General features: G+C 42.1%; 1 protein-coding gene and 1 pseudogene across 1 annotated transcript; one reads left to right on the top strand and one right to left on the bottom strand.

Annotated features, from left to right (window-relative positions):
* Positions 1-9,554: 9,554 nt before the first annotated feature.
* TM4SF4 (transmembrane 4 L six family member 4) lies at positions 9,555-37,867 on the bottom strand. The gene is made up of 5 exons (XM_011958937.1): positions 36,789-37,867; positions 35,922-36,011; positions 24,126-24,262; positions 14,009-14,198; positions 9,555-10,269 (listed from the first exon to the last, which is right to left on the bottom strand). Exons 1-5 carry the CDS (start codon positions 36,960-36,962, stop codon positions 10,252-10,254), a joined length of 609 nt encoding a protein of 202 aa, XP_011814327.1. The 5' UTR covers positions 36,963-37,867; the 3' UTR covers positions 9,555-10,251.
* Positions 37,868-45,996: 8,129 nt separating this feature from the next.
* LOC105523995 lies at positions 45,997-49,211 on the top strand (annotated as a pseudogene).
* The last annotated feature ends 4,673 nt before the right edge of the window (positions 49,212-53,884 follow it).

Genomic DNA, 53,884 nt, shown 5'->3' with positions numbered 1-53,884 from the left:
CCATGTTGGTCAGGCTGGTCTCGAACTCCTGACCTCAGGTGATCTGCCTGCCTCGGCCTCCCAAAGTGTTGGGATTATAGGCGTGAGCCACCGCGCCCGGCGGGAGCTTCAGTTTCTTTACACGTAAAATTGGCATAATAAAAAAAGAGGGGTACAGTGAGAGAGTGCTGAAGATGAAGAGATTTATGTGAAAACCAGTTGTTCACAGGTGGTCAATAAATATTCATTCCCTTCTTTGAGCTTTTCCCTCTCTTGGCCCAGGCCATGTCTTTCTCTGCAGCATTTACCACCATCTAACAGTGAGAGACAACTTACTTTTCCATTGTCCCCATTAACTTGTCAGCTGCATGAGAGCAAGGATTTTGTTCGTTTTTTACCTAGCACCTTGAGCCATGCCTAACACAGAAACTTTTCCTTTGGGCAGTGCCATCTTGGACTTGTTTGCTGTCACTTCCATGACTTGCATTTATAAGGTTTTTGGAAAATGTTCCTTGATGAGAAAATATTCGAGAAAAATTGGATTATTTAGGAAGATGGGCAAACCTGCTCACAGAGAAATTATCTGCTTAGTGACCTGTTATCTGCTGCCCTCTAATGGCCGAGCCGAGTCGCCATTAGCAGGCGGCAGGTGGCTTTGTCACGATGTAGTGAGTGACCAGTGCCTGGCTCAGGGGGTGCAGCCAACCAGGGCTGGGAATAGAATGGGGCATTGCTGAAGGGGGAAAGAGAAAGACATGCAGAATACAGACATGTTTGTTTCCTTCTTTGCACTGACCTGTGTGTCCTTTGGTGAGGAGCTCTATGGCTTTTGAGTCAGAATAAAGTTATTAAGTACAAAGAGAAAAAAAAAAAAAACAACTAAAGTCATTTTCAGAGCAGGGTTCACAGTAGAGTCAACGGCTCACCTGCCTTAGAATTTCCCAAGTAGTTGGTGTAACCGTGAATTTCTCAGACCTCCTGAACCTGAAAGAGACTGAGGTCTGAGACTCTGCATTTGTTCGGTGAGCTTCCAGGCGATTCTGGTGCAGTCAAGTTTGACACCTAGGAGTAATCGCCAAACTTTTTTCTTCATCATGGAGCCCCAATGTATGTATGTTTGCTTGTTTATTTTTAAATGTTATAAATTAAATACAAAATGACTGTTCTAGTGTATTGTGTACATTATCAAACATTCAAAAAATGGAAATTTTTAAAGAATAAAAAAATACACTAAAGTTTACATATGAACTTCACATGCTACATTTTGGATGAGTATAATTTATGCTGATTAAATGTTATGTAACCGATCCTTAGGGTGATTGTGATGGCACAACATTCATTTTCCCAAGTTTGTGGCCCCAACATCAATACGCATTACAAGGCAGCAGGATTATCTGCAGAGGTTTTATTTCTGCTTCAACAGCATCATGGGGAATTCTCTTTCTTCCCCTCTCCCTGTTTTTCTACCTTTTCACTATATTCACATTTGATGCTGGGAAAAGTTGTCATGTTTACTCTCTTAACCAAGCTGATGTTCCTAGTATTGCAACTTCTGGGTAGGAAAGTGAGTGTGGACTGGTAAGTGTGTTGGCATCGTACAGCCTGCAATGCCCAGGTGCTTAAACAAACACACATATACACCCTTGGGACTACTCCAAGACTGAACCTGTTGCAAAATCATCTGTTGTGAAATCCTGCCTAGAAAGAGCTTTCAATGCATGATTAGACTCCAATCTGGCTCTTAATTTTTCTGGGGTCATGGATCTTTAAGAATGTGATGAAATCTTCAGGCTCTCCAAGGCTGGGAAAAAATAATTCACGTGACCATAGGTACCACTTAAGAGAGTGTAAACACTTCTGTAGTTCTCAAAGTGTGGACTCTGGGCTGGCAGAATTAGCATCATTAAGGAACTTAATAGAAATGCCCAGCAGGGCATGCTGGCATATGTCTGTAATCCTGGCATTTAGGAGGCCAATGCAGGAGGATAGCTTGAGGCCAGGATAGGAGACCAGCCTGGGCAACACAGCAAGACCCCATCTCTACAAAAAGAAAGAGGCTGGGCATGCTGGCTCACACCTGTAATCCCAGCACTTTGGGAGGCTGAGGCGGGTGGATCACCTGAGGTCAGGAGTTCAAGACCAGCCTGGCTAACATGGTGAAACCCTGTTTCTACTAAAAATACAAAAAATTAGCCGGGCATGGTGGTGTGGGTCTGTAATCCCAGCTACTCGGGAGGCTGAGGCAGGAGAATCACTTGAACTCGAGAGGCGGAGTTTGCAGTGAACCGAGATAGCACCACTGCATCCCAGCTTGGGCAACAAAAGAGAAACTCTGTCAAAAAAGAAAGGAAAGGATAAGAAAGGAAAGGAAAGGAAGAAGGAAGGAAGGAAGGAAGGAAGGAAGGAAAGAAGGAAGGAAGGGAGGGAGGGAGGGAGGGAGGGAAAGAAAGTGAGAGAAAGAGAGAGAAAGAAAAAGAGAAAGAAAGAAAAGAAAAGAAAATAAGCAATGCTCGACCCCCAAGCCTACTGAATCATTAACTTTGGGGTGGGAGCTAACACTCTGTATTTAGCAAGCCTTCCAGGACTCAAGTTTAAGAACACTCCAGAGCAGTTCTCCAACCTGCTTCCTTATTATAATCACCTGGTGAGTTAAAAATAAAAAGGACTGATGTCTGATGCCTGGCCTCCAAACTCCATTAAGTTAATATACCTGAAAGTGGGGCTTGAACTGGACACTGGGATTTTTTTAAAGCTCCACAAAGGAGCTAAGCTCTGTAGACCCAAGTTTTACTAATCCAGGCTACTTCTCCTCCTCCTCCTCCTCCTCTTCCTCCTCCTCTTCCTCCTTCTTCTTCTTCTTCTTTTTCTTCTTCTTTTACTTCTTTCTGAGACAGGATCTTGTTCCGTTGCTCAGGCTGTACTACAGTGGTGCAGTCATAGCTCACTGCAGCCTCAAACTCCTGAGCTCAAGTGATCCTCCTGTCTTAGCCTCCCAAAGTGCTCAGATTACAGGCATGAGCCACTGCGCCTGGCCCCAGGCTACTTATGACAACTCCAAAACCAAAGCATGATAGATTGCACTAAAGAGGAACTTAGCAACAGCCTGACTCAATTGCTCTTACTTACTGAGAAGGAAACTGAGGCCCAAAGAGATGGGGAGACTTTCCAAGGTTACACCATTGCTGAGTATCACAGTTAGCACCCAGTTCTCCTTCTCTCCCTGCTCCAGGAAAGGCCACACAGGGAAATATTGAAATCAAAGCGCTACGGAAGAAGCCTGGAAAGTTGAGATAGGCAAGTTTAAAAGTAGCATGGGAGGTTTAGCTGCTGATCATTGACATCAGCCTCCAGGGGATTTTCCCCTTTGGCCCCATCTCACCAGCACTTGCTGCTCCTTTTCATCCCGCTCGGTTCATTGAGCTTCTCCTTGCCTGACCAGTGGAGTGCAGGAGAGCTGTAGTTCTGTAATTGGACGTCTTTGTGTTGACACTTAGGGAGACAGGCAGGACAGCCAGGTGGTGGGGAGCTTGGGCTTGACGTCCAGGTGTCCTGGGTTTAATGCCTGCTCTGCCACTGACTAGCTCAGTGCAGTTGGCTTGTTGCACAACCTCTTCAAGCCTCAGTTTCCTCAGCTTTCAAATAAGGTGATGATAGCACAGCTATCCCTGAAGGACGTGAAAGGACGGTGTTTGTACCAGAGGGAGAGCTCTGGGAGGGGAGGTAGGCAAAGAAGAAGGGACAGGATCGGCCCGTCACAGAGCAGAGATCATAGGGAGTTGCCTTTTCTTTTAACTCTAAGGATTATAGAAACCTGCCTCTGCGTTCGGGCCTCTTCCACACAGATGAGGTAAACCACAAAATAGAATGATTTGGGAAATAAAGAGCACAGGAGTGAGCACAGGCTGCTGTGTACAGTTCCCTTCATGAGAGGTACTTTGAGTAATCGCATAAAAATCCTGATATTTATTATATTTTAGTTGATCGTTTTCCCTAATTCAGGTGAAATGAACAGCAAAAATTATGCCAGTAAAAAAAGTAACACTTTGGCCGGGTGCGGTGGCTCACTTCTGTAATCCCAACACCTCGGGAGGCCGAAGCAGGAGGATCACTTGAGGCCAGGCGTTAGAGACCAGCCTGGCCAACATGGTGAAAACCTCGTCTCCACTAAAAATACAAAAATTAGCTGGGCGTGGTGGTGGGCACCTGTAATCCCAGTCACTCAGAAGGCCGAGGCAGGACAATCACGTGAACCCAGGAAGTGGAGGTTGCAGTGAGCTGAGATCATGCCACTGCACTCCAGCCTGGGCTACAGAACGAGACTCTGTCTCAAAAACAAAACAGTCAAAACAAAAAAAATCCAACAAACAACAACAAAAAACACTTTTTATTATTTTCAGTTCTATGTAGGAACCCAAGCATTCCTTCCTAGGTGATTTTAGAATTGGTGAGAAATCTAGCTCAGTGGCTGAGGGAGTGGACTCACCCTCAGATAGTCGGACCATTTATTTGGCTTTGGAGCCTGGATTTCCTATTTGCTATTTTTGGGGCCCTGGGAAAGTTATTTATTTTTTCTAAGCCTCACTTTACTCTTATGCAAAATGGGGCTTATCATTGTTTCTATATCATAGGCTTGTGTCAAATAAAAACAAACATGGACTTAGATAAGAAGAAATGCTACTCAAAAGGACTATTGCAATAGGGAAAGCTCTCCAATCTCAGGAATTTGCAAATGTCTCAGAGACAAACAGGAAAAGCTTTTCTTTTATTGGGAGAGGTAGGCAGAGCTTAGCAGAAATGGGAAGTTGGACAAGCAAGGGGGTAGAGACTGACAGGAACAGTTCTCTAGCTAAACTGATAAGGGGGGTTTTCGTGCCAGCTCAGGCTTTGGGGCAAGCAGAGCTGAGGCCTGACTAAAATGTGGTCACGACAAAGCAGAGGGTAAGAAATGGGCAGCTGTGAACACGTGGTCAACCTCTTGGTCAATCACATCACTTACCAAGGTCTGGGGTTATTTTTATTATGAATGGCCTGATTCCAAAATGCTTGAGCAGCCCTTTCATTTTCCCTTGAGCAGAATAACTCTGTCACACCATCATAACAATGACAACATCCCACTGAGTGAGCATCTACCATGTGCCAGGCCCAGCGCTTGAAAGAGATGCAAACGCTGATGAGATAGTCTCTGAGTTCTCAGTCCAGGGGGAAGAACGAGTTGGGCGACCTAACGTGACACAGGCACTGAGACATGGACAGCGTGTCATGGGAGAATGAGGCAGGTTTTCCATAGTGTAGAGGTTGAGAAACCCTGACCTAGACTAAGAAACCACACACATACACAGACAAGAAAACTAAAAAGTCACTCTCTTCTCTACATCGGGTATAGCCATTTGGTAATGTGCCAGGCTAAACAGAACTACATTTCCCCAAATTCCCTTTCCTGTGTTTCTTGTTAGGGTGCGCCGCAGGAGGGATTCTTGAGAGCTTTGGAGGCAGAAGAGAAGGAGTATCTGCTTTTTAGCGCACAGGCATGGTTGCTATCCGCTGCCTCCCCTCACTAACACAGGACTGCTGGGCCTGCAACCGTTCATCTTCCTCAGGATTCTCCTTCAGTGCCTGGGTCGCCTGGGCCGGGTAGTGTGTCTTTAGCTCCATGACAAAGGGCTCCAGCTTCTGCAGGACACCCATACCGTCAGAAGCAACAAGAATGAACAAGGTTCCAGTCCACCCTCATGGCTGCAGTTCATGCTTGCGGGTTACAGCTTGTTCTTCTCTCTCAGGCTTTACATCCAAGTCTGACTGCCTTGTTGATTGCCTGCTCTGTGGACTTCAAGATCCAGCACCAGACACGAAGACGGCTCTCTTACAGAGACTGTTTAACTAGTTCCAACAATTACGTAAGGTCAAATCCCTGCAGCAAATGTGTGTGTGTGTGTGTGTGTGTGTATACATAGACATTGCTCTCTGATTGAACCCTGAGTGATATATTGGGTTAAAGTCAAGGTCACACTATTAATGTTTCTAACACAGGACAAAGTAATTTTGTAGAAAGGTGGATATAGAAAGAGGGCCTATGTCAGTGGCCCTCCCCCATTAATTGTTCTAAACTCTGGACGCATTCTTTTCTTCTTTTCTTTCTTTTTTTCCCTAAATCTTCTTTGGATGCTTAGATTGGGAATAAATTATGGTATGTCCTAGAATTTTCTTTCCTGCATTTCAAGAGTTGAGTGCCAAGACAGTTATTCCATGTCATGGTGACGAAATTGGAATGCACTGCATGTGTTTTGATTTCTTTTTTATGAGATCAAACCAGAATCTTCAGCCATATCCTGCTGCCTCCTGGTTCTCTGTAGATGGAAGAATCATGTTTGTTTTGGAACGCTCTATTTGACCCTTTGTTTTTTTACCCCATCTGGAGATCCTCTAGAGCCTCTGTGTCTTCCTTAATCTGCTCAGAGCAGAGCTGTCCTCAGTTCCTGGGCAGACACTACCGGGTTTGAACAGTGAGAGGAGAAGCTGGATGTCACTCACACTAACTTTGTTTAGCACCTTGTTATAATGGCTTTTTGCCGACAACTGTACATGTGGCTGGTGTGTTTGAGTGTGATCCACAAATCTGTTTCATTCCTTTTTTCCTGTCATCACTAATAGCTCAGGTCCATGAGCATATTATGTGTGTGTAGCTGGGTGGTATTTTGAGATAATAATTTAGGTTTTGTCTTGCTAGTATTTCTCTTTTTCCTTTCCTCTATTCAAGTGGATTGTTGGCGCTGTGCTCATCAACCCAGTAGAATGCTAAGGCAGGGTGGAAAATCCCAAGAATGACCCAAGGTAAAGCCTGGTGCAATGGCATTTAGAGCTAGAAAGCAAATGTGGTCATAGAAAATATAATTTTAATTTTTATACTCATGGATCTGTGTACCGAGATCACTCCAGCCTCATGTTTAATTTTCACATAGACATCCACTTTCCTACTTGTTTTGTCAATTCTTTTTAAAAATTATTGTTATTATTATTTGTTTGAGATGGAGTCTCACTCTGTCACCCAGGCTGGAGTGCAGTGGCATGATCTTAGGTCACTGCAAACTCCGCCTTCCAGGTTCAAGTGATTCTCCTGTCTCAGCCTTCCGAGGAGCTGGGATTATAGGCACCCACCGCCACACCTGGCTAATTTTTGCATTTTTAGTAGAGACGGGATTTCACCATGTTGGCCAGGCTGGTGTCAAACTCCTGACCTCAAGTGATCTGCCCCCTCCCAAAATGTTGGGATTACAGGCGTGAGCCACTGTGCCCAGCCTTAAATTATTTTTTATATGTTTTTTTTTTTTTTTAGCTTGTCACTCAGGCTGGAGTGCAGTGGCATGATCATGGCCTCCACCTGCCAGACTCAATGAATCCTCCTGCCTCAGCCTCCAAGTAGTTGGGACTAGAGTCATGTGTCACCATGCTTGGCTAATTTTTCTATTTTTTGTAAAGACAGGGTCTTACTATGTTGCCTAGGCTGGTCTTGAACTCTGGGCTCAAGTGATCCTCCTGCTTTGGTCTCCCAAAGTGCTGGGATTACAGGTGTGAGCCACTGCACCTAGCCTTGTCTATTCATTGTTGAAATCTTCAGTTTATTTCAGGGCAAAGGACACTACTTCACTTAGAGTGCAGGAGAAAGAAAATTAAGGGCTCTGGCACCTCCATTCACACAACAAATCTATGAATTACCGAATATGTGCTAGGTTAGGTACTCCTTAGTACCTAGACTTGAATCAGATTATTTTCTTGGTTCAAGTAACTTGTAGTCCAAAGCATAGAAAAATAAAGAAATGTACTCCATTAAGCAAAATGAAGTTGGCAACTCCCATAACAGAAGTTTCTGGACAGTCTGAAGACCAACCTTGAGGTGTGTGTGTGCATACAGAGGTCTCTAAGGGAGAGGCGCACTCATCTTTACCCTTTGTTTCCTGTCTCTTCCTTTTAAGTTCTCTTATCCATAGTAAGCAATTTCCTCTAATTTTATGGTAACTGGTTTTGAAAAATGGCCTTTTGTGAAAACTCGTCAAAGGTTATTTCAGTTCTTCATCTATAAAATAATGAGAGCAGATTTCATGATGATTACAATTGCTTTTTATCTAAAATAATGAATCCTTGCAAACCCCTGGATAAAGAATTGATGCCTCTTAGCCACATTCAAATTCCCTCATCAAAGAACTCAGGCAAGTGAATCAGTCCTAATAGCCCAACATCTCTGAACTTCAGAACATCATTACCCTGGAACATCATTACCTGGGTCACCGTTTAGTATTTAGCATGTACTACCTTGTATTCCTCTGTGATATGTGAGCTCCTGGTAGGCAGTAATGGGGTCTGACTCGGTCTTCATCCTTGTGCCTGCAGGTGGTGTTCTAACGCAATGGCTGCTCAAAGTGGCTGGTTTTCGACATCACTTGGTGAGCTTTAAAAAATGAAATGACTGGCAGGGCATGGTGGCTCATGCCTGTAATCCCAGTAGTTTGGGAAGCCGAGGCGGGCGGACCACCCGACATCCGGAGTTCGAGACCACTCTGCCCAATGTGGTGAAACCCTGTCTCTACTAAAATACAAAAATTAGCCAGGCGTGGTGGTGGGTGCCCATAATCCCAGCTACTCGGGAGGCTGAGGCACGAGAATCGCTTGAGCCTGGGAGGCAGAGGTCGCAGTGAGCTGAGATGGCTGTGCCACTGCACTCCAGCCTGAGTGACAGACAGTGAGACTCCATCTCAAACAAACAAACAAACAAACAAAAACAAATAGACTGACAAAGAAACAGACTTCCACATCTCATGCCTAGATTTGTAGATGCAGTGGGTCTAGGCTGCAGCTCAGAAATCTGTAATTTTAGAACATTCCCTAGGTAATTTTGATGATCAGCCATGTTTGAAAACAAATGGTCTAAACTGAATCAAAATCCTGTGTGTGTGTGTGTGTGTGTAGTTCCTGCAATGAGATCGTCAATGTCTATCTGCCTTTCTTGCTTCTGCCTATTGAGATTCAGGTGCCTGACACAATCCCTGATCTTACAGAATTCTCATTGTAGTGAGTCAAAACTATAGTGTTTAACTCTGTGTTTTCAGTGCCTAGCCCCTCAGGGGCCAGCATACCGTAGGTGACCATTAATTACTTTATTGATGGCTTTGACAAACCCAGTTTTCAGTGTGCCTGACCTACATGGTGCAGCCTATTAGCTTGGCAGGGGCAGGAGGGAGACTTTCTGGCTTGGACTTCCCTGAGGCCCTTCTTATTGCACACGGTCATGTTGGCAGCCCTACAGGCCCTTGCTTCACCCTTGGTGACTTCAAAATTTCCTGTATGATGGACTGTCTTTCAAGTGTCCTTTTACAGACGGGGAAACTGAGACTTTGAAAATAACTGTCCCGGGACCCCTAAGCTGGTTTGTGGTGGAGTTGGGGTTTGAACACAAATCAACAGAATGGATCTGATGCCCTATTAGTGCCTGACTCATAAAACCAGTTAGTCTTAATATGACACATAGAATAATAACACTTATTACCTTAGCCCTGGGCAACAGGCTGACAAAATGATTACTCAAATCAATTTTTTAAAACTTGTTTTTGTTTGATCAAAGGAAACATTTGTAGAAAAGATGAGTTGTTATTCATTCACCCTTTTGCCCCTCCCTCCTAAAACACACGCAATCTTTGTTACATTACCTCTGAATTCAGGTTTTAATTTAACATACTTAAGAGAACCCTAGCCAAGATGACAGCCTCAAAAGATCAGTCACAAGCAACTCAAGCAAGTCAGCAAAAAAAGACGACAAATAACCAATACTTATGATACATCAATCATTCTTTTTTCCTTATACATCTTAAACATTGGTCTTAGTTTCCCATTTTAAATGTGCTTTCCTCCTTTATGTAAAACGTCCAAAGATATAAATATCTTTATATACAAATAAGTAGTATGGCAGTACATGTGACTTTATACATTTTACATTTGTAATAAAAAGAATCATGAAAAGTTTGCTTTGAACCTGTTGGCAAATTCTAAAAAGAAACTAATTTGAAAGATTTATAAATCAAATTTGTTAAGTGGCCAAACTAATTTTTATTTGAAAATAACAAAATTCTGACTCGAGCAAAGCTGGTTGGAAAGAAGGAATAACTGTCTTCTCTAAGCTTTCTCAGCTAGGAAGCAGATAGGAATTAACAATCCCGAGAAGAGAAGTTTTATGAAAAGAAATCGTAGTCCTCATGCTGTAGAGTTTGAGCAGCTTATCTCAGAGGTTTAAACGGGTCCATCTCCCTAGAAGGTAGAAAAGGTGAATTAGCTATGATGTCCTGATTTAGGTAAATTATTGCTTTCCCCCTCCTTCTTCCCATCCCCATCACCTGCCTTCCTCCTGGCTCCTATTGGTTGCCTATTGAATTCCTACACTTTTTTATCTTTGTTTCAGAGCTTTAATCTGTCACCTACCTGTGTTGAGGTTATAGGAATGGAAGCTTCATTTTGTTTTGCATCACGTATTTATTTATTTAGTCCTCAAGGAAATTACATTTTATTTATTTATTTATTTTTGTTTTATTTTGTTTTTAATTTTTTAAAATTTCAGTAGCTTTTGGGGTACAAGTGGTTGTTGGTTCTGTGGATGATGAATTAGGTACTGATGAATTCTGAAATTGCAGTGCACCCATCACGTGAGGAGAATACATTGTATACAATATGCATCATTTATTTTAAAAAATAATTTGGTAAGAGGTGCTGAGAGACCAAGTGCTACATGGAAAGCCACCACTAACAAGTAGGAGAGCTGGGATTTGAACCAGGGAGGCAGAACCCAGAGACTGTGTTAAAGGAAATTCGAAGCTATGCTACCTCACTGACTTTCATAAGGTTAGTAAATAACATTCAGTGCCATTTACTGAGCCTTCTAAGGATTCAAATGAATTCATGCTTGTCACCCTGTACTAGGCACTCCATTGACAACTGTAGGAGTAGGTATTAATAGCCACGTTTTACAGACAAGGAGCAGTTGAGGGCTACTGACTGGGCCAAGACCACACAGCTGACATTCAAACCAGGCCTCATAGCATGTATTTTAAGGCACATTCACAACTACCACTTCATTTAAGGACTGTGCCAGGCTCAGGAAGCTCTCAGTAAATACTTTCTGCCTGAATGGATAGATGTTGATCTCATCCTCTTTCCATAAATTAGGCAAGAGGCAGTTGGAATAACTGAGACTATGAGAAGTTAGTGAGCTTGCTGGAGTTGCTCAGCTAGTAAGCTGTGGAACTAGGCTGAGAGCCCAAGTCTTTCCGCAGTGTCCTGCTGGGGCAGGAATGCTGACCAGTCCCATGAGAGGCTAGCTGCCCACAAGAAAGGAATCTTCAGCAGACTGACTTGAAAACTGCAGCTCTTGTGCACTGAAATATTGAGTAGTGAAATTTTGTGATGTCCAAAAATTACTTTCCAAGAGTCCAGAAAGAGAGAGGGTGAGGAAATGTTAACAATTTTGTGAGCATGGGTGACAGTATATATGTGTTCATTGCACCATTCCTTCAACTTTATGTAGATCTGAAGTTTTCAAAATAAAAAGTTGGAGGAGGAGTGGGGAGAGAGACAGAGAGGAGAGATGAAGGGAGGGAGGAAGAAAGGAAGGAAAAAAATAGGCAATTCTGGTGGTGTACATTCACTTTCTGTGTCTCTGGTGCCCATGCACTGACAACCATGGAGTCCATCTACTGTCTTTCAACTATGGAGTGACTCAGCCATTAAGATCTCCAAAATATGGTGCCCAGATAAATAAAACTCACTAAAAGGAACCAACGTACTGACACCTATGAATGTGTTTTTAAATTGAGAGATAATTCTCAGGTTTAGCAAAGTATTATCAACAGTTCAAAGAGTAATCATATTTTCTTTCTTTTCTTTTCTTTTTTTTTTTTTTTTTCAAAAAAGGTCTTGTTCTGTTATCCAGGGTGTAGGCAGTGGCAAGATCTCAGCTCATGCAGCCTCAGCATTGTGGGCTCAGCTGATGCTCCCAGCTCAGCCACCTGAGTAGCTGGGACTATGGGTGCAAACCACCACATCTGGTTAATTTTTTGTATTTTTAGTAGAGATGAGGTTTTGCCATGTTGCCGTGGTCAAGACCAGTTCAAGGCTGGTCTTGAACTCCTGGGCTCAAGTGATCCTCTTGCCTTGGCCTCCCAAAGTGCTGGGATTACAGGCATGAGCCACCCTGTCCAGCCAAAGTAATCATATTTTCAATAAATCTTGCAAAGAAAATTTACCACGCAGTTAAAATATGTAGAAACTGAAATTTCAGTATATAATTTAGCAAAAATTCATGAACTTTGGATGAATTACAAGATTTAAATGCTCAATATTCTCAGTCGCTATCATAAAAATAATTGTGGTGGATTGCTAGTTGGTTGTTTCTTTTCCTCTCTAGTATGTTTAAAGACCCAAACATTTAAATACAATACAATAGAACTGAAAATTTGTAGAATAAAAATGAAATACACAGTGAAATTTACTTGTAATACATGCATTTTACTGCTGATTTGGGGGACTTATTTATATTTTTCATTTTTAAAAAGTAATATATAATTATTAAATTTTTTTAATACTGTAGGATAGATTAAAGGAAAAAAGTTAGTCTTCCTACCTAGAAATAACAATTATTTAACTTTTGGTTGGATTTCCTTTAGTTTTTTTTTTTTTTCTATTCACAGAATTTTGTTTTCTCCTACTTATATAATTGTATATTATGTACAATTTTTGTATCCTGCTAATAACAGTATCTCATAGGGATTTTCAATATTACTGCAGTTTTGGGGGGAACATTCTTTTAAGATAGGGAGAATAAAATAATAAAAAGAGATACTGTGACAGGATATATAAGAAATTAGGTAACCTTACCTAGGCGAGGAGACTGGAGGGAACTGGGTGGATAGAAGACAAAGGCCGGAGGGAGACTTTCCAACTGAATAGCTTTATATGTTTCTCCGTGTGTGTATACATGCACATATTTAGTTTTTGAGTTATATACATGTAATGCTTATTTAAAATAAATTTATTTATTCATTTATTTATTGAGACAGGGTCTCGATCTGTCGCACAGACTGGAGTGCAGTGCTGCGATCTCGGCTCACTGCAACCTCTGCCTCCCAGGTTCAAGTGATTCTCGTGCCTCAGCCTCCTGAGTAGCTGGGGCTACAGGCATGTGCCACTATGCCTGGCCTTCTTATTTAAATTTTAAATAAAATAATTTGAGTCATTTAAAGTTTTACCATAACATTACGTTACGTGAATAGACCTTTATTTACATATATTTGCATAATCCCCCAATTAGGGAACTCTCAAGTTTTATTTTATTTTTTTCTTCATACATCAATCTGTGCTTTTAATAACTTTATGTAAGTGTGTGAATAATTGCCTAATTTGATTTGGGTATTAGTTGAAATAATCAGACTGTGTTACTGTCTGCAAGTCTGTTTTTATTTTTAGTATTTTGTTGTTGGTATTTTACAATGTTATTTAGAGACTAAAGCCTGAGTGATTTCCCTTTTATCTTCCCATATAAGAACCACCTCTTTTTCTGTATCAGAAATCATATCAAATCTAGGTTTTGCACTGGTATGTTCTGTTCATCTGAGGAAGTGAGAACATGCCAGCCCAGACCATGATGTACTATTGCTGACATTGTACCCGTATGACAAATACTCACTTCAGGTGGATCTTCATATAAACATCATTGTAAATGTTTATATATAGACAGAGTCCTTTGTCTCCAGAACTATGGTCAACTGGATGTGAGGCTGAAAGTTATGGCCAACTTCAGCCTGGGTGTCTTAATGTGCTCTGGGTTCCAGTAATGCAATGTGTCTGTCTCCATGAGCTGACAGACTGGGCTGACTGGACTTCCCAACCTGGGCTGGTTTTCTGCAGGTGGCCACATTTACCCCCTCATTCCCTCAGTGCTGGTGGCTTGACCTGGCCTTCCTCGTGCTGAGAAGAAACAGCAAAAGCCTTAACTTACCCCACAGCAGCCACAACACTGGCAGTCACCACAGAGGGTCCCCAGGAGGCCATTGACCACCTGGATGGCGCAGAGAACCATCTGGATTCCTCCTACGACCAGCAGGATGGAGAAGAGGGTCAGATTCCAGGGAACCACCTTGAGAGGCTCTTGGCACTTACTCCACAAGGCTTCATCATTGAGATAATCCCTGTTGGTGATATGGGGGACAAAGGAAACATTTGTAAAAAGTGTGCAATTGCCTCGACTAGAAAGTTACCATAACGATGTTTCTTACGCGCTACTTTCCATCCAAAACTAGCTTCAGGAGAAAATACTCTGTACTAACAATTTAAATACCACAAAACTTACAGTTTTTATTGAGTACACCCTGTGTGTCAGATCCTGTTCTAATCACTTCACATATATTCACTCATTTATTCCCCATAGAAACCTCTGGTTCTCTTTTTTGGTTTCACAAATAAGGAAGCAGAGGCATAGAGAGGCTAAGTTACTTTCTCCCAGGTCACACAACTGGCAGAACAATTTTCGTTAGCTGTCCAAAAAGACGGGCAAATTCACCATGTATGATGGCAACAGGAAAATGGAGACATTCCAGTGGTAGAATTTCACAAATGTTCACAGCTTTATCCTAGCTATCGTTGTTAGAGAGACCGTTTTGACTTTTGACAGATGACTTGTCGAGTGTAGTGGCCATCTGAAGTCATGTAAAGTACAAATGTGTCATATAGCTAAAGGGAAGAGCCTGATTTCAAGTCCTAATCTTAACTAAATTGTGAATTTGACTCACTATATTTTTGTTAACATGTAGGAATCTCTCATACACAAAGATGTAATTAGTTTTCTTCAAAAGGAACAAATATCTGTTGCCTTAATACATATTTTACATAAAATGTGAATTAGGAGAAACTGCAATATATTTATATTTTATTATATAGAGAAAGAGTTTATTGTAATATAAAGGGCATTGTGGTCGGGTGCAGTGACTCACACCTGTAATCCCAGCACTTTGGGAGGCCAAGGTGGGCAGATCACCTGAAGTCAGGAGTTCGAGGCCAGCCTGGCCAACATGGCAAAGCCCTGTCTCTACTAAAAATACAAAAAATAGCTGTGCGTTGTGGTGGGCACCTGTAATCCCAGCTACTTAGGAGACTGAGGCTGGAGAATTGTTTGAACCCGGGAGGTGGAGGTTGCAGTGAGCCGAGATCATGCCATTGCACTCCAGCCTGGGCAACAAGAACGAAACTCCATCTCAAAAAATAAAAGTAAAGGGCATTGTGCCTTGAAGGATAAATGTGAAGTATATTATTTTGAGGCAAAAATGAGTAAAGTGGGTAAAATGTTGTGGATTATTATGACTCTTCACATTCTTAGAGGTTCAAATTGGTCTCTTTGTTTCCTCCATCCTTTCAGAGCCTTAATGAAAAACTCTTTATCTATCTACTGAATTAATGTTGATGTTATTGTTTTTAGATCTTTATAACATTCATGGAAAAGGAAGGAATGAACATTTTGCTCTTGATTTCAAAATAAAACATTGTTTATAGCATTGATTAATCTTTCCATAAGAGTACAGGTACTAGTAACTTGCTAGCTATGTGCCTTGTGTACTTACCTGTAAAATGGGAGTTACATTATCATATCATAGGGTTATTGTTAGGACTATGTGAGTTAGTATGAGTAAAGTGCTTGGATCAGTGCTTAGCATATAGTAAGTGCTCAGTAAATGCTAGTATTGTCATTATTTTACTTAATCTAAGCAGTCTAGTCTACTGGAAAGAGCTGGTATTTTGGATTCAGATGAACCGGGCAGTCCCGTTAATAGCTATGTATTCCTCATGCAAGTTACTCACCTCCTTTAGCATCAGTTTCTTTCTTTTTCTCTTAAAAAAAAAAAAATAGACATGGAGGTTTCACTGTACTGCCCAGGCTGGTCTCAAACTCCTGAGGTCAGCCCTCCCACCTTGGTCTCCCAGAGTGTGGTGATTACAGGTGTGAGTCACCATCCCAGCTAGTGTCAGTTTGTGTGTGTGTGTGTGTGTGTTTAAATCTATATAACGGACTAAGAACCACATCACAATTGTGAGAATTCACTGAGATGATACACCTTCTGCATAGTTGTGTGAGATTGTCCTTTTTGTGTGAGATTGCCACATTAACGACGGCAGCATCACCAGATTTCAAGAATTTAGGGCCTGCTTCTTACCAGAATGGTGATCAATCTTTTCCTTCAGCTCAGCAAACTTGGAAGCAATGTGACCTGTGTGACAAGCAGCAGAAGGGCGTAGCTAGCACTGATTTGGCCTGGGTGGTGCTTCATTTTAGCAGTGAAGCCAGCTGCTCCCATTGGTGGGTCATTTTTCTGTTACCAGCAATGTTGCCACTACAAAAATATTTGACAGATGCGTTCTTAACACTGAAAACCCCATTTTCCCCAGGAAGAGCTTGCAACATGGTGCATTTTAACAGACCTTAGTTGTAACATTGACTGGAGCAAAGGTGACCACCATGCTGGGTTTGAGAACACCAGTTTCCACTTAGCACATAGGTACCAATATCACCAACTCTGTAGACATATGGAGGGGCAAGATGCAAGGGCTTGTCAGTTGTATGAGTTGGTGGTAGGACACAGTCCGGACCTTCAAGCAGCATGTTCCACTGGCATTGCCATCTTCATGGGTGACTTTACATCCCTTGAACCAAGGCATGTTACTACTTGGCTCTAGCATATTGTCACCATTCCAACTGGAAATTGATACAGATGCTGCTGTGCTGGGGTTGTAACCAATTTTCTTAATGAAAGAGCTAACTTTCTTAATGATTTTCTCGTGTCTCTTCTGACTGTAGAGTGGCTCGGTGGAATCCATTTTGTTAACATCAACAATTGGTTGTTTCATCCCCAGCGTGTAAGCAAGAAGGGCATGTTCATGGGTCTGCCCATAGAGATATCAGCTTCAGATTCACCAACACCAGCAGCAACAATCAGGATAGCACAGTCAGCCTGAGATGTGCCTGTAATCATGTTTCTGATAAAGTCTCTGTCCTGAGCATCAATGACTCATGCAGTATTTGCTGGTCTCAAACTTTCACAGGGTGATGTGTCACACTCACACTCATCTTACCATTTATTCAAGACCCAAGCATACCTGAAGGAGCTCTTTCCCTTCTTAGCATCAAATTCATCGATGGTTCTTTGGTAGATTATACCACATTTGTTGATCAGTTGGCAAGTAGCAGTGGACTTACCTGAATCTACGTGTCCAATAGCGACAATATTGATATAAGTCTTTTTCCTTCCCATTTTGGCTTTGATTTAGGGGTGGTTTTCATAACACCTGTGTTCTGGTGGCAAACCCATTGTGAAAATGCCTTTTTTCTTTTTTCAACATGAAACACCCGTCTTTCTGTTCTGCATTTTTCCATTTAGTCCTTTCTATCTTTACAATTTTAAAACTTGGTAATTATAAAAGGTTATAAAGATACAATATTTTCCAGGCACACTTTATGAAGAAAAGATCCTGAGGTGAAAGAACTGGCAATCCTGAGTCCCGGGCCTCTTTGGAGAGCCTGTACAGCAGTGGGATGACAGCACCTCCTGGTGGTGGGATTTGTGAAACGTTTATGGGGGAAAGCAGAAGCAAGGATTGAATTTGGGTGGCTGGAGAAATCATGAGTCCTTCTCCTGCTGCAGCCTCACCCCTCACAAAACACCACATAGCCACACTCAGGCCCTTCTTCTCTCCCCTCAAACTCTCTGGTTCTGGTGGTCTTTGAGACTCTGGCAAAAAAGGCTGTGTTCACGTTCAGTTTGATCATTGTGTCCAACTCCCCAAACCCAGGGAGAGAGGGGTCCTGAGTTTTTCATGGACCTGGCAGTGAAGCAAGGAGGGCAGAAGCAGTTTAGATGCACTTAACGATGTTTTAAAGCATCCAGTTATTATGCAGGTGTTTCCACTGGAGCTATAGTAATACCATCAACATGGGAGCAGAAAGCCACAAATTTCACAGAACTCTCTTCTCAGCTGAGGACAGGAACCAGGGGGCCCGAATATGCATGCTTTGCTGGCCTGCTCTGTCTGATGAGTTCAGATGCCACCTCCTCTGGAAGAAGCTCCACGATGCTTCTGCCCTCAGCCTGGGTTTGGTTTCCTTCTGTGCTCCCCAGCGCTCTGTGTTTCATCCCTGTTGTACAGAGCCCCTGGACCCCGCGCTGCCACCAACTGTCCATTTGTTTGTCTTCTCTTCAGGACTATAAGCTCCCAAGGGCAAAGACCATGTGCCACTGTCTCTGTCCCCAGTTCCAGCACAGGGAGTGCTTCATAGATAGCAGCAGGTCTCATTTCCTGGGTCCTCTGTGCCAGGCTCTGGGCTAGCTGCTTTCCATCATCTTTCCTAATGTTCCAAGGAGATGCTACTTTACTTGAACAGTACTTGGCATAAGTACTTGGCATAGTACTTCAGTAAACAATCACTGAATGAATGAACATATACCCATTTTACAGATTAAGAAGTGAGGCTAATAAATGGAAGTGCCTGGGTTTGATCTTAGGTCTGTCTGACTCCAAAGCCATTGCTCTTACCCATTACACAAATGCCCTTTGTTGGAGCAGTTATGTCCTTAGCATATTTGAAATGATTTATTTATGACATTTGATTTATACATCTATAATAGTATGTGAATCAAGGGTTACTTATATCACAATAAAGAGTTTTTTTGAGCCTTATCTATGTCTGGTTGAAAGGATTGAAATTAAGTCAAATAAATCATTATAAAAGCATAACAATTTTAAAGTTTTAATGCATGAAAATAAATTCCACTACAATAATACTTTATATTCATAAAAATGAATAATAAGGCTGAATCAAGGAAGTATGTGGTAGGAACTGTGCTGAGTGCTTTATGTACCTCGTGTTATTTACTCTCAACTGAACCTGTGACGTGCATGTTGCTGTTACTCACATTCATTTCACAGATGAAGCCTGAGAGATAAATGGTATATGGCAGAGGTGTGGCTAGACCCTAAGTCAGCCAAGGGCAAAACTGGCTCCTAACATTTGTGAACTGTTTCTGGTTCATTAAAGCTAAGATTACATGGTGCAAATCCAGTATCATCCTATTAAGGTGGCTTTCAGCTCTTGGGAATATGTTCAAAAGCAGCTTGTGATATTCTTTGCTAATAAGTAATTTCTGAAGTGCAAATGCAGATGGTCTTAGCTGAATGTCAAGGCAGAACATTTAACTGTGTTCAGTTCAGTGTCGTGGTGTCTGAACCACAGATGTGAGGGTGCTCTCCTTGCCCTTGACTCTTTCTAAGGAGGTGGAGAGTTGCAGCCTGGCCCAGTAGTGCCATGCGTGGACTCCTGGCTCTTCCTCTATTTCCCCTCCTATGGCTGTCCCCACACCCTGTGCAGGCTGCTTTCATTTCAGCAGCTCAGGGTCAAGGGAGGGATGGCCAATTGTCTCAGGGAGGAAGACCTTGGATGGGAGGAGGCTCTAACTCAAAGGAAGCCAAGAGGGTGTATTTCAAAATGCCCAGGTTTCTTTTTCCTTCTAGGGTGTTTCTTTAATATGGTTCTCAGGACAGAACACGTTAACTACCTTTGCTCCCTCCCTTAATATTATAATCAACAAACATTTCTGAGGAAAACAGTGCTAAATGCTACGACATTGCAGAGCCCTGGATTTTGTGCACTAAATTTGAAATCTCAGAGTCCACCTTGATTAGCTTCCCCTTTTCTCCTCACACCTAAACCTGATGACTCCATTTCAAACACTCTCTGAAATTTGTCTTTTTTGAGCCCCAATTCTGCTGCCTGGGTGATGTTCACCATCTTATGTGGATTATGATGCCAGCTTTTATCTCTCTTTAGTTCCCGAACCCTCCTATTTACTTTCCACATCACTGGCACCATCATGCCTCTAAAAGTCCAAAGTAGCCATGCCATGTCTTGCTTGAAGTCCTCTGCTGTGCCCTGATGTCCTGAAGGTCTGGCTGCCTCTCAGTCTCACCACATCGTGTGGTGGTCCCTTCTGCAAATCTCTCCTCATTCACACTGAGCTTCTGCCACGCAGTGCTCTGATGTTCCCTAAGCATGTCAGCCTTTTCATGCCTGAAATGTGTTTCTCCTCCCTCACTGGAAGGCAAACTTCTGCTCATCCTCCAAAATCAGCCCATGTCACCTTCTCGAAGAAGGTTCCCCCACACTCCTCCATCTCACACTTTCTGCATTATGAGGATCTGTTCCATGTGTTCACCCTAACCCACATGCTGATAGGGCAGGAACCATGTCTATTCATTTTTTGTTCCATGTTTGGGATAGGCTTCGGCACAAAATAAGATACTTACTACACACACACACACACATATATAGATTTTTTTTTTTTTTTTTTTGAAACAGGGTCTGGCTCTGTTGCCCAGGCTAGAATGCAGAGGCATGATTATGGCTCACTGCAGCCTCAACCACCTGGGCTCAAAAGATCCTTCCACATCAGACACCTGGAGTAGCTGGGACTACAGGCATGCACAACCATGCCGAGCTAATTTTTTAATTAAAAAAATTTTTTTTTCTTTTTTTGTAGAGGGGCGGTGGGGTGGGAAGGTCTCCCTATGTTGCCCAAGCTGGTCTTGAACTCCTGGGCTCAAGCAATCCTTCCACCTCAGCATCCCAAAGTGCTGAGATTACAGGCATGAGCCACCACTCCCAGCCAACTAAAAAAAGAATCTTGCTACTAATTACTAGCCATGGAGCTCTGGGAAAGTTAACCTTTTTCAGCTTCATTTTTCTCTTTCAGGGATAAAAATTCTTCTCAGATTTATGAGGAAGATTAGGTGAGATAATGCACATAAAAACACTTAGCACTTAATCATTGGGAAGAAAAAGAAGAAGGAAAAGGAAGAAGAGGAGAGAAAGAAAAAAGAGAAGGAAAAGAAGAAAAGGAAGGGAGGGAAGAGGAAGAAGAACAAGAAGAAGAAGAAGCAGTTGCCACCACGGCTGCCCTTTGGTAATAAGGAACAAATGACAACTGTCTCGAGTTTTCTTGTTTTGGCTCATACAAGTGACTGATCCTTTCTAGTCTCTGAGCAGCTGTGTATGAGTGTTAGGTTTCCAGCTATAACAACAGTCACTATATGCTGATTGGATAAGAAGATTCCACAGACCCTTTTAAACTATCAGATACCAGTATAGTACAGTATAGTAAAAGGAGTAGGAGGTAGAATCCCATGAGTTTTGCCAACAGGGAATCTAGGCAAAAAGCAGACAGTATGAGTCAATATAAATTGTGTTCTAGAAAAAACACTGTGACTTCGAGTGAGAAAACTTGGATTTGAGCTTCTGCCATTAAGAAACTGTATTCCTCTTTTCAAGTCACTTGTCCTCTCTGAGCCTCGGCTATCCTGCCTCTGAAGGAGAGTTACATAATCTCATGAACTTTTTGTGAGGATCAAATGAAACAATGTAGGTAACAGCACTTTGTTAACTGAAAACACCAAGCAATAGAAAGTTCAGTTACTGCCGTAAGAAATTCAAGGTGAACTTCTGCCGTCAGAGGGAAGATTTGGAGCTGACAGTGGTAGATAATATCAAAAAGGAATGTGAGTTCTTGTCTCAGAAGGGAGGAAACAGGATTTGAGGAGACAACAGAATGCTGCTGAAGGTTTGCCAGATGGCAAAGAGGGTACAGTGAGACCTGGGCTCATCCCCTGAAAGCCCTTCCTGTAGCCATCATGGCATATTTTATACCTTGCACAAAGAGCAGCCTTACATCTTACATGGGATTAAATTAAAACATAAGTAGTCAAAATCATTCTTAAATAGCCCATAAATCATCTGGAAACTGTGATATATACGGTTTTATAATATATCCCTGTACAGTAATTTTTGATCACATTATAGTTTGAAGCAGCTGTACAGATGTCTTGGTGTTCAAATCATTCTCCCTTCAGGTAATTATCAAAGCTGTACAGTGAACAGAAGATAAATAGAGAATTCTGAAATGTTCCCACTTGCCTGCAAGGTTTACCCTATTCTGTTTTTATTATTAAATATTTATAATCTGGTACCTGTTCTTGATACTAGTTAGTTGCTTTTGTGAGGGGTAGATAAAATAACATAGTTGAAAGTATCTATTACAGAGCAATGCACAATAAATGGCTGCAATGAGAATGAAAACTTGCTTCCCCAGAAGTACTAATATGGGGAACTTCCAAAAGTGATTTCCTGTCCTTCCCTCACTTTGGCATTTCGTGGGGCGGCCCACAGGCCAGCTGTCACTCCTGACCTTGGGCATTGATCCCATCCCATCCCAAGCAGGGCGTGCGTGTGTGAGGGGAGGGTGTTAAGTTCTGCAGTCAGAACATGTGAGGCCATTGTATGGCTTTGGAGTGTTGTTTGGCATCTGTTGTGTTTTCTTTCTCCCTCCTCTGTTTTGGACATAGATTTATTTCAACTGACTTTGACTTTCTAGGGTAGTATTATTCACATAACAGAAAAAGAAAAATATGTTTACTGCAGCATTGATGTTGTTGCTGGAATTAATACAGGGCTCCTTGAAGCAAGACATTATCTGTAGCTTCACACACACACCCCTAGGTGGAGAGAGTGAGCTGTCAGGGGAAGAGCCTCAATGGGGGCGGGTTGAGGGGCTCAGCCTGCTGGGATCTGAGTTCGATGCTCAAGCAAGCCAACCCCATGGTAGCGTAGCCCCAACAGTCCTCTCTGCATGATAAGAGGGCTTTTCACACAGTAGACTAAATGTATTTGGAAACTGCTGCACAAGATATGAGGATGTTAGAGACGTTGTATTGCTTAACTATGAGAAAGGTGAGGATGTTTCATATGGGACATCTGTGAACAAGCCAAGACTGTGTATCACAGAGAGCTAGGCCCCTTCACTTCCCCAACCTGAAGCCATTCTTAAGGTTCTTTAGACTCTCACAGTAAATGAATACGTAGAGGTTTGAGTTAATATATTGGTGTTCTACAGATTATTTTTAGACATGAATCCATTCTTCATGTGCAGGAAGACCCGATAATTATATTTCCTGACTCTGTGGGATGTGCCAGTCCCTGTCAGACAGAGGGGCTGAGATGGTGAATGAACCAAAAATGCTCCAAGCCCCCCTTGGAGGTTAAAGTCTAGTGCAGCTTGGCCTGACAGATCCATTTACCATGATGGAAATGTTCTAGATCTGTGCTATTTAATACAGTAGCTACAAGCCCTATATGGCTGCTGGGTACTTGAAATATGGCTAGTGTGATTAAGGAACTGTATTTTTAACTTTATTTCATTTAAATTAAATTGAATTTAAGTAGTTCCACATGGCTGCTGGCTACTGCACTGAACAGTGCCGTCCTGGTCAGTGCAGGACAGAAAGATGTGTACTATGAAAGGCTAAGACTTGAAGTTAGAAGTCCTGAGTTTGAGTCTGGCACTGTCCTCGACTCACAATGTGACTTTGAAGCTCGTTGAACTTATTAAACCTGCCTTGGCACAGAGTAATTACCTCTTGAGGTTACTGTGAAAATTAAATTAAATTATAAATTTGTGGGATAAAGGTCTTTACAGCCTACAAAGTACCATGAAAATATGAAATGTTATTTTAATGAGGCTATTACCATTAACACGAGAAACCTACAATGATTTCAATGTCATTTTCTGTACATTTGCACTTAAATGATTGTTTAATTATAGGCAATTTGGGGTATTAGTGAAAGCCCTTGGGCCCAGTTAGTGAGTAATTATTCTTGTTTTCTATTATAAGATTTGCAACAAAAACTATTACTCTGTTTATTAATACTATTAGTTGCCTTGTGTTGCTGCTAATAAATATTTGGGTGCAAGTGATGACACAACAAATCTCTTCCTTCCCTCAGGCTAAAGGAGGCATCCATCCTCTTTTAGTTATTTCTCCTGGGATCTGTCAAAGGAGCAATTCGAAGTGAGATTCTATGCAACTTTGCTGTACTCCACAACTCCAGCTCTGCTGCAAAGGAGCACCAAGCCTGAGACTTGCATAAGGATGAAGACATGACATTGTGTGCAGTCTCCCCTTGGGCAATTTATCTGCCCATGCCCCTTGTGGTGACAGGTGGGCATTGCAGGGTGTGGTCTTACCCGTCGTGGAAGGGGTAGCCCCATGTATTATTGGCCATGAGGCATTTAGGACCCTTGTTGATTGAAATGGCTGAGACAATAAACGAGTATCCAGCTCCCAAGAATCCAACCACAGCAAATATCGTGGAGGTGAACATCTGAAAGAGAGGAAGAGAGACAGTCAAATTCTCCAGGTGGTCCAGAGGATACACTCAGCAAACCTAATCCACCTGCTGTTGAACATGGTGACTAGAAGAAGTTATGGGGTAAGAGCTAGTCTTTATAGTAGATGGGGCCTGTGGGGTCTTCTAGAATGAATTTTGGTATCTTCTTTTCCCTTCTTCATTCCCATTTCCATTTCTTTTTCACATTTTCATTGATGATGGAGGTATTGATTCTGTTACCTTTGAGCCATGGGCTTTTAATCTTGTTAAAGATAAACTCTCCTCCCCAGGGCTGTTATAGAAAGCCAATCTATGATAGAATCAAAGAACCTTAGGATTGGCAGTAATCTTTTTTTTTTTTTTTTGAGACGGAATTTCGCCCTTGTTGCCTAGTCTGGAGTGCAATGACATGATCTCAGCTCACTGCAACCTCCACCTCCCAGGTTCAGACGATTCTCCTGCCTCAGCCTCCTGAGTAGCTAGGATTACAGGCATGGGCCACCATGCCCGGCTATTTTTTGTATTTTTAGTAGAGACAGGGTTTCACCATGTTGGCTAGGCTGGTCTTGAACTCTTGACCTCAGTTAATTTGCCTGCCTTGGCCTCCCAAAGTGTGGGGATTACAGACATGAGCCTCCGCACCTGGCCCGGCAGTAATCTTAGAAGTTTTCTGGTCAAATTATCCTGCTAAGGCCAGTCACTATGGTGTCTCAAGTGACAGGCAGGTTCTACTTATGAAAAAGAGTAAAAGTTTAGAACCCCTCCTCACAGGCCCTCATTACTTTCTTTGAGGCCAAAAAGATCAAGTCTAACCTGTCTTCCATTTAGCATCAGTCTTTAAAATATCTGAAGATTGCCTTGACATCTTTCACCCCTTCCACCCTTGGAACGTTTTCTCTTCTTTAGGTTAAACAATCCAAAAAATTCCATTCTTTTAAATATTTTTCTATGATGGAGATTAATTAATGAAAAACAGATTAGACTACCATTTTTTCTTCATTTTTAAAATCAAAATAGAATTATTGACTGCAAAAGGCAGAAGCAATCCTGGAGTCCAACTAGGTTAACTCCCTCTTACGGATGAAAAAACGTAGGCCCAGGGATGTTAAGAACTTTTGCAATATCCATTCTAGACAGTAACTAGAAAGTAGCATGAAAACATTTAAAATTTTGGAGAAACAGGCAGAAAACGATCACCTTTATTGCTTTGATGACAAAGCACAGGGTTTAAAGTCAGCAGACCCAGACCCAGGCTCATATCTCAGCTTTGCTAGTTTTCTCTGATGTAATGACTTTGCATAATGAATGTGTCCTCAGAGCTTTAGTTTTATCATCTTAAAATGGGCGTGATAGAGCCCACCTAAAATGTCTATTCTGAGCATTAGACATGGCAACCTAAGTTAAACGTCAGCTATTTTCCCTTTCCCCTTTCATGTTATTAACAATATTATCATAGTACATATCTGGGATGGGGTGGGGTTTGAAGGTGAAGAGGACCTGATTGTGCCTGGGTGATTGGAATCTATGTAATAATGGAGTTCTACTTTAGCTGGTATCCATTTTCATATCATAAATCAATGTATTTTGGATGCAACTTTTTAAAAAATTCTTTTTAATAGAAAATTTAACTCTTTTGCCAACTCATCTGATTGATGCAACGTTTTAATACCGAGCTCTAACTTCACGTGCTTTGTCTGACTCTCCTTGTAGAACTGACCTTTCATTCTTCATCTCTTCCAACCCCTGTTCTCTAGATTGCACAAACTTCTATCACAGCACAATGCCTCTAATACAATAATGCATAGGGTTTTGTTGTTGTTGTTGTTTAGACAGGGTCTTGCCCTGTCACCAGGCTGAGTGCAGTGGCGCAATCACGGTTCACTGCAGCCTCAACTTCCTAGGCTCAAGTGATCCTCCCACCTCAGCCTCCTAAGGAGCTAGGACTACAGGCATCCACCACCATGCCCAGCTAATGCATAGCTTTTTATGGCTGTCTTCTCCAAATACAGCATAAGTTCCTTGAAGTCACGAACAATAAGTTATCTGAAGATAGGGCATTGTTCCAAACTTAGCATAGTCTTACAGTTTTTCTTCTTCCTAGCTTATCAAAGTCACTGGATAACGACTTGTTGCATGTTTTCAATGGCTAAGGTTTCATATTACTAACTGTTTAGATTTTTTCCCTTATCGTTTATGCTTAGGGTATCTAAATCCACTCTCAGCAGCAAGAACATTCATGACTTTAACCTAGGTCAGAAGTAAGTGAACATTTTGGCCAATTTCTCATATTAGAACAGGCAATCTCTTTTCCAAAGGATGTATGATTGAATAAGTTTGAGAATTGCTGGATTACATAAATAAGTTTCATTCCTGCTGCACTTCTAAAAATATAGTACTTATGAGACATGAATTTGTGTAACCTTCTGAGAAGGAAATCTACTATGTATGCTGGAATATAAGGAAAATCATTCACTCTCACATATTCCTCAGAAATGAGGGAATTACCTTAGAGTTGAGTCCTTATTTCATCTATCAGGCAATAAAGTATTTCCTCAAACACTTTATTTTGAATAACCAAGTACTGCGCAGAGAAGACATCAATCAGAAACAACTCAATCATTGTTAGATGACAGAATTGTGTTAAAAACTTTTTCTTAACACATATTTATTAATTGTTATAAAAAGGTTGACCCCATAGTTCCTAGTTCTGGATATTATAGTTAACAAACCTTTTAAAGGGCATTCTAGGCCTGGCGCAGTGGCTCACAACTGTAATCCCAGCACTTTGGGGGGCCAAGGCGGGCAGATCACGAGGTCAGGCGCTCAAGACCAGCCTGGCCAATATGGTGAAACCCCACCTCTACTAAAAATATAAAACAGATTAGCTGGGCACGGTGGTGCGTGCCTGTTGTCCCAATTACTCAGGAGGCTGAGACAGAAGAATTGCTTGAACCTGGGAGGCGAAGGTGGCAGTGAGCTGAGATCATACTACTGCACTCCAGTGTGGGCAACAGAGCGAGACTCCATCTCAAAAAAAAAAAAAAAAAAATAGCAGGGTGAGGTGCCTATAATCTCAGTTACTCAGAAGGCTGAGGCAGGAGAATTGCTTGAGCCCAAGAGGCAGATCTTGCAGTGAGCCGAGATTGCGCCACTGCACTCCAACCTAGGTGACAGAGCAAGACTCCATCTCAAAAAAATAAAATAAATAAATAAATGGCATTCTAAAATAAGCACACTTCGTGTTGATAATTGTGGAGATCATTACTATATACCTGTAGGAGGAATGTTTGAACATTGTCTTTGTCTTTTGAGAGTTGATATTTGTGACTAAGGGTGAAATTTTCCCTGACAACATCATGCATAGACACATAAATGTTGTATTCAAACTTAAATGGAAAAGAAGATGTGCTGTGGGAGCCTTTTGATGGTTCAAAGTGTGTCTTTAGTAGTAGCAAAGACATTGATGAGAAGAAACATGAATATTTATTTATTTTAAAATAAATGGGCCGGGCACAGTGGCTGAAGCCTGTAATCCCAGCACTGTAGGAGGCTGAGGTGGGCAGATCACTTGCTCCCAGGAGTTCAAGCCCAGCCTGGGCAACATGGTGAAACCTCATCTCTAGAAAAGCTACAAAAATTAGCCAGCCATGGTAGTGCACGCCTGTAGTCCCAGCTACTCAGGAGGCTGAGAATTGCTTCAGCACGGGACACGGAGGTTGCAGTGAGCCGAAATCACACCACTGCACTCCAGTATGGGTGACAGAGTGAGACTCTGTCTCAATAAATAAATAAATAAATAAATAGGAGAAATGTCAGTTCACAATCAATATATTAAAATTATTTCATATTTTATATAACATGATTTAAAATATGTTTATGTCACTGAAAGTTTATATATTATTTTTGGTTAAAGAGCTTTTTTGAAGTTTCTTCATGGGAAAATAAGACATGGTTTTATGTTCTGATTTGCCTTATATCTGCAGTTGAGTATCCATGGTACTTGCAGTTTTCCATTCTTATTGGATCCCATAAGTTTTTTTTTTTTCCTGTGAGTGTTTATAAGAAAACACTTTGGAAAATGCTGCTACAATTTTTTTTTTTTTTTTAGTTTATTTTAAATAGAGATGGGTCTCACTGTGTTGCCCAGGCTGTTCTCGAACTCCTGGTCTGAAGCCATCCTCCTTCCTTGTCCTCCCAAAGTACTCGGATTACAGTACTGGGATTACTGAGCCAACATACCTGGCCTACAATTCTTACTGAGAGCTTATATGGCTGGTTTCCTGTTTCTTAGCTACCTCCATGCTCCAACTAAATTTCTGTTCCGTTAGATACAGCTAGTATAACTCTAGGACTAGAGCAAGTGAAATTTTACACTTAGGGCAGTTTCTTCTAATGCTACCTACTGCCCTTTCAGAAATAGGTTCTGAGTGGTCTGGAAACATTTGTTGACATACGGCAGATTGAGCTGTCCTCGTGAAAGACTAGGTGGTCACAGAGAAAAACAGATTCTATGAAGGAGGGGGGTCTCGGCACATTTTATGGATAAATCACAGGAAGCAAGATACATGCTGAGTCATGTTGCTTTAAGTTATTTCCCATTGGGAAGTCTTAGAAATGACAAATTCTCTAGAATCAATTCTTAGAGATATGATCAGTCGAAAAGCCAGCATAGAATAACTTCAATTTATCATGGGTTTCATGACACAAAATGTTAAAAGAAAGAAAGGCCAGGCTTGGCGGCTCACGCCTGTAATCCCAGCACTTTGGGAGGCCAAAGCTGGCAGATCGCTTGAGCCCAGGAATTTGAGATCAGTCTGGCCAACATGGTGAAATTCCATCTCTACAAGAAATAAAAAGATTAATGAGGGGTGGTGGTGTGTGCTTGTAGTCCTAGCTATTCAGGAGGCTGAGGTGGGAGGATCGCTTGAGCCCAGGAGGCAGAGGTTGCAGTGAGCTGAGACTGCACCATTGCACTTCTGCCAGGGCAACAGAGCCAGACCCTGTCTAGAAAAAAAGAAAAGAAAGGTTCTTGAGATCAAGTTGACTACATTAGAGAGTAGACACTTCAAAATTGGTATTATTTATAGTAAATAGGTAAAAGTCCTGGGATATCTCTGGAAGGAGACAGTAATTGAGAACAGTGGGGACCTCTGAGAAGGGAAGTTGGCAGACTTTGGAATCAGATAAGGGAGTCTTCCTTTGTGACTTTTGTGCCATGGGCATGCTGTACCTGGTCTAAGTGTATAAATGGTGAAGAACGACACTACTGTGTTGTGGCCAAAGGTATGGATTACAGGCAGATGGATCTGGATCTGAGTTCTGGTTCCTCCCTCACAATCTTGGGAAGTAATCTTTTTTATTCCAGTTCTTCTTCTGTAAAATAAGGCTCATTAATAAGTACTTGCCTTACAGATAATATGTAAGATAGCCTAACCAGTAAAGGTACACACCTCTTGAAGATCAGATCATCCCCAGGTGGGATAGGCTACTAGCAATCCCCAGTGCCTCACTGATAGGACACCTAGAATTATTTTTCCTGTTCCCAAGGTTTGGGTAATTTCCCATGACATTAGCAAGCACTTGATCAATGTCATTATTATATTATAGTATTTTTGTTATCATATCCTCACATGCACTTACTTGCCACAAATACAGAGAGCATAACTCTGGAGAGAAAAAATTCAACTGGCTAATTCCCTCATAGCTGCTCAGTGCACATATTCTGCTCACATTGTTAATGTGTATAGCATACACTGCAAATGTTTCCCTTGAAAGAAGACCTGCAATCATAAGTCCCCTAATTCACCAATTGCCAGCTTGAAGACCTCCCTTTCTGTTGGGCTCTGGAGACAGACAGGTACCATCAGATCCCAGCTCTGTCTCCACACATGGTGTGTCCTGGGGTCATGTAGGTGCTGATGTTGGCCAAAGCACATCCTGAGGGCATGGACATTCCTCCTTAGTAAGGAGGAATAGAGATTGCCTGAAGTCTTTTTTCTTCTTAAAAATTAATATCCTCTATTTTTTGCCTGGGCTAGGCTTGGGAAGGGAGTGGGGGAAGTGGCAGTCAGAAACTTAACTTGCAGGAGCCCCAGTTTCCTCATTTATAAAATGAGGAGTTTAATGCTGAACTCAGAGGGTTGTTGTGAGAACTGAGTGTGATAAATATGGAAAGCCCATTTTCTCTCCTAGGTGTTCACTTACTTCATTCATCCAACAAGTATTTATTGAGGATCTATGTGTCCTCCATACCCTAGGCACTTAGTTGGTAGTTCCCTCCTCTTCCCTTACACCAATGCTTGCAAAATCTTCCCCTAGAACTTACAACATCCTTATGAGAGATAGTAACTGCCATGATCTGTTTTATAGCAGAGGATTTTGAAGCATAGAAAATCTTTACTGAAGATGTCGGTGTGGTGGCTCACGACTGTAATCCCAGCACTTTGGGAGGCCAAGGCAGGCAGATCAAGAGGTCGGGAGTTTGAGATCAGCCTGGTCAATATAGTGAAAGCCTGTCTCTACTAAAAATACAAAAAATTAGTTGGGCGTGGTGGCTGGCGCCTGCAATCCCAGCTACTCAGGAGGCTGAGACAGGAGAATCGCGTGAATCCAGGACTCGGAGGTTGCAGCGAGCCGAGATTGCGCCACTGCATACCAGCCTGGGCGACAGTGCAAGACTCTGTCTCAAAATATAAATAAAAAAAAATAAAATATGTAGAAGTAGAATAAAAATAGGAGCTTAAGGAGAAAGCATCTGGAAAAAAAGAAATAAAATTCCACACTTTATTTTTTTCTTTCAATATATTCCATTTTTCTAAAGGAATGGTCTTAAATCTTCCTCAAGCTGGCCGTATTTCCAAGGAATGAGGAGGTAGATTAAGGATGCTTTTGGCCTGCAGGACCTCTGCAAGAGGGAGTCCTCAGAAATGCTCACTCAGGAGACACCTCTAGGGGGCACTGATGAGCCAGGCACGGGAAGAAGTGCTGCCCACAGCACACAGACTGCATTAGGATATGACCAAGACCTTTCTTCAAAACACGGAGGTTGATCATCTGGCCCTGCCTATGGGTGGGGTGGGCCTTGATCTATCTAATATGCTTTAAGGATAGTGAAATGCTTGCCTACCCAACACACGTCCTCATCAATCTACCTTTGGTCTCATTATTAAAGACACTCCTTTGAGTCAAATCCAAGATTTACAAAAGGCTCTTAATAAAACACATACTTAACATAAACGAGTTGACAAAATTAATTTGCTGCCCCACTGGGCCCTGAGAGATCCATTTTTTAGAAGGATTAGAGGGCAGGAGATGTTGACCAGCCACTGATATGCTGCCAAGAAGCCACTGGGAATCTTGGGTTTAGGAAGATGAAGCTGTGACCTGAAAACAAACCCAGGCCAGGGTTCTCACTATTTTTGCTCCAGGGCTCACTTTTTCTGGCTCTCCTTTAGCCTAATTTATTTCAAAGAGCGCAGGTCTTTGGAGCTGAACTTCATTTTCGCTCTGCCTCAGAGGAGAGCCATTTTCTCGGCTTTACCAAGAAACTATGAATCAGGTGATCCAAGATTCTTTCCAGCTTATTGTCTTGCTTTATCTCTGCAGCCACCACATCCTGCTTCTCCTATCTCCTACTTGGTTTTGCTACCCAAGGAAAGGGAAGAGAATGGTGCAGTGGGCCTCTGGGGAATGTTCCAGAAAGATATAATAAAGATGAGAGGAGAGAGAGAGGAGCCAGGAAAATAAATGACAGCGAGCAGACTGTAGAGAGGACAGAGGATTCAGCCTAGCAGCTGGTGGCCCAGTCTGTGTCTGCCTCACAGGCCGTTCCACCCGCAGGGCTTCCTGTGCACTGCTGCCTGTACAATGCTTCACAGAAGCCCCGTGTCCCTGAAGGAGCTGGAGCCTGGAGGGGAATGTGTGAGCCTTCGGAAAATAATTCAGAACTTCAGCAGTGTAGTTCTCTCCAAACTAGTCTGTAGTTTTTGCTTCTTGTCTGACAAAATGCAAATACCTCATTTTGGAAAAATGATTAGCCAGGTGAGGTGGTGAGCACTTGTAGCACCAGCTACTCAGGAGGCTGAGTGGGGAGGATCTCTGGAGTTCAGGAGTTCCAGAAGTTTGGGACCAACCTGGGCAACATAGTGAGATCCCCAACCACCTCAAAAAAAAAAAAAAAAAAAAAAAGAAGAAAGAAAGAAAGAAAGAAATGATTATTGCTTGATGCTCCAAAGCCTCAGAACATAACATTAAACAAACAAGAGTCTGAAGCAGGGGACATGAGCTCAATGGCCTTAGGGGCAGGAAAGGGACCCTAACTAAGTAGAGCAGCCAGGGTGGGCCCTATGGAGCTCAGGCAGGCCCAGTGAAGGCTGCTGTTGTGCCAAAATGCAGGCTAGGGGTGCCAGATTAATTTTTTATTTCTTGGGAAAAAAAGTCAGGTATCTAGATACTTTACGTTCTATCTCTGAATTTTTAAAAATTGGCAGCTGATTAAAAAACAAAACAATTGGCTGGGCGCAGTGGCTAACGCCTATAATCCCAACACTTTGGGAGGCCGAGGCAGGTGGATCACCTGAGGTCAGGAGTTCGAGACCAGCCTGACCAACATGGTGAAACCCTGTCTCTACTAAAAATAATAAAAAAAATAGCCGAGCATAGTGGCAAGCACCTGTAATCCCAGTTACTCAGGAAGCTAAGGCAGGAGAATTGCTTGTACCCAGGAGGTGGAGGTTGCAGTGAGCTGAGATTGCATCATCGCACTCCAGCCTGGGGGAAAAGAGTGAGACCTGATCTCAGCAAAACGAAACAAAATAAAACAAAAAATCAAAGACAAGAAATCCTTCTGCTGGCTACTCAGCATGTGGTCGACCCTGGCCCAGGGCAGCCATGCTAGGTGCCTTAGTTTACAGTCTGGCACAGCTGGTCCTTTGATGGACACTGCCTCGTCATTTGGATAGTCAGTTGGTTATGTGGAGGACTTACCCTCAACTCATGCCAACAGCAGCTTCCACATAGAGGCTTAGAGAGCCCCCACAGACAACTTGTACTGGGAAGACCAAATATTTCAGATCCTATTGACTCAAAACTTTCTTTTATGAAATGTACTTATAAAAACATTTTTTTTCGGCAGTGGCTCATGCCTGTAATCCCAGCACTTTGGAAGGCCGAGGCGGGCAGATCACCTCAGGTTGGGAGTTCGAGACCAGTCTGGCCAACATCATGGAGAAACCACATCTCTACTAAAAATACAAAATTAGCCGGGCATGGTGGCACATGGCTGTAATCCCAGCTCCTTGGGAGGCTGAGGCAGAAGAATCACTTGAACCTGGGAGGCAGAGGTTGCAGGGAGCCGAAATCGCACCATTGCACTCCAGCCTGGGCAACAAGAGTGAAACTCCATCTCAAACAAACAACAACAACAACAACAAAACAAACTTTTTTGCCTTCATCTTGGACTTCATTTATATCTAATTTTAAAAACCAAGTTTTGTTTAATACTTAGAATGCTATTTCACTTCTCACTGTGGTTATATGTAAACCTAAAAACAAAAATCGAGCAAACAAAAGATCCTGTATTTTATATTTGCCAGTCTTTAGCCTTTTACTCAACATCAGGTATGAAATGTTAGATTTCTAAAAGAAATGACTCTTCTTTCTTTTCATCCCTATTTTCTTAATTGCTAGTTTAAAAAAAATCCTCATCTCCAACTTCTATCCCCCAAAAGTTCACAACGTATAATGGGAAAACAAGTTATAAATATCTTCTTTTCATTTATAATTACATAAAATATCATTTGTTATATAAAACATATATTACATTATTACATTAAATTGTGGGTTTTAAAAAATCTCTTTGTAAATGATGATTTTAAATGTTAACATAACAATTATCAATATTTATTTGGGACTCATGATGTTATATTTTCTTTGACCTTTGAACTCACATGGAAACTGTAATGTACGCACATCGGACCAACCTCAGCCTTTCACATATGCTCAATATTTTTTGATTGAATAAATGAACAAATAATGCTAAGAAAGAAATGTTAAAAAGATCCTGCTTCAGAATGGATTGATGCACCTTTCCCTTTAGGAAGTTAAAGTAAATGTGGTTAATTCATTATTGTGGTTCATGAATCTTTTAGGTAGACATGTGAACCATGGGAGATTACAGGAGAAACTGGACTTCCTCATTTTTCAGACCAGTAATTCTAGTTCTACTATGCTTCATTTCTGCCTCATCAATATATCTAACTATTAATATTTTTTGTCAACTCTCATTTTATTCATTTATATCACTACATGAATGAAAAATTAGAATCACTGGCAGATAGAAACACAATATAATTGCATTTTAGTTAAATAATGTTGCATTTATTCCTGGAGCCTAAGACTTGTCCTCTCTTTGTTATAAAGGGAGATTATGAAGGGTAAAAAATAGTAAAGACGACTGGGCACGGTGCCTCACACCTGTAATCCCAGCACTTTGGGAGGCTCAGGTGGGTGGATTGCTTGAGTCCAGGAGTTTGAGACCAGCCTAGGAAATATGCCAAAACTCTGTATCTACTAAAAATACAAAAAATCAGCTGGGTGGGGTGGCGCACTTGTACTCCTAGCTACTTGGAAGGCTGAGGTGGGGGAATCACTTGAGCCCAGAAGGTCAAGAGGTCAAGGCTGCTGTGAGCCAAGATCTAGCCTGGGCAAACAGAGTGAGACCCTGCCTCAAAACAAAACAAAACAAAACAAACAAACAAAAAAAAAGAAAGAAAGAAAAGAAAAAAAGAAAGACTTATGTCTATCAAAATAAGATATATATTTTTTAAAGTATCAAAAGGATTGAAGGAGAATTGAATGAGAATGACATTCTATGCTGTTGAAAGATATAGCACATCTGTGTAGCACCAGAGCTTGTCCCATACTTGAGAAATTCTGGTCTAGTCCAGCTTCCTGCTTTATACATGAGCAAAGGGAGGCAGAGCAGTACAATGACTTGCTCAATTGTAGAATAGGTCCTATCCCCAAGTCCCAGCATTCTTTTCACTGCACCCTGGAACTCTGATACCTAATGTCTCTAGTTCACCGACTCAAAGATCGATGGCCGCATGAAACAAGAGAGGAAACAGAAGTCCTGAGGCAGAGCCCAGTGGAAGCCAGAGGTGCTGGGCCTCAGAGACAGAGAACACGGAAGTGGTGTGGGTGAGGAATCTAGAAGCCTACTGGGGAGGGGAGGATACCATCTTTTGTCCTGTCCCAAGTTCCCTTTGCAGATGAGGCAATTCAGGGCCAGAAAAGGGAAATGACTTGTCCAAGTTCTTATGGCCTCTCAGTGGTAGAGGAATGCTGCAGCCCCATCTCTGCCTTCCAGGATTGCATTCTGTATATGGGACCCCTCTGAATCTCCAGTTCTGACATCCTTGTCGGTTTGCAAAATCTAATACTGTATTCATACCCTGTAAGTATGAGGGCTATGGTATTTTGGAAAATTATTATTATTTCACACTGACAGGAAAAATCACAGTTTTATCCCTTCACCAACTGCTCCCAGAGTCCTGGCTGAAGCTGATAACTTGTCTCCATCCCCATGTTGCCCAGCACAAAAACACAGAGCACCCTGCAGTAATTCTAGTAGCTGCCCCCCATGGTAACTCACCGCAAATCGCTTCCCACAGCCCTCGTTGCCGCAGCACCCACAGCAGTCATTGTTCTTCAGGCCCAAGAACACCAGCGCAGGGAAGATCATCTACCAGCAAGAGAGGCACTTCAGAGAGAGAGTCCAGGAGTTGAAGGGAAGGCCCGAGCCTGCCTGACTGTATAAGGAGCCACATCCACAATGAGGGACTTGGAGGCCCAAAGGGAACGGCAAAGTAGCAGAACATGGCTGGAGGGGTAATGGAGTGTTATGGAGTACTTAGGTTCCATTTGGGGTGACTAACCAGCTTCAATGAAGCAGGGTTTCAAAATCTGAGTTTCCATTTAGATGGTGTGTTAGAAAAAAGAATAAGAAACTTGTCCTCAATTGTTGTGAAAAGTGAGTCTCTCTTCCTTTCACTCTCTCAAATGGAGGTTTCCAATTCTATTGGAAACCAGAGGTAAAGAAATCATTAGGTCCTAAGTGGAAGACGACTGCACCGACAACCGCTTCTCATGGTGGTTTTAAATCAATTTGCTTTTCTAGCGGGTTTGCATTGTGGCTTTGTTGTTGTTGTTATTGTTTTGGGCGCTATCTTGTTGGAATCAAGAAATTATGTGACCTTCACTTCAGTTCATGGCACTCAAATGACCCATGAGAACTGCCGACTCAAGTTTAGAAATTAATTACTTAGTAAATTTAGCTGATGTGTCCTTGTCAGAACCTAACAGAAAGGAGAAATAAATTAAGGCATTGACCTCTCATCATGCAATGCTTGAGCTTTTATTACCAACTAAATATCTCCCTGTTCAATAAGTACCTGATTTTAAAAGGATTAGGGGGAAGGGGAAATCTCCCTTAGGGGGATTTTAAGGCTTCTCTACTCACCAAGACACCGCTTCCTAATATTCCTCCGAAAAACCAGACCTCTTGGGAAAGGTGGTCGTTGTCATCTATCACTTTTCCTCCAGGAAAAAATAACAGGATGTTAGCCACGAAGCCAAATAAAGCAAGGGGAATGAGGGTGCCCCCCAGGCATCTGGCACAGCCCCCAGTGCACATGCTGGGGTGGTACAATACAGGTCAGCAATCAAAAGCTCCTCACTGCCTCCTTCACGGGGCCTCTTCAAGGGTTTTTGGCCAGAGAGTCCTTGTAATTGTGCCCAATTCAATCAGTATTTTGGGGCTGAGAACCAAATTTCTATGAACTGCGTCCTTGGAGTCGCTTCAGCTTCTAAAAAATAGCAGAACCTTGATGGCGATGGACATTTATACATTCTCCCTGACCTGAAGTGCTTTTTTTTTTGCACCCCCATAAATGAGATTACGTTCAGAGCAATCATTCAATCGCTTTGCCATGGAGACCAATAACCTCTGTTAATAATCCACCAGCACAGACAAGACACTCACATTGTTGCAATCGAAGACAGGGCTGGAACAAACAGCATTTAGAACCACTGCACCTTTAATCTGACAGTGCCCATGCTCAAATAAAGAAATATTTTCTCCAGACTCTTTATAAGTCACTAATATAATTGAGTTACATCCTGGTTAAAATCATGTCTCCCAAGTACTTAATGCTGTACAGTGCATGTCTTTGTCTTTTCCACCAAAAGCCTGGAATGCAGGGTTATCCAAAAGAGTTTCTGTTTTCCTCAATATGAAAATAATTTGATGGTCTAGTTGTGTATCATTGAGTTCAGACTTACAATAATTTTTTAAGGAAAAAAGTAACTGTTCATTTTATTGTCTGATTGCTGTATTTCTCTACTTGTTACCCAATGAAGTAATTAAGTTCTATCTTTTCCCTACATGATGTGATGGAATTAGCAAAAACAATTTTCCTAATCAACCCTTTCAGCTATGTCTTCCATATAGAAATAAATAAACCACCATTCACTAAGAGGGCTAAGGGGAAGAGGTCGGCATTGGGTACAGAGGGAGAGAAAAGGTCCTGAGGAGTTGACTGGGGAGAAGACACAGTTGGAAGGGCAGTTAGAGTGTGGGAGGCAGTAAAACACACCCCTATTAGAAAGTTTGCCAACTGCCAGGGGCATGATTCATTATTCATTTGCTTTGTGTCACTTAAGAAGGTCTCTGCCACGCCTGGACCAAGCTCTACATTATGCGATGGCCCTGCCTGGTACTAGTATTACATAACAGCTGAAGGATTAAGAGGTGGAACCGGAAGCCTTACCAGTTCTTCACTGAGAATCTAGAGGTTAAAATAGGTTGAATATTTTAGGAAGTCAAATTTTAGCTAAATAAAAAGCAAGTGACATTATTACCATGGTGAGACCTGTCCTCCCGTGGAATAGGCCACCTGCTCACAAGGAAGCCATGGACTGGGCTCTGCCAAGGCTCAGAGTCCCTTGGAAAGGGAAGCTGTGGGAAGGATTCCAGAGAAGTCAGACTGGATAAATGTTGAGGCTCCTTCTAAAATTTCTACAAAATGAGTACTGGTTGCTTTATAAAGATACTTAGAAATTTCAGGGTCAGGATGAGAAAGAAAGCAGAAAAACAGCAAATGTTTATTGAGCCATGTATAATATTCCAAGCACAAATGAGCACTTTAAATGTTCCTCACCCTTCTGTGAAGAAGGTATCATGCCCCCTTCACAAGTGGGGATGCGTCTGCTCAAAGTGATTTTTGCAAGGTCATCTCAGCAAAACAGGAAGAGCTAAGATTTTATTTTTTATTTATACATAATATTTTACACATTTATGGGGTATGTGTGATATTCTGCTACTTGTGTAGAATGTGTAGTGATTAAACCAGGGTATTTGGTGGTATCCATCACTGAATATTTATCATTTCTATGTGCTGGGAACAATTTAAGTCCTCTCTTCTAGCTACTTTGAAATCTGTAATACATTATCACTAACCATGGTCATTTCACTCTGATGTCAAACAATAGAGCTCATCTCTTTGGCTAACTGTATGTTTATACCCGTTAGCCTACCTCCCTTCACCTCTGGGTTGCCAAAACCCAGGCTATGGTCTCTCTCATAGATTTTCCCTTTCAAAAACAAACAAATAAACAACAAAACATCATCTTTTAAATATAAACAATAGAATGACACTGTGTGAGAGGTATATGCATACAGTGGGAAACACTTCCTTCTGAACACAACGACAAACTGTGATTTTATTCCTTATTACAAAATAATATGCGACTTTTTTGGTAGAAAAATTAGACATACAGACAGAAGGAAGAACAGGAAAACCAGCTGTGTTTCCACCAGAAGCAAACAAGGACTGTCATCCCTGTGCTGGCAGCTGTTTTCCAACACCCTAGGCAGGTGCAAATGAGCTTTATTTATAACCTACTGGCTTCTGACAGGGAGTCCTGAGCATATGAACTCTAAAGAAGGCAACAGTCCTGGGAGTGGGCAGATTGGGTTAATCAAATGCATATGCCACTTAGAGCTAGGCAGCTCCTCTCTGGGGACTGGGAAGCTTTTTTCTTTCTCCCTGGACTACACCTTTTGCTTCTAGAAGTTATCATCATGGCATTTGACCAACACTAGCCCTAATGTCCTAGATTTTTCAGACTTGCAACTGGAGTTACCCATGTATACTGTCTGAGTGAATAGATGAAAGTAAGAAATATTGTGGACCACACTTTGGTTTTCTTTCAGGCCTGAGGTAACTTATTTCACGGGTAGAGGAAGGGAAGAGAAGCACTGAAAATCAGTCACTTTTCTGGAATGTCCTGATCACTTCAGACTTCAAACACTTGGATAGTGACTAACTCATTAATTGTTCAACTATTAATTGTGCCTTCAGACCTCCAGGCGAGAAGTGGAATATCTAATCTGGGGAGAGGGAATCGTAGGGGGAAGGGAACCTTGGTGAAATTCACTCTCTGGAAGTGTAGCAGGGAGGTCACCAACAAACTGCTATAGGTGCAAGAGGGAAAATTGTGTGAGATTCTGATTATCATTTTTGTGATACCCCTATTTGATAGTTTATTGCTTACTCTGTTCCTCTGGATGTTTAGCAGTGAAGGCTTTAAACCAAAAAGGCTAACCCCCTTGTTTTCAGAGACAGCAAGAAGGAAGTGGCTGAGGACACTGAGCCCTACTCTGTCATTACCCATGTAAGGAGACCTCAGAAGTGAGAGCAGATGGTAGCAGATGGGATAAAAAGACAGGAGGAATCCTCGGGGGAAGAAAGGGAGAAGAACGTGAATATGGGCACTGTCTCCATGGACCTCACCGGATGGGAGGTTTGACCACATGGGATTAAGCAGCAGGAAGTCCAGGGGTTCCTTCCAGTGATGCAAGAAGTCAGTTCCTCAGCCAACAACCACAGAAGCAGAAGACGCTCACCCTGAAATGGGTGAAGAGTTGTCAATTCAGTGCAATGCAGTGCAATCAATAAGTGTGTTTGATACATGCATGATATGTCCACCAATGTGCCAAGTACTGTCCTTGTGGATAAAATAAATCTAAGACTTGCTTTCTGCCCTCAATGATATTGCAACCTTCTACTTGTGACAAAAGACAAGAGAACCCATACACAGAGGTTAAATGAGTAACCGCCTCTTAGCAGAAGAACAAGACATGGCTTCTTCTGCTTGTCTGAAAGCAGAGCATTCTCATCTATTCATACAGAATATCAGGAAGAAGACGGGGGTCTCCACACATCTGAGTTCAAATAAAATCCAGGTCCTCATCTTTGCTTACCTGGATGATGAAAATAGATTGTTAAAAGTGATTTCTCAAAGGAGGAAAAAATAATATAAAATATTAATGAGTATTGCATGTAGTAAGAGCCATTTTATGAAATTTTTGTTATGTGTGCATAGATGTTAGGTAATAATGCAACATGTTTTCCTCACTATAGGTCTTCAATCAAAAAATAAAGATCAAACCAGGTAGTGAGAGTTAGTGATCTTTATAAAGTAAGAACTAGTGATCTCTATAAATGCTAAACTGATATTACATTTTTGCCGAAAGCCCTCAGGAGGCTTCCATGGCCCTCAGATCTTAAACGTAGTCCTCCCTGATTGGTCTTCCAGCCAGATCAATCCTCCTGTCTTCCAGCTTCCTTCTCTGCTCCCTTCTCCTCCTACACCCCTCCAGAACTCAGCTCAGTGGTCACTTTTTCTGAGAAGTCTTGTTTTATAAGAAAACTGTTTTATTGTCAAGATATGTTTGGGAAATCTGAATAACACAGAGCAAAATAGGGCTCTGAATGGCAGAACTTTTGGGGGCCTTTAATTTGCAAGTGCATGTGTAATTATTGGGGAGCTGAGAAATATAAGATCCAGTGTTTTCCAAGCTTCAATGCCTGCAGAACCCATCTTTTGTATCCTGTAGCTGGCAAGGCCAGGATTCTCCAGAACATCCTTTGGAAAACTTGGAGCTCACTCATTTCCCAAGTGCTTGTGATGGAATCTGTGTTGGCAGAGAGAAAGTGAGTGGTGATTTGAGGCAAGGAAGTATAACAAGAGCAAAGATGGAAGACAGGATTAACACGATTTGGGGAGATTGTGAGGTGCCAAGGTGGTGAGCTGGGAGCAGGGTTGAGAGCCAACTTGGCCTCCACAAACAGAGGAATGTGAAATATCTTGCCTAAAGGAAGACAGTCACTATTCTCTAAGAGCTCTGATGCTTCATGATGGACTCCTCCATGCCTGGGCCACTTCAACGTGAGTGTTCCCTAAAGCACCAGGGCCCTGGGAGAGGCTGGACTACTAAAGGGCCACGTGGTCTGGATAACTAGAAGAAACAGAGCTCCCTCTCAGATGTCTCTGTCTCACTATCTAGTGTTGTCATCGAGCTCTACAGAAGCAAGCAATTACATGACATTATTGTCCCTATTTTAGAGATGAGGAAACAAAAACAAGTGGTAAGCACTGTTCTGGTTATTTTTTTTTTTTTTTTTTGAGACTGAGTATCACTCTGTCACCCAGACGGGAGTGCAGCGGCACAATCGCAGCTCACCAAAGCCCTGACTGCCTGAGCTCAAGCGATCCTCCGGCCTTATCCTCCTGAGGGGCCACAGGCACATGCCACCACTCCAGGCTCACTTTTTTTTTTTTTTGAGACAGAGTCTTGCTCTGTTGCCCAGGCTGGAGTGCAGTGGCACGATCTCAGCTCACTGCAGCCTCTGTCTCTCAGGTTCAAGCAATTCTCCTGCCTCAGCCTCCCGAGTAGCTGAGAACACAGGCATGTGCCACCACACCCAGCTAATTTTTGTATTTTTAGTAGAGACGGAGTTTCACTATTTTGGCCAGGCTGGTCTCAAACTCCTGGGCTCAAGCAATCCTCCTGTCTCTGCCTCTCAAATTGTTGGGATTACAGGTGTGAGCCACTGCATCAGGCCACTGGTTATCTTTTGATGTATAATAAACCAACTCGAAACTGTGTATTTAAAACAATAATCATTTTACTTTATCTCAGGATTTTGTGGGTCAGGAAGGTGGGTAGAGACAAACTGGGTGATTCTTCTGCTCCAAGTAGCATTGATTGGGGTTATTGCTGTTGCTCAGTTGTGGCCACATTGGTGTGCAGAGTCCAAAGTGGTTTCACTTATATGCCAAGGTGCCTTGATGGGAACAGCTATAACACTGGGCTCATATAAAGCTGAGCCCCTCTTTTTCTTCCTGTAGTCTCAGGGCTCTCCATGTGGTTTCTGCAACACTGTAGTTAGACTTTTACATGGTAGCATAAGGCTCTGAGATATAAGTAGAAGCTGCCATTGTCTTAAGGCCTGGGCCAGAAAATGGGACGGGGTCACTTTGGCCATATTTTATTGGTCATTGTGGTCAGAATGATCTCAAATTCAAGGGGAGGGAATATAGACCTCATCTCTTTTTGAAAGAAATGTCAGAGAATTTCTAGCCATCTTTAATTCACCACAGAGATAAAGGTAGATTTAAACCAAGGAAGTCTGATTATAGATACCATCCTCTTAATCACCACAGTATCCTGCTTCAGAAACCAAAGACTGGTACCTATTGTTTGCTCAACACAGAGAGGACTGCTTGCATGCATTTAGGTTCAAATGAAGGGCTTTTCTTAGCCACAGGATAAATTATCTGGATAATTCCCACAATTTTGTATGGGCAGACACAGCCTGAGTTAGGATTTGAACTTGAGGAGCTAGCAGGCACCATCTACACCCTAAAAATATTACCAGTTGTTTTCAAAATTAGAATGAGCAAATGCAAATCTGTTCCTGCCTCATGACTCAGAGGGGTGCTATATAGTTCCCTCTAACGTAGTTCTTAGCACAAAAGGGCACAGCTGTGACCTCTCAGAGAGACGTCAGCTCTGGCTGGTAAATCTGTCCCAGATGACCTGCCCAAATATTGATTTGTTTTAGCATTCTTTCATATCGTCATGGTTATAAGTGAAAAGTTAACTTTCAACAGGAACTCACCCTTCACCCACTCTCCATAAGATAAAACATCACTAACTGCGGTTCCTCATCTTTTTATTTTAATCTGAATTTTACTAATAAGGAAACTGCATCCCAGAGAGGTTAAGTAACTTTCCCAAGATCTCATCACTAGTAGCAAGAGATAGGATTTGATCTCAAGCAATCTAGTTAAAAAAAAAGTCTGTGCTCATAACCTCTATGCATGTTGCCTTTCATTAATCTGACCATCTCAAAAACATATAATAACAAACTATGATTTGTTCCATGGACTAGAGAAAGCCACAAAAGCATATAGGGTAACAGGGGGATTCCAGTGAGGATAGGGAAGGCTCCCCTGAATAGGCTCCTTTGAAACTGTTCATTGCCAAGAATAGAATTTTGATAAAATTACATTATGTAGTACTATTTATTGTAAGCTTGTTATATGCTAGGTACAACTTTAATGCTTTTCAGTATTAACTCACAATGTCCCTCTGAGGTGGGTAACAGTAATGCAGTAATCTCCCTCTTTGCTATATGGAAGGAAGTTGAGGCTTAGGGGGTAAGGAGTTTGCTCAAAACCACACAGCTAGAAAGCAAGTCAGCACTTGAACCCAAGCCCACACTCTTTAGACTGAGTGCATGTCTTATGAAAGAGCAATGCCAACGAGTTGGAAGGGACATGTGGTCCCACTGCTCAAAGATGTTCTCACTGACTCTAAGTATGGATTTCTAGTTGCCAAAGGACTAAGCAAAGAGAGCAAAAATTATGGGTAAGACCAAATTCTAAGGCGGTAAAAACATTAAAACTAAGTTTTAAAAGGAAGTAACTCGGTGTAGTAATTGGTATGATGTGTGCCTGCTCTAAGTGCACCTGGGCTATCCTGCCACTGACAGTGGTGGAGAGTCCAGAAGCAAGGTCGAATGATAAACTTCCTTGCTTGAAATTGAATAATCAGCTCCAATTCACAGAATGTCAAAGTTAGATAAATCTTTTCCCTTTTATAGGTTTCCAAGACTGAACTGCAATTGCAAAAATAATTCCTCCTTGCAATAACTACTGTGATTAAACCTAAAGGGTAGAGAATGCATCCAGGTCTTTGGTGGTCTTCACAGTGTGAGGCACACTGTAGATGCCCAATTGTTTTTTTTTTTTAAATTGCCATTAGCTTTTCTGTGATTACCCATATGTATATTAAAGCTTCTAGCAAAGTTATAGACCAAGGCTTCTCAAATTTTAATGTGCATGTAAATCATCTACAATCTTGTTACAACACAGATACTGATTTAGAAAGTCTGGAGCAGGGCCTTAGATTTTGAATTTCTAACAAGCTTCTGGTGATTCTAGCAGTCCAAGGACCATACATTGAGGTTGGACACATTTACTACTCTACTTACTTTGGGGCAAATGGATGCCCTTCCTTAGACTTTCCACTGGAGCAGCTCATTGTGGGGTGTTTCAAGCAGTTGCTACTTGCTCTAACAAACTTTTGTTCTTGGGACAGTCACTTGCCAGCTTAGGGATTTCAGAAGGCTCTAGGGTTGGAAGAGACCCCACATCACTCTAGCTTGCTGTTTTCTGCATGCTTTATGGTGGTGGTTCTCAAAGTACGAACCGGTTAAAAGTTTGGGCTCCCTTTCTCTAGATGGGCCTGCTTCTCAACAGTCATCTTCCCCTCTTACTCATTCCCTACTGCATTCCACAACTGTTATTTCCAACCTTTTTCCACATTCCTCAAACCCTCCCTCCTCCCGCGCCCCAACTGCTTTGAGAGTTATAACCTCTCCTCCCACTTGCAGAAACGAAGGCCCAATTTCCTTCATCCATCTTCCTTTCAGCCTTATAATATTTTTGTATGAACACTTTCCTCTTTCATCCACATTTTATTCTTATCTTCATCCATTTTTATTATCTTTCCCCTGTCAGCAGATTAATTCCCTCACTGGTGCTTTTGTTTCCATCTCTAAACCTCCCCTGAGACTGTACCACCAATTATCGTTATTCTGTCTTAAAGATTTAGTATCCTCTCTTACCCATTTCTTCATTCTCTTCACACATTCTCAGTTCTCACTTTGCCTTTCCTAAATTTTTATTAAAGAAATTTAAAAATACTCACTAGGTATAGAGAATTGTATAATGAATTCCCATTTACCCATCAAACAACCAGAAATAATCAAACTTTTCAATTTTTGAATTATCTCTTGGAAACATCTTCCCTTGACCCTGCTCCTTTCTCCTCATGACCAAGCCTCTCTCTCCAGTTCCCGACCCCCTCTGATTCGTTAACCTCTTGCCATCTGGTTCCTGTCCCGGGCTCACTATGGCAAGTTCATCAGTGCCATTACCCGTTACTGAACCCTGTGGCCATGTCTCCGGCTTCATTCTCCTTTTACCTCCCTGCAGCGTTCCACTATTTCTGAGGCTCTTCCCACTGAGCAGCTGGAAGCACACTGGCTATCTGAGGAAGGACTTTGGAAGTCAGCCCTCTGAAGCTTGCTCCCTGTCCTCCTCCCTTCTCCCCGGGACTTTGAGGGCTGTATCTGTTTTTCAAACTTATCACCATGTCAGAACCTCTAATCTTACCTCTGGGCCAGAAACAGATGGGACACTCCTTAGAAACGGTGACTGTATCTTCTAGAAAGGTAAAGTCCTTAACTGTACCTAGCACTGTGCCTCCACTTAATCAAGGCACCATAAAATATTCACTGATAATAGTGATGATGACGATAATGACTGCCACCCACATACAACTGTTAAACCAGACGATGGAAAATACAAGACAAAGGAGCGAGCCGGAAGTCGCCCTGCCTGCCCATTTCCACGCTGCACGGGTGGACCCTCAAGCACTGGAAGAGAAGTTCCGGGGCTGGGCTGGCCTGGCAGGAGGCGGCGAAATGGAGACGCGGACCGAGGACTGGGCCTCACTCCGGCCCCTCGCTGCCCTCTTCCTGGGATGCCACAGGCGGAGCCCTGACCCACAGCCTGCTTCTCACTCGGGCCGTCTTAGCGCCGGCGACTTCGAATGTGAGGAGCTGCTAGCGCCGCCTGCTCCAGGCGAGGATCGAGTGATTTTGAAGAGGCCTGAACAGCCAACATGAAAACCCCTGCTTCCTTTTCCTGAAGTGTAACCCTGATGGAGATGAAGAAATCGCTTCTATTGGCATTTTAAGTTCAGCAAGAAATACAGAAGTGTACCCAGGAGAAGAGTACTGTGGAACCAGCAGGGGCAAGAATGTTTATACTGTCCTGGATTACAGGACTGTGAGGACGTGGGAAATTGAAAATCCAAAGAAACAAAAAACTGTGTTTAAACCACGGACCATGCAGGGCAAAAAAGTCATTCCCACAATGTGCATATATAATAGAGATGGAAATCTCATAGCAACTGCCTGTCAGAATGGAAGCATACAGATCTGGGACTGATATCTGACTGTTCATCCTAAGTTCAACTATAAACAGCCTCATTACCTGGACACAGATACTTCTTGGCGTGACTTTTTCCTGTGATGGTAATGTCCTTGCCTCTCGTGAAGGTGATGATTCGTTAAAATTATGAGACATCTGACAATTTAATAAGCCACTTTTTTCAGCCTCGGGTCTTCCCACCATGTTCCCAATGACTGACTGCTGTTTCAGTCCAGATGATAAGCTCATAGTCACTGGTACATCTGTTCAAAGAGGATGTGGCAGCGGCAAACTTGTTTGCCTTGAGTGTAGGACTTTCCAAAGGTTCTATGAAACAGACATCACAGACACTGCCTGCGGCATCCAAGGCTGAACCAGATCATGGTTGGAACTGGAAATGACTGCCTAAAGTCTATTACAACCCCAACAAGAGTCAGAGGGGAGCAAAATTATGTGTGGTTAAAACCCGGCGGAAGGGGACTAGGCAGAACTATGGAACTGCCGCCAGGTCGCTGTGAGTCCACGCCACCCGTTGCCCCGCCTGCCCACCCAGCGTCCGCAGCAGCTATGAGAGTGCAGGTGGAAACCATCTCCCCAGGAGACGTGCACACCCTCCCGAAGTGTGGCCAGACCTGCTTGATGCACTACACCGGGATGCTTGAAGATGGAAAGAAAGTTGATTCCTCCCGGGACAGAAAAGCCCTTTAAGCTTATGGTAGGCAAGCAGGAGGTGATCCCAGGGTGAGAAGTAGGGGTTGTCCAGAAGAATGTGGGTCAGACAGCCAAACTGACTGTATCTCCAGATTACGCCTACGGTGTCACTGAGCACCCAGGCATCATCCCACCACATGCCACTCTCGTCTTCGATGTGGAGCTTCTAAAACTGGAATGACAGGAATGGCCTCCTCCTGTCATTCCAGTTTTAGAATGATCCAAGATCCAGATCCCTGTTCTTGGATCTGCCATGGAGGGATCTGGTGCCTCCAGACGCGTGCACCTGAATCCATATGGAGGTTTTCCTGATGTTCCACTCCACTCTATATAGACATCTGCCCTGACTGAATGTGTTCTGTCACTCAGCTTTGCTTCCCACACCTCCATCTCCTCTTCCCCTTTCTCCTCATATGTGTGTTTACCTAAACTATATGCCATAAACCTCAAATTATTCATTTTAATTTGCTTTCATTTTGGGGTGAAGATTCAGTTTCAGTCTTTTGGATCTAGGTTTCCAATAAGTATATGGTCAAGTATTAACAGCACAAGTGATAGGTTAACTTTAGAATAGGAATTGGTGTGTGTGTGTGTGTTGGCATGGGAGAGGTGGGGGGGGGTTGCAAGAATATTTTATTTTATTTTTGGGGATGAAATTTTAATCTATTATATATTAAACATTCTTGCTGCTGCGCTACAAAGCCATAGCAGATTGAGGCACTGTTTAGGGCTGAATTATTCTCCAAGTTGAGAGATGTCATTGGGTTAAATTAAAAACCCTACCTCAAACTGAGGTGGGGATAGGGAGAGCCTTTGCTTCCACTAGTCTCACCCCACCCTCCCCTTAAATCCTCTGCCTTTGAAAGCAGATCATGTTCACTGCCATGCTGGACACTACAGGTATCTGTCCCTAGGCCAGTGGGGACCTCTGAAGTCTTCTTTGTGGCCTGGCTTATTTATTTATTTTTTTTCCATCCTGTGGTTTTTCTAGTGGACTTTCAGGAATTTTGTAATCTCATAACTTTCCAAGCTCCACCACTTCCTGAATTTTAAAAACTTTAATTGATAGTTTAAATTGAAGGTGCTGTTTGTAGACTTAACACCCAATGAAAGCCCAGGCATCATGACAAATCCTTGAATGTTCTCTTAAGAAAATAATGCTGGTCATCGCAGCTTCAGCATCTCCTGTTTTTTGATGCTTGGCTGCCTCTGCTGATCTCAGTTTCCTGGCTTTTCCTCCCTCAGGCCATTCTCACCCCCTTTGCTGTCCTGCGTAGTGATTTGGTGAGAGAAATCATTGCTGTCTCATCCCCCAGCACTATATATGAGTTTCAAGTTTTGTTATTGCAATAAAAGTTTTTTATGCCAGCTTTTCTAACAAACGAACATACAAAAAAACCAGTGAAAGGCAAAACAAGCTGAGACACTAACCCAGGACTACATCATCACCCCTCATGTCTTGCCTATGTTCCGTGAGCCCTGCCAAAGGAGTACAAGGAAACAGCTGGAGAAGGACAGACTGGATTCCCTGAAGTCACATAAACCTGAACCTCCTGTAGCCAACCCAGGTTGTGGTGGCAGAGTTGGGACCCACAAGGGCACTCTTTCTTCCTATATTGTGAAGAACATTGCTTTGGACAAGACTGATAACAGTAATCATTGGGAAGCCATTTTGCATCATTCCAAAGCAGCAGAAGACAACCCATGTTGGGTTTTTCCAACATGTTCCAAGACTCAGCCCAGAATCATGTTTGGCCAAGTTGAATCTGATGATGAGGAAGCAAAGAATGAGCCAGGATGGAAAAAATGTAAAATTTGAAGAATCTCACTTGAGAGCTGTTTGTATGAGTGGGAAGGAAATGTGACAGGTTTTGGTTTTCTTTTTAATGCTCATGAAATTAAAAATTCATTTTTATTAAAAAAAAAGAAAAAATACAAGACAGGATCATTTATTTACTTCTCAAACCTTTAGTTTTGGTCACCATCTACCTAATTACCTAAGCTGCTGAGGCTAAAATGTACATGCTCTTGTGATTCTTATGTATTAATAATTTTGAATGCATTTTAAAATTCAACTTAACACTTAAAATATCATCACTTGTTGACAACTGAATTGAGAGCTACTCAAGTGCATAAATGCAACTGGCAAGGTGGGGTGAGTTGGGGGAAGAAGGGCTTGGAGAGAGGACTAAGAAGGAGAGAAGTGATTCCATCTGGTTCAAGCATAGTATTTCTCTCCACTACCATCACAAAAACATAAACACCTGAAAACTACCATCATACAGAACACTTTCTGACAGTCTGTTTCAGACAGGGATGTGACGGACAAGAAGCTTCGGCCATTTTCCTCTGCCACATGTACCTGCTGGCTGGGAGGCCCCAAATGAGTACAATCTTATCCACCACCATCTATGGGGTCTCCCTCTGCCCAGACCCAAGACACCTCTGATATTCAATTCCTATGAAGTCAGTGGTGCTTTCCAGTGCTGCCTGCCAGCCCCATGATTTATTCACCAGCTCTGGTGCAGGCAAAGAAGAGAAACAAAAAGATCTCCAAAACTCCCTGGCTGAAGGGATTTGTTTTCTGCTTTGTTCTTTTGAAGATGCCTGGGCATCATCCCACATAAAGCTACCTTCTCAGAGTCAGTGATGTACGTGTGCCCTTGAGGCCAACTTGCCTTCAATCTTTTTAAGAAACCTTGCTGGGATATAATGGAAAGGGTCCCTGGGCACAAGTTCTGGCTCTACTGCTTAGTAATTGTAGCCCTTGAGAAGTTACTTAATCTCTCAGAGTCTCAGTCACTTCACCTATGAAGTAGAGTAATTGGTTATCCAGGGTTAGCCAATTATTAATCAGTTTATAGCATTGATTACATATATTATCATACACAAAACTGTATTTATTTTGTAAAATGAAGTCCAGGTATTTGACATTATATAGACTAAACACTGACTTTTTTTTTTAACAGAAAACTTTTATCAGACATTTTGAATAGTCCAGACATTTTGAATAGTCCAGGCAAAACTGTAGTGTATTCAGTTGAGATCGTACGTCACATCCTTACATCATCTCATGAGTGTGTATGCATATGAATACCTTTCAGCATTCACTGTGTGTTCATATCATCATCTTACTCGATCCTGCCAGTGAGGTGGGTAGGCCAGCCAGGTAGGGATTATTATAGCCAGTATTTTTTATGAATGAGGAAACTGAGGCCAGAGAGGTCTAGGGAGTAGCCAAAGTTCACACAACCAGCAAGTGGCAGAGACAGAATTAGAGTAAACATCCTCTGACTTCTGGGCTAGGGCTCTAGCTGCTGCCATGCAAGGCAAAACAGAATGTCCATACCAGAAAGCTTGGCAGCCGCGTAACCCCAACTACCAGCTCTAACCATATATGGCCAAGTCTCCTGCTCACTCAGCCTCCTACTTCGCCACCCACTCAGGTAAAAGTAACCTGAAGAAATACATATAAGGGATTTAATTATTACATTATTATTAATAATAAATGGTCACTTTGTTGACAGAATATTGTCTAATATCAGGATTGGAGATTTTGCATTTTTTTCTGTGTTGGTTAGTGATTATTGTGTAACAAACCAGCCCAAAACTCAACAGCTGAAAGCAACATTGGCGAGGCCAGAAATGACCTTGCAGTCTCAGGCACACAGCTGTCCAAAATCTGAGGCCCAAGCAGAAAAGCAGATTGTGGCCAACTGCTGCTACAGTGGAATTTCCCTTCTGCCTGTGGCTCACACATTCTCTCTTTGATTCCCCAGCCCATTCATAAGAATTTCTTCACTTTGAGCTGCTAAATGGCCACAGAGAACTATTTTTAAATGTGAAGAATACGCTGAGAAAAATCTTGTTTTTACTTTTTACTGTTTCTTTACTATGAAGCTGGTTATCATGCCTCTTAAAATCACTCCTGTTTTCTAAAACTGTTGTCCATTTGTCATCACACCATTAAATGAAAACTCTTTCTCCTTACGTTTCTATATAGCAGCAAATGTGACATTGTGGTGCACCAAGTTAAAACACTTTTTCTTTCTTCATTTCTTCCAGTAAGGAAAAGCAGATGAAATGATATGTCTGGGGATTTGCTTCAAAATAGACACTAGTGTGGGTGGGTGTGGAGACACAGCAACAATTGGCCAAGGAAACTGGTGATGGCTACGGTGAAGGAGATAGATGGATTCATAACACAGCTCAGACTATTTTACTCCCTAGAATCAGAGACTGACAGAGCTAGAAAGTTATCTAGCCCAAGCTAGTTATATTGTAGATAAGATAATGGGGGCCTGGTGAGATAGTGCCCAAGACTACGCAAATGTGGGTCTTGAACTCCAGCCCTTCCCATATCCATGCCAGTGTTGCACAGGGTCACATTATACTGTATTCCTTAATCTTTCCTGACTCATATATCATAATTTCACTGTCATCAAAAGTTTGGAAACTGTTTTTAAGCAACTATGTTGACTTGGATCTCAATAAGAATGCAGACCAAGAGAAGAATATTTCATTTATTTAGGTCATAAGATAATTTTGTAAGCAAAAAGTATAAAACACACAACAGATATGTGCTTTATATATAATGTAAACATTCAGTATACACATTCAAAATATAATTACTTGGAACTTTCTTAAATTAATTCTCCCCTTGTACACACACACACACACACACACACACACACACACACACTCACACACACATACACAGTTCGGGTTCTTGATTCTAAATTCAAACAGCATATATTATTCTTTTTTCTGGCACTTGTTACCTCCTACTTTGTATTTAATTTACTCATATGTCTGGTATTGTATCAATATCAGACATATTGATATGATATGTCAATTTTTGTACTTTTAGTAGAGATGGGGTTTCCCCATGTTGGCCAGGCTGGTCTCAAACTCCTGACCTCAGGTAATCCACCTGCCTCAGCTTCCCAAATTGTTGGGATTACAGGCATGAGCCACCACACCCTGTCTGGACCCACACTCTTTTTAAAAATTGTAGCAAAATATATATTACATAAAATTTACCGTTGTAATCATTTTAAAGCATACAATTCAGTGGCATTAAGTGGCATCCTTGTGCAACTATCATCAGTACTCATCTCTAAAACTTTCTCATCTTTCCAAGCTGAAATTCCATACCCATTAAACACCAGCTCCCCATTCTAGCCTCCCCCCAGTCCCTAGTAACCACTATTTTACTTTCTGTGTCTGTGAATTTGACTATTCTAGCTGCCTCATGTAAATAAATCATACAATATTTGTCCTTTTGTAACGGATTTATTTCACTTATCATGTTTCAAGGTTTATCTATGTTATAGCGTGTGTCAGAATTTTATTCCTTTTAAAAAGACTTGTGCTTTTTTTTTTTTTTTTTCCAGCAGCTAAACAACTAAGCTTGCAAAAATGATTAGTTAAAATTAAATTGCTCTTCTCAGGTGATTTGGCAATGGGCAGTCCAGGGTATTGGGTCCAAGTCTGTCACTGTGCTCACCCTGGCAGGGATGGGCAGTACCCTGATGCTACTCCACTCTCACCGAGGTGTCCTGTCTAGTCAGGTTTCCTCAGTGATATGGTTTGGCTTTGTGTCTCCATCCAAATCTCATCTCGAATTGTCATCCCCACGTGTCGAGGAAGGGAAGTGACTGGATCATAGGGGCAGTTTCCCCCATGTTATTCTCGTGAGAGTGAGCAAGTTCTCACGATATATGATGGTTTTATAAGGGGATCTTCTCCCTTCATTTTCTCTTCTCTCTTTCCTGCTGCCTTGTGAAGAAGGTACTTGCTTCTCCTTTGCCTTCCGCCGTGATTGTAAGTTTCCTGAGGCTTCCCCAGTCATGTGGACCTGTGAGTCAATTAAACTTCTTTCCTTTGTAAATTACCCAGCCTCAGGTATGTCTTTATAGCAGCGTGAAAATGGACTAATACACCTGGCATGGCTCCCCTAGCCTCCAGAGTAGTAATACCCCTTCCTTTGTTAATCTCCATTACCAACCCCCCTTTCCTTTGTTAATTTCCATTACCAACCCTACCACAATCCCACCTGTCCACACACCAGGCTGTCCATCCTGAAGTATTCAGCTTGGTCCTGCTACTGTGTTCTTCTTTGATCTCTAACCTGTTATTGATAAATAAACTTCTTGGTCTCTTCTGCTCTTGATATTCAATGCCAAGTTTAAGTCTACCTTTGATGGCGAGTTTAAAAACTTCATTCAGAATATCATTTACTGTGTCAGGGTAAATTTAGATCCTTTCTTCTTTCTGACAAATGAAAGAACTACAAAGCAATAAAGAATAATGTGGACAGTAATAAGGGTAGAAATGGGGAGTCAGCAAAGAAAGACTTAGGTTTAATATATATTCCAAATAACATCCTTTCATGGTCATGTCTTTCTTTCTTTCTTTCTTTCTTTCTTTCTTTCTTTCTTTCTTTCTTTCTTTCTTTCTTTCTTTCTTTCTTTCTTTCTTTCTTTCTTT

This window comes from Colobus angolensis, unplaced genomic scaffold, assembly GCF_000951035.1.
Source record: "Colobus angolensis palliatus isolate OR3802 unplaced genomic scaffold, Cang.pa_1.0 Scaffold48, whole genome shotgun sequence".
NCBI classification, from domain to species: domain Eukaryota; kingdom Metazoa; phylum Chordata; class Mammalia; order Primates; family Cercopithecidae; genus Colobus; species Colobus angolensis.
The sequence above is the reverse complement of the archived record's forward strand: the minus strand, read 5'-3'. Positions and strand labels throughout refer to the sequence as shown.

Bases quoted from the DNA above. Each gene is read 5' to 3' on its own strand.
- TM4SF4 (XM_011958937.1), bottom strand. From the start codon at position 36,962: ATGTGCACTGGGGGCTGTGCCAGATGCCTGGGGGGCACCCTCATTCCC. The intron at 36,012-36,788 runs GTGAGTAGAGAA...TCTTGCTGGTAG, and splicing joins TATTAGGAAGCGGTGTCTTG to ATGATCTTCCCTGCGCTGGT. The intron at 24,263-35,921 runs GTGAGTTACCAT...CCTCTCTTTCAG, and splicing joins GCTGTGGGAAGCGATTTGCG to ATGTTCACCTCCACGATATT.